The following is a 72,089-nucleotide window of genomic DNA, read 5'->3' as shown; positions in this document are numbered from 1 at the left end:
CTGATGGATTCGTGGTTGTTTACTATAGTTTGATAACATATATTTGATAAATATTATAAGAAAGCATAAAAAAAAAAAATCACAACAATGCTTGGAATAGGAGTACCAAGAGAGGAGGTAAGAGGAAGTTTACACATATGGTAATAACATTCTAAGAACTAAACCTAAGTTTTCTAGAAATACAAATACCCCTAACCTCTTTCAACACTATGAAACTATCGCATACCGCCACGCATGCATCCTTAACCTTGCAATACAGAACATGACACAACTTGAGCAATCGTGGCGCCTTTAATGTGAAAAACCAGAACACTCGAAATCCTTTAAAATTACTAAACGATAAAGGACACAACCATAACACCGCGGAAGCAAACACAACTTACACTTTTATTAACTTAAACTTATAAGTTTTACAATCACAAAACAAACTTCCTTAATACAAGAGCTTAACAAATAAATCTTAAACACCTTCATAGCCTTCAACCTTCAAACGCCTGGTCTGCTAGCTTATCTTCTTAACCGGCCTTAATGCCTTACAACCTGAGGAAGGAGAAAACTTAAAACATAAGTCGATGACTTAGTCAGTGATACTTTGAAAACCTTTTTGGGAATAAAATTTAATCAACAAGTACATTTTCCTTTCCATATACAGACTCTCAATGCCTCATTTCACTAAAACATAAAACACATATTAGTCTTCCACTATTCCTTTTGCCAAAAACATGAATCATTCCCATGTATAGATTACTATGATGACTGCATCATCATTAACATCTCTACTACAAGAAATTGCGTTTTTAGTGGTGTACCAAAAAGGTCACTAAAACGCAAAAACACATCGCTAAAAGTATTAACGATGCAGAGCCATTCGTCGCTAGGATTGTCGCTAAATCCACATAGCTAAAAGTTTTAACGACGTAAGAATTATGCGCTGCAAAAGATATACTTTTAGTGACATTTTCGCGTTACTAAAAGCTTAGTTTTAGTAACATATGTTATTCACTATTTATTTTTATAGTGACGTATTGCACTCGCCACTAAAGGTGATGTTTTAGTGACAAATAATGTTGTTGCTTAAAAAGATTAGTTTTGGATTGTTACAAATATCTTTTGCAACGTATTGAAGTGTGCCACTAAAAATTCCTACAGTTTTTTTAGAAAACCAATTCTTTTGTGACGTTATTGAAACTGCCATTAAAAGTATTTTACTATATAAAAAAATAATGGCCAATTTATTATATAATCCTATTATAAATTGTCAAATATAATAATTTTAAGAACTATCACTAGGCAACATGCAATAACACCAACTTTATCACAAGAAATATATGTTAAGAAACTTCAATAATTTCATAAATAGTTCAAGCAATGTCAACCTAAGTTATAAATATGAAGTTACATCAAATAAATGGATGTCCAAAGTTAGTTCTAAAGTTTTAGCCATGAAGTTACTTCAAGTTACATTTGTGCAAAAGTAATGTGCATAACAAAAAATTCCTACAAGTCTTGAAATCATATGAAAATGATCTTTCCTAACAAAATTATAAGATACAAACAAAAAACTCTTCATATTCATCCGAAGTCAACATCAAAATCTTGTATAGAAGAACATTCATGCGTCAAATTTGAAATGCGTGACATAACAGAATAAATAAGTAAAACATGTAAACAAAAATGAAACTTAGGCACTTTAAATATGACACTACTCAAATGGATAAAACTTCAACATTCTAAAAGGGGGGAAGGGGGGAGGACATGTCTAAAGCAAAAGCAACAAACCATAATGAGGAAATGAGGCATGTCTACATCAAAAGCAACAAATTCAATATGATTGAACTCAATAAACGAAACTTAGCACTTCAAACCATAATGTCACTACTCAAATGGATGAAGCTTAAACATTCTAAAACTATGAGTAGGGGGAAAGGGGCATGAGTAAGTTGAAAACTCAACCATTCTAAAACAATGAGAAGGAGGGAGGGCATGTCTTCATTAAGTACCAAAATCATAATGACACTCCATAACGTTTTAATCATAAGTACCAAAATCATCACAAGAACTAATTTAGACTATCATAACTGCAGAATAGTCATATCAATTCACAATATACCATGTTTGTGCATATTATTCTAATATGACACTTTATATCAAACTAATTAAATTGAAAAAATGAGGGGGAAAAGGGTCTATCAAAATTGAAAACTCATGAAAAGATAACTGGGTGTAGAATAAAGAACTCAAGTCATACAAATATTATAGCACATAAGGCCTTCAAACCTAAAAACTAGAAGTAAGGCTCAAGAACTAATAGAATCGTCCATTGGAAGTAATCTCTTATTAAACAAATAAACAAGAAGTACTCTCTTAGGAAAAGAATCGTTAGTATCATAGAACCATTTTTCCGTGAGAAAAATCTCATAAACATACTTTGCAAGGACTTCAAATAAAAATTTGTCCCTCAATACATAATTCTATCACATAATCACTTCCTACCCTTCCTTTGTTGGAACTAGTTCAAAATAACTTGAGAATACCATACAAGAGCTGTGACAATATATTTATGCCAATTGAGTGACCAAGATGAGCTATACTCTGTAATTTCAATTACAAAATGAAAGAAATTAGGGAAGAACTTTGCTATTACAACATGTAAAAGAATTGTGTAGTTCATATATTCTTTTAAACATAAGTGTGCACGTGTGTTGAGAACCTAGCTTTCTACAATTCCTTAATTTTTTTAAAAAAAAGAGTAAAAAATGAAACATAAAAAAGAAAGAAACATGTGACTTCATTATCATAAGGTACATGTTGCCCTCTAGAATCCTTTTTGTAGGGGAGAATGTTGTCAAACCTATGGCTTAAATCATTTCCTCTATATTTTGTTCTACCTGCAAAGATGGGGAATTTCATTTTAACAAGTTTAGTTGCTGCAACATATTCTTTCTAAAAAGCAATTAATGAATCAATGAAGTTCTTACAAGGCTTATCTTACCATTACATGGAAAAGATAAGAAACAAAATAAGGAACAGTAAGAGTGCCGCCATGTCAGTTCTAAAAGATCCACATAAATAATGAAAAGATATAGAAAAATCCATGTCCAATGATATAGATTCAAATTTGATTCTTCATGCAATACTCCCATAAAAATTGCATTACTCCAAGAGGAAGTCCTTTAGCATACTCAGGAGGCATAAAGCAATGAATAACCTCTCCTAAGAAAAAGAAAGCCTACGAACAACGATAACGTAACCCAGAAGATCGTAGTAGGATAATTAAACAAAAATTGGGGGAGATGTATAAATTTTGGAAAATAATTATAATCTTCAACAAGTACTTTCTATATTAGTTGATGTAGTACAAGAGCCATAAGCATCTCCAGAAATATACCACAGGTAGCTCAAAAGAGAAAAAAATCTATCATATCCATTGTCAGTCCAATGGAAATCCGCTGATCGGGACTTTTATTTTTTACTAGCTACTTTAGTAACCATGCAAGTTTGAAGAAATTTTTTGAATCACACCAACACCAAGAAAAAAAATTAAACGTAGAAATATAGGTGGAACTAAAGCATAGGAAACACAGACATCAAATAAATTGGAACAAAAGCATAGGTGATTGTTTGGTATACGTAGATATCTAAAGTTGATACCCTTAAAATGAGTGTGGGTCACCATCAATGAGAAAACGAGTGTGGATCACTGTCTTCTAAACGTTTAGCTTCGACATCGCCATGGGTCTCCGTCGTTAAGAAGAAAAGATGTAAAGATGGAGAAAATTGGGTTAGGTTTGGAGTGCTTTTGGGGTTCTTTCGTGGAGAAGTTAATGAAGAAAGGGAAAATAAAAATAAAATTATATTTTAATAATTTCTAATGAAAATTTGGAGGAAAATTGAGGAAGGAAAATTTGTTAAGTTTTAGCAACATTTAAGTTTGTTGCTAAAACTATTTAATTAGTGAGATGTTACTAATTCTTTTAGTGGCGCGGATTAAAAACGTGTTGCTAATAATAATCTTTTGTGATGTTTTTTTTGCTTCGCTAAAAACCAACCTTTACTGACAAAAATTACTTGTGTCACTAACTTTGTTACTGAATAATGAATTTCTTGTAGTGCTCCTAAGATTTCACTGATTCATTTCTCGTTGCTCTGGCCACTAACACAATCGCATTGGTTAGTCTATCACCATCATGTGGTCCGCTCACTCTATGGTTGCCTTGACTCATTATGTGCATGTAATATTTAACTCATTGATAGGAATAAGACTAATGGTTTACTCTCAAACAAAGCAAACAATACAATCGCATAAAACATACTCTGGATCACATAACTTTACCTTCATAAAACATGCTTTACAGAAATTACTGCTCATCGTAAATATGCATAATTGTAACAATTGTTTTCTATTATGCATACATAACATGATTCAATTGAAGAAAGAGCTTTAGAAAACTTTTCTTTTTCTTTGAAAATCATTCATATTACTAGGTTTCCCTTTAGCTCAGAATGCTTTGCCCAAACCCTCTTCTCGTTGGAAACCTCCATAACAGCATAACACGCCTTTACTTTTAACCTCTTCTCTTACTTATATTAATCGTAAATTGGATTAGTCATCTCTTAAATTTTTAAATCTCGTCAGCTCCTACTTAGCCATAAAATGCATGAAATCTGCTTAAAACACTTGGATTCCAGCTCCACTAAACAATTAAATTATAATGTTCTTGATCGAAATAGGTTTGAGATCATCCTAAATTTACCAATTAAACCTTTTCCAGTCTTCAGTCTCGGCTGACACATCCCTAAGATAGTCTCAAGATCCTTCAAATTTTCTCTTTGACCTTCAATCTCAGCCAGACTCATGCTCGAGATTTCTCTAATTTTCTTTCTCTTCTACTAATCTCAATCGAACCAGCATCGAGATTACCCAAAGATTACACTTCTTAAGCATTTTGTCCTTCATCTCGGTTTCTTTCATAAAGAACTTTGCCACTTAAGAAAACGTTTGTGGCCAACCTTATTATTATGCGTTTGTCATTCTCTGAAGCTCCATACGGATATTCTCTACACTTTATGTACTACTTTATGTCAAAATATCCATGGCTTGTTATCATTTTTAATATTCATGCAATATGCTGGTGCATCTCACTTAGTAATTTAGATTGGATAAATTTCACATTCAAGATTAAGATTAAACATCACTGACAAGGTGGCTAATGCATTTGTCATTCAATTGTCGTCCCTATGAACATGGTCAAATGAAATTTTCTCAAAATTTTGAGATATTGGCTGTAAGGCACTAATTTAGCATCTCTTGTTCCCATTCTTTGACTTGATATATTACTAACAATGAGTTACCTAAAACTTTCAATTTTTTAATACTCATGTCGCAAGTTACTTGAAGTTCCATAACATAGGCTTTATACTCAGTGATACTGTGAGTGCACTCAAAATATAATTTTGGCTATTTGGGGGAAGATTTTTTCTTTGGGAGAAAGTAGTACAACTCCAACCCCATGTTCCAACTAATTTGAGGCACCATCGAAAAGCACAATCCATGTCTCATGATCTGTAGCATCCTTTTCATCCATAATCAACATTTATAGACTCATAATATGCTACTGGTCGGACAGTGAAATGATCGACAAGTGCTCTTTCGTTTATTGTTTTTTTAGTATGGTAAACAATATCATACTCGGACAACAAAATTTACCATTTTGCAATCTTCTCAGATAATGACGGTTTCTCAATAATGTATTTTATTGGATCCATTTTTGAATTTTTTTTAGTATCAAAATTTTAAAAACTAAGTAAAAAATAGGGTAGGAGGGAAAATATTGACAAAAATGGGCTAGTAAAGTCGTGGACAAAAATGGGTAGCTAAAGTCAAACAATAAAGTGGATGGCTAGGGAAATAGGGTGCAAGACGAAATTCACTCCTACTCACTTTAGGGTTAGTAGAAAGGTTTTTCCCTTAAGGACTGAATCCAAGTCTTGAACAAGAGGCCCCACCCTCTCATTGGCCTAAGAGAGATTCGGTTTATTGGTTGGACCTTAAATCTATTGTTCAATAGTGAATCAATGGGACTTAAGGAATAAGATGTAGTTTCGAGGAAAAAAGGTATTTTGACGAGGTTACAAACAACCTGTGAAGGATTAACTTACTAATCATGGTTATATCAGATGGACAAAAATATATCTATACTGAGGGGGCAACTATGGGACTTTAGTTGAATGACCCGTTATAGTTAATGAATGTTGATTAACTTGGTGTAAAAGGGTTTAGACATTTAATCACGGATCATTGAGTCCATGATCTATAGGTCCATTAGGTTGCCCTGCTAGCTCATACAAAATTAACTTAGAATGATATGTTGGAATAATTCAAATTGTTCGAATTAGGTCAAGAGAGAAAAACTGACAAGTATATGTGATATGGTCATCGGTTATTGTTTTTAGTTAGAGCTTTATGTTAGATGCGATTTAAGTATTAAAAACATGAATACATATTCATATTCAGAAGCTCAAAATTAATGGAAATGATCAAAGTTGTAAAAAGTCAAAATGTTGACTTTTGACTTTGAAAAGTCAAACTTTGACCAGCTTTATATTCAAATGTGATTTGAATTTTGAAAAAATAAATGCGGAATTCATGCTTAGGAGGTCAGAATTAGTCAAGATAGACAAAATGGTACAAAGTCAAAATGTTGACTTTTGACTTTAACTAGAATAGTCAAATGACCATTTTGCCCCTCAACTAAAGTTAAAGGAAAAATCCAACATTTTGTTGGATAATCCTATTAAATCTTAGTGGGATAAGTGGAACCTCATGGTGATGATACCAAGCCCACTAAGAGAAATTGGAATGGGGCTTAATTCCGCTAATTGTAAGTGGAAAGTGAAGTATTGAATTTGGGTGAACTAATTACATGCAATAATTGCATGTAATTAAGTTATTTAAAGATCATTTGTCAAATATTTGAGAATTTTTTGAAAAAAAAAAGTTTGTTATTTAAAAAATTCAAAATTCTTCCAAATCAAATTTATCTCCCAAAGTTCAAACCTAAATTCACACTTCTAAATACCATCTCTCACTAAATTTTCTTCACATACCGGGTCCTACCATCCGATTCTAAGTCTGGAGAATAGCATATCAAATCTAGTAGAGGTCCTAGTTCGAGTTCGTGAGGAGACTATCGAGGAATCGGGAAACTACAAAGGTATGACCTCTTCTAACCTTAATTCATTTAATTATGGTAGTTTATATTGCATGTTAATCACTAATAAGTTTGATGCAATTAAAGTAAAGTTTTGATTCTTTCTTCCGCTGTGCATGTCTCAGTTTCCATCAATCCACACATTCACTTTTGAATTTTCATGATTGTTGCTGACATTCGGCTTCTTACTAGCTTGAGCTTAATCATCCAACATTAATTAAAGATTGCACCTTCCTTTTCAAAGTCAAACAATTTTCAGTTGAGTGTCCTGCTCCTCCAGCATGATAATCACATCGAGCATTTAAATTGTACCATTTTGGATAAGGAGGTTGTATATAGATCATTGAAATAGGAACTACCGATCGATTTTGAATTAGCTGGGGTAAAAGCTCTGTGTAAGTCATAGGAATTAGATCACCATGTATCTGGCCTTGCTATCTTGATCCTGTACAAATGGTCGAAGAGAATTTAAGTTAATAGGTTTTGGAGTTTCAGAGAAGGTGTGAGCTGGTACATAGCTGTTATGAGAAACATTGTGATATATGATGAAAAATTTTGCTCATGTTTTCTCTGCCAAAAATCGATTTGTGCTTCCTAAATTAGTAAAAACAATTGCATGAACCTTTCCTTCTTTCTTCTTAGATGTTGTTTCTTTCTTAATTTTATCATATTCAGTTGTAGCCTCTACTAACCTCTCATGCTTTATCCCATATTCAATTCTTTCACCAATAATAATAATGTTAGAAAAATTGGTTGTTGCATTACCAATCATTCGATCATAGAATGGAGCCACAAAGTATTCATAAACTTAGATGTCATTTCTTTGTCCGTTAATGGTGCTTGAACATCGGTGACCTTGTCTTTCCATCATTATGCATATTCTTTGAAGTTTTCTAAACTTTTCTTCTCATTTTTTGCAAGTCTAACCGATTTAGAGTTATATCAATATTATGTTTGTATTGCTTTAGAAATGCATCAGCTAAGTCCTTCAAAACATGAATGTATGTATTATCTAATTGAATATACCACCGAGTAGTTGGACTAATGAAGCTATCATGAAAGAAATGGATTAACAATTTATCATTACCAATATACGCTGCCATCTTTCTACAGTATATTATAAGATGACTCCGTGGACACAATGGTCCATCATATTTATCAAATTTGGGAACTTTAAACTTTGTTGGAATTATCAAGCCTGACACCAAACAAAATTGTGTTGCATCTATATTTCCATAAGTGCCAGTCCCTTCAATTGCTTGGAACCTTTCTTCCAAAACATCTAGTTTTTACTTAGTTGGAGTGTTCTCATTTTGTCCCATGTCTTAAATTTTAGCCTAAGCTTCCAATTATTCTATATCTAGGATAGGAGGTGTAACAACAAAGAGTAGGTTCATAGCAACATAGTGTTGAGTAGTTTGAGACTACGAATCATTCATGTGGCATGGCATAAATCCTGAAGGATAAATGAGATCATCGGTGTCTTGAACTAAATTGCTTGATTGTGTTGTATCTACAACAACTTTTCCTTTTCTCGTTGAAAACAATTATAGTATTTTTCAAACTTGTTCCCCAAGATTATTAATCTCTTGTCTCATTTTATCCACGTTTTTATCTTGTTCTTCCATGATTCAAATTTTAATTTATACATTGTAATGTAAGGATGGCAAAATGGAGTAGGATGAGTTATGTTTTCCTTTGACAATTTTGAAGACTTTAAAGTAAAAGAGAAAAAGAGAGATAGATAGAGAAAAAAACAAATCTTAGTATACGAAGTTTAAATACAATAAGAAAAGAAAAAAAAACTTGACAAAATAAAAGAAAAAACTAGAAACTAGTAAAATGCAATGAAAAACACTCTTTTTGTCGTTTAATAGTAAAACCAAAACAAACAATTAATAAAAATGACTAAAATGTTCGAGTTCTCTGCATATCATCTTCAAGAATTTATTCAAATCATCTGCATGAGGTTGCATTGAGAAAAAATTAACTCTTAAATTAGTTGTCCATTCTGAAAAACATTTGCTCTTCTAGACACCATTCTGAGAAATTCAATCGTCTGATCTACACGTTCCACTAGCACCTAGAAATCTCTCATTTGCAAATCATAATCGACCTTCATTTACATGTAATTTGTCTTCAAGAACTCATATTCCTACACTATCTTCTTACTAAAATTTTGAAAATGCAATAAGTTGATAGTGTAAGGAATCAGCATAATTTTTCAATATCTCATATTCTTCAGAGTGGTCGGCCATCTTCACATGTAGCCTATCAACAGTTTGACGTAGAGAATGATTGTGTGCTTCCAATTATATTATCTGTGTTTTCCGTTTTCTAATTGATGTATTCAAATCATTGACAAGCTCGAGAAAATATTCATTTCCACTTTCTAAACCTTTAATGTATTCATCTTGCAACTCTACCGTTGCCTATAATGTTGCCTTTTCATTTTTTAAATTTCTATTTTCTTTATTTATTAGTCTCATCTCTTTATCTAACACCACAAAACTCTTTCCTAACTTATCTTCATTTCTTAAAAAATCCTTATCTTTTGAGTTCTTTCTACAAATAAGTTGCATGGTCCATCCATTGAATTTTCTCCTTATGAAGTCTCTTGCTCTCTTGCTTTAACAGTCAATTTTTCTCTTCTAATTTTATGCTCTTCTCGACCAATTGATTTGGTTCTTTAAAGTTTGTCTCCTCTACCCTTTCAACTACCACCCTTTTTTTAAAAGTTTGTCTCCTCTACCCTTTCAACTACCACCCTAAGGTAAAATCTATTATATTCTTCCTTCTGATTGCCTTTCATGCCTCATATCCACTGGTAACTCCTTCACAATATCCTTTGTCTTTTGTCTTCCTCACAAATTTCCATGCACATACTGCTCGACGTTTTCTTATGACAATCTTCAAGATCGTTTGAAGTCAAACTCTTGTAAATTGTGAAAGGCATCCATCGAGCCTTCCATATGATATTTCCAGAATTCATTGTTGCAAAGAAAGACACTCAAATCTTCTTCCTTGGATATGTTGGATCTCAAATTACTATACCAAACTCACTAACTGTATTTCACATTAAATTCCATGGACTACTGAAATCTACCCTTACACACTTAAACTCTGTCGAAAATTTGACATGGCTGTGTATCCAAATATATAATAACGGAACATAACAATTCAATTTTGCTTCACCTTTATTTCTACAATAGTTAAGGGATGGAAAAGTTTCTACCAATAAAGGTATAATAGGATTGGCTCCTCGTTCTATGTCAAAAAAATAACATGATCACTTTTCCATCAACATAACCCTCTGCCTTAGGAAAAATCACTACTCTATAGATACATAATCCCAAGAGAGTGAGACCTTTGTCTTCATCAATGTAAGTTTATGTCATCGTTATTAGATAATCAAATCACACATTCTCCTCCACACCCTTAACTTTTATATGCTTTTATATATCTGTGGTATAGACAATTTCTAAAAACTTTGACAAAATTATTTGTTGTTTGCTTAGGGTTGAAGAAATAAACAATTTCTCTTTCTTTTTAAGGCATGATAACCATAACTTGATATTATTTTATGGTTAGCAATAAATCACACGAACCAAACATGAAACAACTATATGTTGGATCCCCAAAATTAATTATGGTTGTTAAGGCAAAATAATTCCATGGTATTTACTTCAACTCTACTAAATGTTCATACTTCTTTGAGAATATGAACCTTCGTTAAGGTGCCAATATTTCCCAAATCTTTAGTTCCACTAAATCGTTTTGAGTAAAAGAGAGTTAGCACCTAAATAGTACTAATACTTGAGAAGAACTATTTATGCTATCCCCAAATTTTTGTTGCATCTCTTCAGCTCATTTTATAACATCACTTGGCTCATCAAACTTAGATTCAAAAGATGAAAGCATTGACATTTTGGACAGCTTAGTGTTTCACAACTCTTCGTTCTTTTTGCAACAAAAAAATGGCATGGTGTTGGTATCTCTAAACTCCTAGGAGGAAAATGCCCTCAAACTTATTATAATGCTATTTTAAGAAATAATAAAAGAACTCATCTAAGCGAGGATTTTTCATGTGCCTACAGGAGTTGGAACCCCTCGAAGGTCAACTCTAGTTCATCCTCAATTCTATTCTTATAAGGTTGTAGCCTAGGTAGAGAGCTTATGAGTGTGTGTAAAATGCATGATGACATATTTAAAAAAATGTACCAATAACATAGTACAAATATTTCATATAAATCAAGTAAAATAAATAAATTATTAAGTGAACCAACAAATTAAAATATAATAAGAATAAAAAATGAAAAAATGTAACGCCTCGAGTCTCTTACACATTTTTCATGTAAGGCCCTGATCGCGTACCACGAACACATGGAAGGCCCTGCAGTAAGGATGTTGTGCGAAAAGACTTCTAATAGTAAATCGTGTTGCGCGAAAGGATCATGCAATGGAAAATCCCCACACGAAGAAGGTTATGCGGAAACAGCTAGGCAATTTTGACCTTCCTTATCAAGAAATAATGATGTGAACCTGATGTCAGTAGGCCATTGATTGATTCGACCCACTACCCAATCTAAGTTCAAGATAAGGGTTGGACAAAGATGTGTGACATTTCTAGATTGGGCTACTCCTCACCTCCAAAAAAAGTATAATCATTCTGACAGGGGAAAATTCACTAGATAGACATATAAATAGAGGATTTGAGATCGAATTGAAGACGCTCTTACCCTAAGCTTGTTAAGAAAGAACTGGGAGGATATCTAATATTCAAAGTCTCATGATGCAGGACAAACTCATTCCGTCAAGGAATCCAAAAAGAACAAAGGAACTATTGGCCGAGTAAGCTAGGTAAAAGAACTAGCTGACGATGATTGTGAGTGGTTTTTTCCCTTACAAATGTTTCCAAATAAATGGATTTTTAAAATATGTTTGAATCCTTAAAACTATCGGTGCTACGAACTTGTTTACATGGATTTCCCTATACTTTTTCAACTCCCAAAACGCATGTGACTTATGAATGAATTGGGTTTATTGTGAAACTAATAGGAAGTGATAAAGTATATAATAAAGTTTCTTACGGAAGAAAATCTTCGAATGCAAAGAAATGTTTTGAAAACAATCCTTTTAAGCCCATTTGAGGCAGTTATGTTAAAATATGTGGCATACTATTGATGACTCTAGTATTATGTGGAAAATAAAAAATCAATGTTTCATAGAAAAATATCATATTTGTACCCTATGTGATAGAATGTCTTGTCTTTGTTGTGTGATCTGGGATAAGATGCTTTATTCCTACTGTGTGATTTGAAATAGAATGCCCTATTCATGTTGTGTGATCTTGAATAGTAAAAAAGTGAAATAATTTTCTTGTAGCTGTTACTTTAGTTAACAACTAGAGGACGAAAGGAGCAAAAAGATAAATAACGTAAGAGAACATATAGAGAGCTTTGGTAACCAGTTTGGTGAATCCACTTACGTCTAAAGAGATTTTCTAGCTCAAATAAGCAGATTTTATTAAGATTCAAATGAGTATAACACTTTAATAATCTAAAAGACACTCCCCTAGATCTAGTACTCTTTTTAGTTATAAACAGAAACTTAAAAAAATCAGGCTCCCCCTGAATTGTATTTGAATCTAATGAAGATGATCAGGCTCCTCCTATAGAAAAGTCTTCTTCCATATACAATAAAGAAGGTAACCAATTTACCTTCGTACAGATTCTTCGCCAACAAAAATATGAACTTTTGAACAGCAGCTACGAAGAATACAAAGAATGGCAAATACCTTCTCCTTTTATAATGAAGAGAAAGATAATCGGTAGATTTGAAACTTTCATCTTGAAGATGCGCAGAACAAATCTTTTTAAAAGATAAAAGATATTTAAAAAGATCCTAAAGACAAGGAAGATTTTTATCTTTCTTTTAAATAAAAAGAAACTAATTCCATATTTGTCAAAAAAATCTAACAAATAGGATGACTCATACTTACTATATGATCTGGTACGGGATGCCTCATACTTGCTGACTGATCTAGTATGGGATGCTCCATACCTGCTGTGTGATCTGGTATGAGATGCCTTTTGCTTGCTATGTGATCTGGCATTGGAAGACACATTATGCATAGCGAAATTTATGGTAATTGCTAAGTGCGTTGAGATTTCTCTGCACAGCTATATCTTAGCAAAAAAAAAGTATGGTAAATGCTTGAGCCGAGGAAAAGGTACAAAGATGTAATTGAATAAACATAAAGACTCTGCAAGATAGATATATGGTATGCGAAAGGCATATATTGATAAGAATTACGATGAATAATAAACGAGGTGGTCTTGGGAAATTCTAAATGTTGACAAATCGTGACATTAAAGACGTTAACGTTCTAAATGGATGTCTAAATCGAAAATGTAATAATTGTCTTACCTATTCACTATCACCTGACTTGAGTAATGACTTGTGTGATAAGACCACTCGATTTATTTAAGTAGATTAAGAAAAGACACCACTCACTAAACGTTTTCGTCTAACCTTTCAAATGTTTTGTTTTGTCCCCCCTCCTCCCAAGCAGCGAAGGATATCCTGCATTAAACTTGCAACCTTGATCGCCTAGCATGCCTTCTTGATTGTATTATATTGGTAATGGCCACGTCTACTCACACGGCATATAGTAGCTAGGCGAGGAAAGTCCTAACAAGGTCCAAGGTTATGTGCAATGGTTTTGTATTGAACGATTGTATTTGAAACATCAATGAAGTTCTTGCGATCTATCTAAGTCCAAAATTTTGTTTCAAATTTTCCTCCCAATTACATTGAAATTCCGCTTACTAGGCAATCGGCGTTTTACTTCACAAAAAATATCGCGTAGACTGTCTAGGCGATCACCTATCCATTCCATCGTATACAATGACTTGGGACGGGACATGACATTTCAAGTTCCTAGTGGAGCGCCAAGTTGTCGCAATGTATCGCGACACAGAGGGGTCAACTTTCTCGTTATTTAATCTTAAAATAAAGGGGTTTGGAGTAATCACCAACCATATTAAGGTGTGATTGGCCACAAAAAAAAAACAATAGTCTACATAAATTTAAATTTAGGTTCGGGACTTAGTTGTGTGTAGAGATGCCCACAGTGCAAGGCGCGACGGGGACACCATGCATGTCCCCGCCCCCTTATCCCATTCCTCATCCCCACAAATTTTCCCAAGGAAATGGGATGGGGATTCCGTGAGGATCAAGTGGCGGGGACACCACTGCCCGTCCCCGCCCCTTATCTCATTCCTCATCCTTACGAATTTTTCAAAGGGGAATGGGTAGGGATTCCATAGGGATCAAGTTCTCACAGGGAAATATTCCCCACTTTTTTTTTTACAAATAAGTATGTATATATATATATATATATATATATATATATATATATATATATTTGTACGTGCATATATATACATGTATATGTATATGTATATGTATTAAATACATATATGTATGTACATATACATACACATATACATATATATATGCACATATGCACCTTTTTTTCTTACGAGGCGGAACGGAGCGAGGTCGGGGCCAAGGTCGGGAATGTATTCCCCGTCCTCAACCTCAAAATGTCAATAGGAAAAAATAATCCCCACTCCCTTCCTCAATCCTTGTGTATTCAGGAATTCTCCGTCTCGTTCAAGGTGGGTCCCCGTGGCGTCCCAACCCCGCAAGGTAAATGGACATCTCTAGTTGTGTGTAGAGAAGATGTTAGCACCCTACAATACCCACAAAAATGGTTATCAAATTTTATCTTTTAAACTAAATTACAAAGGTTCATAAAACAATGTTTTAATTTGATTTTTTTAATTTCTCATGGTTCTCAATTCACATCTAAGAAGAAATGAATTGATAACTATGGGTGGCATAAGAGGCATTAAAAAATTGGAGTTTATTTGGTTTCAAATGATGATTTCATTCACCTCAAGAATATTAAAATATAAAACTTTGATATATTAATCTCCATTATAGGTGTTGAATGGGAAAATTTCTTGCATCTAAAGAGTTTATAAATTCCAAAAAAAAACACTACTCATTCTCATTTTAAAATATAGAATTGTTAATATTTTTTTTAAAGACAGTTTATTAATTAATTTTCAAATGAAGAAATTTTATGTATTTATGAAATTTAAGTCATAAAACCCATGAAGAACCCCTACTTCTTCCTTGACTTAAATTTTTACATTCATATAAAATTAGCAAAAGAAAAACAAATGAATTTTTGGTTATGCATTTTGTCCTTATGGAAATTTGGAAATAAATATTTAATAATAATAACAAAAAATTAACATCATCCTAAACCAAATATTTATTTTTATAGATATATGTGGAAATCAAAATTCAAGTTATATGAAAGGTAGGTAAATATAAATTAACTTGAAATTTGAAATATTAATTCATTGTGTTTAATAAAATTGAACTCTACGAAGAAAAAGAAAAATTAGCAAAACAATGTGTTTGGTGAAACCCGTAGTGATAAAAGAATGACTAATTAAGTCCAATTTAACAAAATCAATTAATTAACATCACAAAAGACGTAACTAATTAATATCAAATCCAACAAACTCAATTAGTATGTCATTCATAATAACACACAACAAATTTAATAAAGCAAAATTGTCAAAAATAGAGCATATGACAAAATATTTACCCTTCATAGAAAAATTAAGTGTAATAAATTTTGTCTTTTAGTTGTTTTGTTGGAGTGTAAATAGTTTGTCAATTGTTTTTATTTTTGAAAAACCCCTTTAACCAACATGCTAAACAACAAATTTAATAAAAGCCTAATTAAACTAAAGGGAAATTTTCATAAATATAACCGGTCAGTGTAACAAAGTCCATAAAGTTTGTCATTTTTTAAATATTCGAGGTTTGTCGTTCCATCTTTCTTCTCCTCTCTGCGATTTTTTTATCATCTTTCTTCCTTTACTCTTCTTTTTTTCGTTGCGATTTCTTTCAATTTTTCTTCTTTTCCTCTTCTTTTTTCTTACGTCGTTTAGATTTGGTTAGATTTGGGTAACCAAATCTAATTTCTTTCTATCGTCTTTCTTCTTTTTCTCTTTTTCTTTCACTGCGTGCATCGTCTTTCTTCTTTTCCTCTCTTTTTTTACATCGTTTATATTTGGGTAACCAAATCTAATTTCTTTTTATCATTTTTCTTCTTTTTCTCTTTTTTTTTTTCATTCGATGCATGCATCGTCTTTCTTCTCTTCCTGCTCTTTTTTTTACGTTGTTTAGATTAGGGTAACCAAATATAAAAGATCATGTATAAAGAATCTTGAAAAAAAATCATTTAGCCAAATCTAAACGATCGTGTACCAAATTTTGACAAAAAAATCATTTAAATTTGGGGTAGCCAAATCTAAATGATCGTGTAGCCAAATCTAAACGATTGTGTAACCAAATCAAATGATTGTGTAAATTAATTAAACGATCATGTAACCAAATTAAATGATCGTGTACCAAATAATAGTCAAATCTACATGATCGTGTACCAAATATATTATGCATCTTATCAAATATATTACGCGCGTTGTTGATGGGACATTTTTAGTATTTTCCATAGTGGGCTTGTGGGTTATTTCCCTTTTTAGAATTGTTCTACATAGTATAAATATTTTACCGCTTTGTTATATTTTTTAAAATACCTTTAAACTAAAATGAACCAAAATTTCAACTAAAATAAATACACATACCTACACGTTAAACCATAAATTTAATAAATTTAAAGTCAAATTAAACTCAACTCAATGAAATTCAACCAAACCAAATTTAACAAACACACAGTAACCATCAAATTTAATGAAATTAATCAAAATCACATTAAATTTAGAAAAGAAAATAAAGACAATTTATAAGAAGGAAAAAGAAATACCTTTGAAGACCTTAATTTTGGGGAAAATTTTCTCACTTCTTTTTCCAACCCTCCCAATTGAAAGCAATTTGAGCAAATGAGGAAAAATAAATTACAATGAAAAAGCAAATCTCCATCTACGTCCCCCCGGTTTATCTTCTATTGGGATCCTTATTTATAGGACAATGAGTTAATTATTTTAGAGTGGGGAGAAACCTGAGGGATCATTTTCAGTGTGGAGAAAGTGGAAGAAGGATGAAAAGGGGAGAAAAAAATGGTGGGAGAGAAGTGGAGAGAGATATAGAGGAAGTAGTTGAGAAAAGCCAGAGGAGGGGGAATAGTGGGATTAGGATAAGTTGGGTGTTTTTCCTATTCTTTTTTCTTTTCTTCTTATTATTTTTTTAAACAAGGTTAAATTCAAATGCAACTTTCTTTTTTTTTTTTTATAAAAAAGGTAAATAAATAAATAAAATAAAATTAGAAAAAAAGACCAAATATGGTAGTTACAGACATTATTCAACCGATTTTGGTTTGTGATTCTCATTTTCAAATATAATATCAAAAGCATCATTATATGTAAAGATGTTATCAACAACTACACTAATTCAGTTCCATGTTTTTTATATCCTAACATTCTACCTTTTAAAATCTTTGGACCTGTCTATGCAGTAGAAGATTCAATGAGGTAAGCATTAACGCACTTTAGATTTTCAAAAGTGAGCTTGTCTTTCGATCTATTGGCTTCTTATGTGCACATATGGCTAATAAACTTATGAAGTTCCAAGTCCTTCTTTTTGTGTTTCAGGTGATTTCGGTAGTCATTCCATGACGAAGGAATTTTCTTGAGCAATACATTCACTTAGAGTGTTTCACACATCTTCATTTCTTCAAACAGAACATTTCCCACCAAATTTTCATACTCGTGAATTTGTTCCACAAGAGGTTTATCGTTCGTCGTTTGAAATTGCAGCCACTTTCCAACAACATACTTTTTTTGGCCTACATCATCTCCACCATACTGCAATTCCAATGTACTCTAGGTTGTCTTGGCAAATTTTTGGGCCACGAAAAGATCAAACATTGGATATGTCATATGGTTCAATGGATGCCCACAAACTGTCTTGTTATCCTTTGTGTATTTCTTAGGATCGACAGTAGACGCTTCAATTGGTCAACGGCAGAAGGACCCATGGATGATTCTAGATCAGAAGTAGGTCTTAGAATGGTTACTGCTGGATCAGATGGTGAATCAGTGGTAAGAACATAGTCAACTTCCAGCTGCTCAAAGACGATCAGTAATTTCTAGGATCATGACGGTAATTCGTTCCATGAAGCAGTTCACGTTTGGACAGATCAAGAACCTTGTTGGAACTTTTTTATCGACATTATTTTCTAATTACTTTTAGATGAAAAATAAGATAAGAATGTCGAACAAAAGATTGTTGTGTCGTGACGAACCATTGCCCTGAAAGCAATTACGATCGACTGAGGTGTTAATCGTGTTGCCTGTTGATCCCTAAGGTTAACACAACTCCCCTACTCACATGTGCGCTCGTCGGAATAAGGAATAGAAACAAAACAAAAAATGCTCAGAACACTACCAAGAGATTATAGAAAACATAGAAGGATGAAAATGGATTTCGAAGGAAGGAAAGTTTGAGGTAGTGAAGATGAAGAGGTGGATTTCATTCGTTTTGTGAAAAATTGTCACACCCCGCTCCTTTGCCGCTTCATGCGACTAGAAGGAGGCGTTCAACCTAGACAATTCCCTTGAGATTCTCTGTGAACAATGCATCGAAGCGCCTAGTAATCGCAAAACTTCTCAATCAATCCACATCGCAGAGTCTCAACTTAAACTCAGAGGACCCTTTTTCAACTCATAGCAATGAAACATGAAAATAATCAATCTTAACTTAATCGCCTAGCTTTCAACCCTTAAACCAAAACTACTAAGCGATAATCATTAAAGAGATGCAAAAGTAACATAACTTAGTTCTGTCTATGTGCTTAGCTCTACCACGCATCCGCTCGACCCGTTCCGACCAACTTCTCTGACTCGCACATGCCTACTAGTTCCATGTTGATTTTGGGCTAGTTAAAGCCCAAAGGTTGGGTCTTGGGTCGGTCCAAAAGGTTAATTGGGTCATTTTAGTGCAATTTTAGTGTTTTTTTAGCTGGTTCAAGTGGTTCAGGAGCTTTTATGTACTACAAATTATTATTATAATAATTTAGTATTTAGCTTAATTTAGGAGCTAAACCCAGTTTATTTTAAGGTGTTTAATTAATTATGCGTGTGATGTATGTTTTAATTAAATTTAAATTGTATGTGCATAAAGAATGCTACATAGATTTAAAATCCCACCATAGGTTAACATGTTCATACATTGAAAGTATGTTATAATGGTTATAATTAATTAATATGATTAATTAATCATTTAATTAATTAAATTAATTTTGATTAAATATGATTTAGTAAAATTAATTAATTGATTGATTATTAATTTATATAATTTAATTAAATTTGATTTAATTTAGGGAAACTTACATAAATGTAACAAAACTGTAAACTATTTACGGCCCTTATAACAAAGCCAAAAAAGTTAGTCATTTTTTAAATATTCCAGGGTTTGCCCTTCCATCTTTCTTTTCTTCCTCCCGATTCATCTTCCCCGTGTTCCCCTGCGATTTCGCCTTTGTTCTTTTCTCTTTTTCTTTTCTGTGATTTCCTTCCATCATCTTTCTTATTTTTCAATTCTTTATTTATGTCGTTTAATCTTTCCATCGTTTTTCTTCTTTTCCTCTTCGTCTTTTTTCGCTTTGATATCTTTCCATTGTCTTTCTATTTTTCTCTTCTTTTTTTTGTTGTGATTTCTTTCCATCGTCTTTCTTCTTTTCTTTTTATTTATACGTTTATATTTGGGTAACAAAATCTAAACGACTGTATATAAGACTGTGAACAACAAAATAGCAAAATCTAAAAGATCGTGTATAAAGAATCTTGAAAAAGAATCATTTAGATTGAAGTAGCCAAATGTAAACGATCATGTAAAAAAATAAAAGATTGTAAGAATCTTAAAAAAAATCATTTAAATTGGAGTAGCCAAATGTAAACGATCGTTTAAAAAAAGTAAACGATCATGTAAAAAAAATAAAAGATTGTGTATAAAAAATCTTTAAAAAAAATCATTTGGATTAGAGTAGCCAAATGTAAACGATCGTGTAAAAAAGGTAAATGATCGTGTAAATAAATCTAAACGATTTTGTAAAGAAATCTAAACGATCGTGTACCAAAAAAAATTAAAAAATCGTGTACCAAATTTTAAAAAAAATCATTTAGATTTGGGTCTCCAGATCTAAACGATCATGTAACAAAATTAAACGATGAAATTGAAAAGATAAATTATAGTCATATCTAAACGATCGCATATAAATTGTAGCAATATTTAAACGATCGTGTATAAATTATAGCCATATCTAAACGATCGCATTGTAGCCATATCTAAACGATCACGTATAAATTATAGTCATACCTAAACGATCACATTGTAGCCATACCTAAACGATCGTGTATATATTGAACCATATCTAAACGATCGCGTATAAATGGTAGTCATATCTAAAGGATCGCGTATCAAACAATAACCAAATCTAAACGATCGCAAATATATTATGCGCGCGTTATTGATGGCATGGTTGACAGAGCATTTTTGGTATTTTACACGGTGGGCCTCTCAGCTTTTGCCGTTTTTGGAATTGTTTTATAGAGTGTAAATATTTCGCCACTTTTTTATATTTTTTAAAAGGCCCCTTTAATTTAGTTAAATTTGACTTAATTTTATTGAATTTGATTCAATTTTATTTTATTTTATTACATTTGATTTAATTGAAAGTTAAATAAATTAAAATCCATATTAATTAATTTCTTTATATAATGCTTGAATGTTATAGTATAGCCTAGTTCTTTTAGAAGTGTTATAAAATGAATTAGACTCTTAAAATCTATAACAAAGATAAGTTGCATGCTCACCTAGATTAAAATCATATCAACCAAATTTTTTATAGAATTAGGTCAATATCCTGTAAAATTAGTTACAAGAGGCTCACTTGATTTGATCTTATCAACAAGTTAGATAAGATGACTAAGGTTGGAGGTTCTTAAGTTAAGAGTTTATAGAACACCTGCTATCTAGAGATCGTAATTAGTCATTGAGTCTAGTTAACCTAATTTTATAAGAATGTCTAAGAGATGTGAGGTAATAAAACTGATTTATAACTTAGACATCGTAGCTTAAAATCTGGTGTAATAGTTATGCTCGAATGTTTCACTTAGACTTAAGATTTGTTTAAATTAGTCTAAATATGATCTTAATTTTATGAGTACCCATTAAAACCATCTTAGAAGACTTCAACTAGAGAAAAGTAGCGTACTTTGAGCTCTAGGTCCTTAAGAATTCACATCGTGAGTGCCATTCAGGACTTTGGGCCATGCGTAGAAGCGGACTCCAATCAGAGAGTATTTATATGGAGCTTTGACAAGGTGAATATGGAAAGTAGTTCATAGTAAGTGAGTGAGGGATATGTGACAACACATCCCACAGTCTCTTCCATTAGGTCGCACCGTGAGATTCCTATAATACGCCAGCATGTCTACCTTAGAGCAACCTTACCAATCGAAGGGTTGTGCTATAGGATTCGAAACACCATGAACTTCATATACCTTGTATATCAATTTTCTTATTGTCTTTCCATTTTCGAAAACATAATGATTTTTTATTTTTGAGATCTGAAAATGGCAGGTTACACTTTTAAGAATTACTAAGGAGTTAGCATATTCTCGACCAAAAAAGTGATAACTAAGTGCTATAGGAGTACAAGATCTGAAAATGGTTTAAAGGAGGAGTAATCGACTATCCATCGGTAGAGGTTATTGTAAATCCTTGAAATATCGTTGCAAAACATAATAATGATGGGTACATAATTAATATTTGCTATATTAATTGGTTCTTAAAGGATTATAGTTTTTCACTAAATAGAATATGTTTTATTTTTTAGTATGAATAACTCAATAGTATAACTTTTAGCTTCTGAGAAACTTAACGGCCACAATTGTGTAACTTGGAAATCAAACTTAAATACAATACTAGTAGTAGAGGATTTAAGGTTTGTCTTAACTAAGAAACATCCTCAAGCCCCAGCCTTGAATGCTAATCAAAATGTTTCATAAGCATATGATCCATGAGTTAAGGCCAATGAAAAAGCCCGTGTCTATATTCTTGCTAGCATTTCTGATGTTTTGGCAAAGAAACATGAATCCTTAGCCACGACTAAAGAGAATATGGATTCATTGAGGGAGATGCTTGGTCAACCTTCATGGTCCCTAAGACATGAAACAATTAAGCACATTTACACCAAGTGAATGAAGGGACCTTTGTTAAAGAACATGTCCTGGACGTGATGATGCACTTCAATATCGCTGAAGTAAATGGTGGTCTCATCGATAAAGCAAATCAGGTGAGCTTTATTTTACAATCTTTTCTAAAGAGTCTTGTACCGTTCCAGACAAACACGTTTCTAAATAAAATAAAGTTCACTCTGACTACCCTTCTAAATGAGCTCCAATGATTCCAAAACCTTACTATGAGAAAGGAAGTGGAAGCAAATATTGCTACCACAAAGAAAGAGTTTATGAGAGGATCGTTCTTTAAAACTAAAGTTGGGCTTTCATAAATAAAGAAGAAGAGAAAGGGGAAGACTCCCAAGAATAGTAAAGGAAAGAAAGTTGCGAAAGCTAAAAGTTACCACTGCAACCAGGATGCGCATTTGGTTAAGGAATTGCCTAAAGTACCTTGTTGAGAAGAAAGCTGAGAAGGAAGCACAAGGTAAATATGATTTACTAGTTGTTGAAACGTGCTTAGTAGAATATAATACTTCAACCTGAATACTAGATTCAGGGTCCTCTAATCATATTTACTTTTCATTTGAAGAAACTTGTTCTTGAAAAGCTTGTAGAAGGCGAAAACATCCTCAAGGTTTGAAACAAGAGAGGTTGTCTTGTTTGAAGCAGTGAGAGTTCCGAAGTTGTTTTGATAGATATATCAAACTTAAAATTTTTTTGTATGCTTCTCAAAAGTTAAGGAATTTAATATCTTGTATTTTGGAACAAATGTACATAATATATTTTGAAATCAAAGAAGTGTCATTTTTCTAGAAAATGTATTTAGTTTTATTCTATTATACTTATTAACAACTTATATAAGTTAAGATCAATTGGAGCAATAGTTGTCTTTAATACTGAAATGTTTAGCATAAAAGACAAAAGGTTTCTTCTAATACCTATATATGGTACTTAAGACACATAAATCTCAATGCGATTGAGAGATTGATTAAGAGTAGACTTCTAAATTAGTTAGAAGATAATTTTTTACCTTTATGTGAGTCTTATTTTAAAAGGAATAATGACCAAAAGACCTTTTACCGAAAAAGGTCTCAGAGCTAAAATACCTTTAGAGCTTGTACATTTGGACCTTTGTGGACCAATGAATGTCAAAGTTCAAGGAGGGTATAAATATTTCATCAATTTTGTTGATGATTATTCAAGATTAGGTCCTGTTTACCTATTGCAGCACAAGTCTGATTCTCTTGAAAAGTTCAAAGAATATAAGATTAAAGTTGAGAATTAATTAGGTAGAAATATAAAGACACTTCGATCAGATCAAGATGGAGAGTATGTGGACTTAAGATTCAAAGACAATTTGATAGAGCACGAAATCCAATCACAACTCTTTGCATCTAGTATGCTTAAGCAGAACGGTATATCAAAAAGAAGAAATTAAGCCTTGTTTGACATGGTTCTCTTTATGATGAGCTTTATTGTTTGATCCTCAAAGAATAAGGAATTTGTTTTGACAAATGCCACATTCCTAGAGAAAAACCTTATCAAGAATCATCAAACCATGTAGTAAATTAGTATTGAATAGGTTTTTCAAAGACATTATAGATAAACCTAGTTTATCCATTAAAGTAGTTGATAAAACTAGAGACTGGTTAGTCACATCCTTCTCAGGAGTTGATAGTGCCTCAAAGTAGTGGAAGGGTTGTTCATCAGCCTGACAGTTACCTAGTTTTATTGAAAACTAAATTTTCATACTTGATGATGGTTTATAAGGATCCATTAACTTATAAACAGGCAATGAATAATGTAGTTTGTCTAACTAACGTCCAAAAATGGCTAACTATGCAATTTCAAATAAAAGATTTGGAAATGCAAAAGGTGTCCTCAGGGACCAAATTGTTCGAGACCACAAAAACAGAATACTAGCCATGTCTCAAACATCTTATATAGACAAAATTTTGTCTAGATATAAAATGTAGAATTCCAAAAGGGCTTGTTTTCTTATAGATGTGAAATTCAAAAGTCTAAGGAACAATGTCCAAAGACATCTCAAAAGTTATGGATAAGAGACATTTTCCCTTTGCTTCCATTGTTGGGAGTTTGTTGTATGCAATGTTACATACTAGACCTAACATTAGCTACTTAAAAGGAATGGATTGTCGTTAAGAATATCCTAGAACAATTAAGAAAAATCAAAAGACTACGTGCTTGTGTATAGTGCTAAGGATCTCATCTTTATAGGATACACTAAATATGATTTTTAAAAATGTTAGAAAGTCTACATCGAAATCAGTATTAACTTTAAATAGAAGAGCAGTAGTAAGAAGAAGTGTAAAATCAAATTGTACTACCTCATCTGGGTAATTATGCATTGTAGTGATGTTGTAGTAAGTTCGATACTAATTGAGCAAATCATGGCTGGTTTACAAAGTCCTTCATAGCTAAAGTATTTGAAGGTCACCTAAATAGTTTAGGTCTATGAAGTTTATGCACTAGGACAAGTGGGAGAGTATTTTCATGTATGCCCTAGTTTATTGTATCCATATGTTTATTGTACTTATATGAGTAATTCTCTCACGATTAAATTCAATGTTGTTTTCTCACACTATGAGTTTTAGTCCAAGTGGGAGTTTGTTGGAATTTATGTCTTAGAACTCGTAGTTTGTAGTTAAAATTATATTCTATTCAATAAAGTGGTTATTGAGAACTTATTAGTGAAAATAGAATACTATAATTTTGAATCCAATAAACTAACGTCTCAAGGCTATTTAATGTAGACTTAAACTTTATGTAGAGATATAAAAGTGGATCAAGTTCAAGTATATAGCCCAAATGGTCTATAGTGAATGAATAAGGTTAGGCACCTTTTTTAACACTATAGATGCGACCCGCTTTGTAGTTAGTACAAATGATGTGATCTTGAATCATTCATGTAGAGACATGGAAGTGTGAACATCCTATATAAAGAGTTTAGATAAAATTGGAACCTTAAAATAATCACTTTTATGTTACAACACGTTGATTGTTTAAAACTGACTATTTGAATTATTGATGTCCTAAGTAATTAATCTTAATTCTGAGATAAGTATGAACTTCTATTCAAACGGAATTATCCTTAGATTTGCATAAGTGAGGACATGTAACGCCCCAAAAATTTAGGAATTTAATATTATTATCTTAAGTACGATTTTCAGATATTGGGTGTTTTGAATTAAATGATTTATGAACATTTGATTTTTAGACATTAAGAAAATATCTAAGGGTGATATTTTATTTGGGAAAAGATTAAGGTGATTGGGTGATTTTGATATTTTTTAATGGAGATTGTTGGGCTTAAATAAGAAAAAGATTAAGTGTTTTAATTGATTAAATTAGGGAAAGAGAAAAGAAGGACAATATTAAGCTTATTATTATTATTATTATTTTCTCTTTAAAAAGGACCATTGGGACCCGTGCAAGCCATCATCACTTTTTGAGAAAGGAAAGAAAGAAAAAAAAGAGAGAAAGCAAAGAAACAAAACCCTAGCCGCCGCCGCCTCCAGCCGATCTGCATGCCCGCTTCGCCTACCCAGTCGCCGCGACCGCCGCCGAAAGTGGACCGCGATCATCCGTCGAAACCGAGAGCCCGACCCGCACGCCCGCGTTACCTACCCAGCCACCACGATTCGTCGCTCTCTGCCGCTTCCGTCAGCTGTCGTTACGAGTCCACCGCGTTGCCCAGCCGCGACCGTCCGTCGAAACCGAGCACCATCCGTCGAAGTTTGTGAAGCCGAGTCGCGCCCGTACCTCCGCAACCCGAGTCGCGTCGCCATTCGACCCGCAAGCTTTGCCTACTCCACGCTGCAAGCCGCGCCCACGCCTGTGCCCTTCTCCGTGAGCCAAATTCCAGTCGAGCCAGCTGAGCCGCCAAGCTCCCTTTTTGCTTTAGTTTGACCCACATTTTTGGTAAGCCTCAGTAGGTTTGGTTTTGGCTTTAATCTATCCAGCTAAGGTTATTTTGACCCTAACTAAGTTGGTTGTTGGATTAAATTGACTTAGTTAATTGGAAGCCGAGCTGGAGATTTGTCCTACTTAGTCCAAACCAAGTCCGGCCTTGACCTTGGGTAAGTCACTCCAAGTGGGTTTTTGGACCAAAATTCTTTGAGGGTTAAATTATTAAATTGTGGTTTCTTGATCATTTAGGACCTTTGCCGCTTGGGGAGCGTGTTATTTTTACTGCTAGCACTTGTTGAGTAACCTTCAGGTAAGAGATTCTCCTACTAGACCTTCGATTTACATTAAAAAGACCGCATGTTTGAATTTATGGTTACGTATGAACGGTAGCTAAGTACTTAACTCAAGGTTGTTGAGAGAGAGAGACAGATATTGACATTGTGCCTGCTAATTGACTTTATGGTTAGCATGAATAGTATGTCGATGCTACCGTCTTCGTTCTTGCGACATAGTGGTAGTTGAGGATGACTGATATGATATGTTAGGGTTGGTACGTTATGGTTTGATGTGTTATAGCATGAATTGACGTAATTATGACATGTATGATAAGTTATGATGTGATTGATGAGATGTTGTGTACATGATATGTGTAGGGTGTATGTTAGCTTCTTATTAGAGTCGTACCCACATGGGTGTCCTTCAGGATCACCACTATTATGACACAGACATGATGGAGAGACCCGACGGGGTCGCTCACACTTATGACTGCGTAGTCTGACGAGATTACCAGTCTGACATTGACATTGCCATAAACATGACGTGAGTGATCCGACGGGACTGCTCACAGCCCGAGCGTCTTAAGTATTCCCTTGGGAATTACCAAAGACTAGCTTGTTCCTATGGGGGCACAGATTGCACGTGTTTGGGGACGTGCCAGTTTAGGGGTACCACTTATCAGGACTCTAATAGGAAGTTAACAGACATCTAGTGGGACTAATAGTGGGTCCCTTACTAAGTATTTTTATGCTCATTCTTTCCTTTTCCATTTTTTTCAGGCAGAGACAGAGGTAAGAACAAGGGAAAGCTAGCGAGTGACCAGAAGTGATCGTGGTAGGCCATAGGGATAGGCTTGCTTCCGCTTATGTCAAAATCTGGATTTTAGTATTGCATTTTCAGTTCATTCTCTATTGGTTAATTTATTTCTTTAAAACTAGATAGGGCCCGAGTTAGGACTTTATTTTATACTTATTTCACATTTTCCTTGTTTATTTCTTTTATTATTTGAAAATTTGAGGTTTTTGTCTTATTCTATTTTAAAAACTTTACAAACTTATTTACCCTTTTTAATTAGCAATAGCTTCGACTTAGTATGAGGAGTTGGGTCGTTACAGGACAACTAAATAACGTTGGCCCAATAAGCCTCCCATTTCAAGGGTAAGACTGGGTGGATGGCTAGGGACATAAGGTACAAGACGGAATTCACTCATACCTACTTTAGGGTTAGTAGATAGGTTGTTCCCTTAAGAACTGAATCCAAGTCTTGAACAAGGGGCCCCACCCTCTCATTGGCCAAAGTGAGATTCAATTTATAGGTTGGACTTTAAACCAATTGTTAAATAGTGGATTAGTGGGACTTAAGGAATAAGATGTAAACTCGGGGGTAAAACAGTATTTTAATCCATTCGAGATTACGAACAATCTGTGAAGAATTAACTTACTGATAATGGTTATATCAAATGAACAAAAATATATCTATAGTAGGGGAGTGCAATGACGAGGCTTTAGTGGAATGACCTGTTAGTTAACAAATGTTGATTAGCTCGATCTAAAAGAGTTTAGCCAGTTAATCTCGGATCGTTGAAGCATATGATTTATAGGTTCATTAGGTTCTCCTGCTAGCTCATATGGAATTAACTTAGAATAATATGTTGTAATAATTCAAATTCTTCGAATTAGGTAAAGAGAGAGAAACCGATAATTATATGTGATATAATTGTCAGTTATAAGTTTAAGATAGAGCTTTATGTTTAAATAAAATTTAAATATTAAAAATATGAATACATATTCATATTCAGAAGCTCGTAATTGTTGAAAATGGTCAAAGTTGTGAAAAGTAAAAAAGTTGACTTTTTTACTTTGAAAAGTCAAACTTTGACCAACTTTATATTCAAATGTAATTTAAATTTCAAAAAAATGAATGCGGATTTATGCTCAGGAGGTTGAAATTAGTCAAGACAGACAAAATGTTAAAAAGTCAAAGTTTGACTTTGACTTGAATGACTAAATGACCACATTTCCATTGAACTAAAATTAGAAAAATCCAACATTTTTTTAAAAATCCCACTAACACTTTGTGGGACAAGTGGTTACATAAGATGTAAACACATAGGCCATTAAGATTAAGTGGAGGATGAGGTGTTGATCAAAGGTGAAACATTTTCATGCATTTTGCATGTAAATTTTTTTATAAAATTGGTTTTGAAAATTCATTTGAAAAACTTTTGATAATTTTGGAAATTATTCACTTTTCAAACTTTTATCCCATCTGCCTTCGTAATCAAAAGTTGGTTCCCTCCTCCAATTTCCATCTATCTCTTTTTTCCATTACATATCGGGTCCTACCACCCAATTCTAAGTCCAGAGAATAACGGGTCAACACTAGTGGGGATCTCCGATTCGAGTTCATGAGGAGATATCGAGGAACGGGAAGCTACAAATGTATGAAGCTTCTTTCAAACCTAATCTTGTTTTATTAGAGTAGTATTGCATGTCAGCATCTAAATAGTTTAGATGATTTAGAGTAAAATTGTTCATGTTTTTCCGCTGCATGTGTCTCGTATTCCTTCACTATATTTAATGACATATCAACTTTCTCTCATACACTAATAGAAGAAAAAGGCATTCCCAAAGAATTAATACTTATATGAGCAATTAATGGATTTCTACTAGTTGCATCTTTAGCAAAAGCTAAATACTAAGTAACCTCATTGTCTTTCTTTATAGGCATCATTGTTTGTATGTTGCATTTACCAAAATCAAGTAAAATAGGTAATTCTTCTGATCTATCCAATTGAATTTGTTCACATATTAAACCAACCAAAGAATTAAAACTGACTCGGACATCTACCAAAATTTCAGCAATTGAGTAATTATCATAAAGATTGCATCTATTCTATTGACCTCCATGAAAAATAACAATAAGAATAGGCACTATAATTTGTAAAACAAATAAAATTGAGTATTTAATGGGGATAAAAAGATATAGATAGACATAGATATACATCTATCACTGAATAAAAAAAATATGTATAAAACAATAATAATAAACATAATGCAAGAATAAATAGACGATCGTGCAATGGAATAATATACATTAAACGATCTTGTTAACCATGTGATAAACGATCATTTGACAACGGTAAACAATCGTATTGAATGAAGTAAATGTTGTATTGAATAAAGTAAACAGTCATGTTGACTTAGGTGCACGATCGTTTGACCATGGTGATCGTATTGAAATTGTAAACGATCGTGTTGATATGGGTAAATGTTCGTGTTGATAGTGGTAAACAATTGTGTAATTCAATGTAAATGATTGTGAAAAACTCCAAACTATCGATCTTCATAATGCAATACAAAATTCTTACATTAATACTTAAATCTTCTAAACATTTGAAACGAAAAAAAAACTTTACAATTCTTACCACAAACAAAAAAGAACGATCTTCATAATGAATTATAAAATTTTTAGTTCGATGTAAACGATCGTGAAAAATTTCAAACTAACAATCTTCATAATAAAATACAAAATGTCTTACAGTAATACTTAAATCTTCTAAACATTTGAAATGAAAATAAAATTTACAATTCTTGCCATAAATAAAAACAAAAACGATCTTCATATGGAAAGATAGAATTCTTAACAAAATTTTATAATCTTCTAAACAGTTCGGACAAAAACGATATTTAGAATTCTTACTAAAAACAAGCTCATTGCAACAATATTGACAAAGTAATATAAACAATCTTGATTATCGAAGATCAGAAAATGACGAAGAAGAGAAACAATATTCAAGAGGAAGAATATTGTTGAAGATGATGAATAAGAGAAAGAATGATGAAGATGAAAAATATCCAAAAGAGAACATGAATAACTCGTAAAGAAAGTGAAGAAATCGAAGAGAAAAAGAAGAATCAGAATTGAAAGATCATTATAAACCAGTAAGGACAAATATAAAATTCTGGAAAAATAATCATCATTGACGAGCTTTTCTTAAATTGTTATATGGACAATAAATATTTTTCAATTTTGTTATATCTTTGAAAATGCTCCTTTATAATATTTTATTATACTAATTTGGTTTTTTGTTTATAGATATATTTTTATTGAAAGTGTATTTTTCTTTTATTTCAAATACTAAAAACACCAATTTTATTTTATGAATTTGTTGATTTATTATTTAGTTTATGTCACTGCCTTAAAAAATATAACACTAAAAAAAATTGAAGTACTTCTTCAACCTAAATTGTCTTATTTTATTAAGTTTCTAAAATTTTAAATGTTAATTTACTGGATCTCGCGTGGAAGAGTAAAATCAATTTTATAGAAAATAAAAAGAAAACGAAAAGGAAATAAGAAAAGGAAGATAATAATAGTTATAATAATATAATAAAGTTTAGGGAAACTTTTGTAAACGTAACAAAATACCAAACTATTTACGGCCCGTATAACAAAGCCTGTAAAGTTAGTCATTTTTTAAATATTTCAGGTTTGTCCGTCCATCTTTCTTTTCTTCCTCGCGATTGGTCTTCCTCCTACTATTTCTTTCATCATCTTACACCTGTGATTTCTTCTTTCCTTTTTTTTTTTTTTGCAATTTCTTTCCATCATCTTTCTTATTTTTCAATTTTTTATTTAAGTCGTTTAATCTTTCTACCGTTTTTCTTCTTTTCCTTTTTTTTTGCTTTTCCATCATTTTTTTTACTTTTTCTCTTTTTTTTTGCTACGATTTCTTTCCATTGTCTTTCTTCTTTTCTTTTTTTTTACGTCGTGTAGAAAAAAGTAGCAAAATCTAAAAGATCGTGTATAAAGAATCTTGAAAAAAAATCATTTAGATTGGAGTAGTCAAATGTAAACTATAGTATAAAAAAGTAAACAATCGTGTAAAAAAAAATCGTGTATAAAGAATCTTGAAAAAAATCATTTAGATTGGAGTAGCCAAATGTAAAAGATCGTGTAGAAAAAATAAAAGATTATGTATAAATAATCTTGCAAAAAAATCATTTTGATTGAAGTAGCAAAAAGTTAACGATCGTTTAAAAAAAGTAAACTATCATGTAAAAAAAATAAAAGATTGTGTATAAAGAATCTTGAAAGAAAATCATTTGGATTGGAGTAGCTAAACTTAAACGATTGTGTAAAAAAAGTAAATGATTGTGTATCAAAAGAATTAAAAAAACCGTGTACCAAATTTTGAAAAAAAAATCATAATGATCAAATATAAACGATGGTATATCCAAATTTAAAGGTAACCAAATTAAACGATCGTGTAACAAAATTAAGCGATGAAATTGAAAAGATAAATTGTAGCCATATCTAAACGATCGCGTATAAATTGTAGCCATATCTAAACGATCGCGTATAAATTGTAGCCATATCTAAACGATCACGTATCAAACAATAACCAAATCTAAAGGATCGCAAATATATTACGCGCGCGTGGTTGACGGGACATTTTTGGTATTTTACACGGTAGGCCTCTAGGCTTTTTTCATTTTTGAAATTGTTCTGTAGTGTGTAAATATGTTATCGTTTTTTTATATCTTTGAAAAGACCCCTAAAGTTTATTATTATTATTAAATTATTAAAGTTTATTATTAGAGGTTTTTTCAAAAATATAACAAATGGACAAAATAATTATAGAACAATTTTGAATACAGAAAAAGCTCACAGACCCACAATGAAAAATACAAAAAATGTCTCATAAACTATGATCATTTAGATTTGGAAACGATTTATTTTTTTAATTCAATGGTTTTATTTGGTTACATGATCGTTTAGATTTGGTAACAGAATCGTTTAGATTTAGGTAGCCAAATCTAAACGATTTTTTTTTCTAAATTTGGTACACAATCGTTTACATTTGAATAAACGAAAATTTTCAAGATTCTTTTGTTATACGATCGTTTATTTTTGTAGGATTCTTTGTACACGATCGTTTAGATTTGATTAAACAATTTTTTTAATTCTTTTGTTACACGATCGTTTATTTTAAAAAAAGGAAAAAGACAATAAAAAAATCATAAAAAAGGACAAATTGAAAATATTTAAAAAAATAGTTATATGTTCTCCATGGTAAATATTTGATTGGTTTGTTACCTTTATTAAAATTTTCTTCTTATTATTATTAAAAAATTAAAAGTAAATGAAACGCGGGGCGTCTCTTTCCTCATTCTTCTTCTTCGTTTTCACCGGCGTCCGCTGCCCTTGCTTCCCGATCGTCTCTCCATAGTTCTCCGTCCGGCGTCTTATTTTTCCTTCAGCCGAGCAGCCGAATGAACCTCTGTCTATTGAAGCCAAACGTCCAGTCGAAGAGTTTCGGTTTCGTCCGCCGTCCGCGAAGCTACGCTCGCCGCCGCGTTTCGTTGCGATCGCTCCATCTCCATCCGCCGTCCGCGAACCTCCGCCCCTCGCATCCGAAGCCGAAATTTCTTCATTGTCCCAGCCGAAAAGTTTCGACCGTTGGCTTCTCCGTCACCTCCGAAGCCGTGCTTCAAGCTCCGTCCACGAACGATCCCGACCACGCACGGCTCAGATCACTGTTTTCGGCAGCAATCGAGCGAGACGCGCCCAATCTGAGCCGCTGACTCTGCCTTGCTGTGAATCGCTGTGGATTTTGTGTGGTAAGGGTGAAATTGCGGGTTTTTTGTTTGTTTTCATAGCTATAAGTGTTAGTGTTGGATTAATTGTTGGGTTGTTATTTGATCCTTGAAGTTGCCATTGGGGAAATAGAGTTCAATTCTCCATTACTTGAGTAAGTTTGTGAAATTTATCTTTGGGTGAATTGAATGGATGAATTTATTTGCGTAAGTGTTTGATTGTTCTGTGTATGTTTAGGTTGGTTCTTTTGGACTTTAGTTCAATCAAGAAAATCAAGGAACGCAGAGAAACTTAAGGTAAGAGATTTCTACTACCGGACCCAAGTTAAATTGAAAGTTAAATTGAGATGCAATGTATGAGACGATTTGACTAATCATGTGTAGTATGAACTTTCATATCTTGACTGGTTATGTTGGATGTATTGACGACTCACTACATCGATGATTAAATTCGCACTTGTATGATTAATTTGACTGCTTATGTATTGAATTGAAATATTTGTCTTTGGGTTAAATTAATGATCTCAACTTAGTTTAAAAAGTTGGTTGTTACACTTGGCATCGGAGCCTAGGTTTTAGGTTTTGTACACTGACTTACGACATGAGTCTTTGATTTTTGTCCCTATGCCTATTACGATCCATCATCACTCGCCATTTACATTTTATGATACAAGTTTATGAATATGCATATGACCCTGCCTCTATTAAACTAGAATTACATGGATGTTGTGATTTAATGGTGAAGGATTTGGTGGTGGAATTTAGGAAAAATGTCGCCACGGAGAGGAGCTTGAAGGGGTAGTCGGGGAGGCAGAGGAGTAGGACGTATTCAGGATGATGGACTGTTTTGTGACTAAAAACCTAAGGAATAAGTTTTGTTGGTGGTTTTATAGAGAACTAAATATATGGTAAGTTCAAGTATATACCATGCACATTGAATTATGTTTAGAATTGAGATATTGGGAAGGAACAAAGAAAACTGTAGTGCATAGTTGTCTTGATGGGACTTTAAGAAATTGTTTTGAGTTTACCATGAAGGAAAAGTTACTAGTTTGAAGTTTGAAAAATGAAATGTCATAGACTGTTCCACAAGGAAGTAGTTTTTAATCATCTTGCAAAAACTAGTTTCAAGTACAAGAGGTTGGACCTATGGTCCTACTAAAAGTTATCTCACTTATGAAGGCTAGTAAGTTACTTGACCAGGGTACCTGGAGTATCTTGGCTAGTGTGCTAGACACTAGGGAGATCGAGGTTTATTTGTTATCTGAATCGGTGGTGAGCTTATTCTAATGTTTTTCCAAAAGAGCTTCCAGGATTACGGCCTCACAGAGAAAATTGACTATGCCATTGAGTTAGAACCAAACATTTTTCCTATATCTAAAGCTCCATACATAATGGCCTCGACAGAGTTGATAGAGTTGAAAGTGTAGTTGCAAGAATTGTTTGACAAAGGCTTCATTCGACCAAGTGTGTTACTTTGGGATGCACCGGTTTTGTTTGTTAAGAAGAAAGACGGGTTAGGTCAGAATGTGTTGAGTTTCCTCAATATGAGAACTTGTGTAGGGAACTCTTCACTTTTGGCCTAAGCAAAACCAGACTTGCGACTTGCCTAGTTCTTAGAGTTCTTAACCTAGCATCGAGTTGATCGAGGGCTTAAAAAAGAGGAGGGATCCTTCCCGATCCACAGTAGGGGAAAACAAGTCTAAGGCATTTTTAACTCTTTCTGAGCATGTCTAGAGTCGGAGTAGCAAAACTTGAGTGCGTACTAAACATGTTTCAGTTGGGCACTTATAGTTAAAACTTGTATCCAACCGATAGCTAGCTTTCTTTGAATGACCAAATGAAACTTAAAATAGCTTTAGATCGATTGTTGAGGCATAGAGTTAAAGCTTACTTAGTTGACTTGTTAAGAAGGCATCAAAGTTATACTTGCTTGATTGTTTGAGATTTTACTCTTAAGTTTGACGTGTGCTTCCCATGCATGTTGCATGATTGACCGATTCTTATTAGAATTACTTTTACCGGGACGACAAAAGCTTAAGTGGGGGGCGTTTGATGGGGCAATATTTGATCCATAGTTATTTGTTTATTTTGTGTTCTAAAGCATGCTTATACTCGTTGTTTTGGTATTTTTATGCATCATTATTTTTTTAGTCCCAACAACAGTTATCTTCACTATTTTTCTATAAATACCTAATCTTTCCCCAATTCTTCCATTATATTCATTCACCATTCATCACTTCGTTACTGGGAAGAAAGTGCTAGCACCAAATTTTCTCTCAATAAATTCCTCTCCATTTTTTCCTTTCAATTTGATTATGCGATTCTTCAACTTCCTATTAATTTTTAGTATGCAAGGTGCTAATCTCTAGATGGAAACAAAAGTTCATTTCTAGCATATAATTCCTTTGGTTCAATTGTGTATGTTGCCATTGTGAAATTCTTTACAAATTGCTTTGCATCTTTCTTGTTAGAATGATTTAGGGTTCAATTAGAGAGTAAGTCTTGATTGATTTTCTTGATTCTTCTTTCAGTTTAGATTGTGTTGCAAACTCACGTTCTTGCATCTTGGTTAAACCACCCCAAGCGAATCGAGCAAGTTGATTTTCCCAAGGAGTTTGATTAAGAACAAAAAATGGGTAACATTCTTGTTTTCTCTTCTTTCAATGATAAAAGATGCAAATAAATCCCTTATGTCCTTAGCCTCTCTTCTAATCTTGAGAGTTAATTCTTCCTTCCTCACTTAACTTCAAAATACCGAAACAACGAAAGACCCTCATATTCTCGGTTGGGCTTCAACTTATGCAGCTTATTTATTTCCCCTTTATGACTCAACCAAGACAAATCCATCAGAGTTAGTCTTGTTCTTACCTCCAACCAAGATGAGTGACTGATCGCTTCCTAAACTGATCATCCTACTTCCGATTCAGACGAAGGCTTATTATTGTAGACGAAAGATAGGCTTTTGGAGGCTAGGCTTTCCTCTAAATAGTAGGCATAGAAGGAGTTCTTACCTCTTTTGTCTGGAGGTTGATTATTGAAGAGGAAGGCGCGAAGCTAGTAGAAAGCCCACAGAGCATAAGGAAAGCCTATCAAAAGGAGTGAATAATCATGCAAAAGATGAAATTGAGTTGATTCATCGAACAAATACCAGAATAATGAGATATGATAATGATCATACCATTCACTCGCGTTACAAAACTAGAAAGCCTATCTTTCTTTTGACTGATTTTTCTGAGAGTGGAAGTGGTCGATTCCCTGGGGCATATCTTGGAAAGGAAGCAACCCTCTTTTTCTCTCATTCGTTCACTCTCACTTCATGGATCAATAAATTCAGTCACCAGTTCCGACCTTTCTTGCTTAGTAGAGCGGTTTCCCCCTCTAGCAATTAGTGCAACACCAATATTTCTAGAGTTCCATTCTTCAATCTCATTTCACTAACACGCCCACTGGAAAGAACTTCAAGCTTTCACTTGCCACGATAATTAACTTTCTTCAGATGAATCCTCTGTACTATTTGAAGCTCAGAAGGAAGGATCATTACTAGTTGACCCTTAACCTCTTAGTAAGTTACCATTAGCTGTTGAATGATAAAGTTCAATCAAATTACCCTTCCTAGTGAAAAGATGTACCATCTGAAAAAGCAACACAACACTATCAACAAACTCACACTTGCGCGATAGCGTCCCACCCTTGAAATTTGTTAACATGCCATGCAAAATTACTGCAATTCAGTACATGCCTTCATTGTCAATGTACTACTGGTGTAAATCTTATCTGTATGGATCATTTGACTTAACTTTTTCGGCACCAAACCATATTAAAGAGGAAAACTAAAATCAAAGGAATAGGGCATTTTTCGTGACTTAGTTCATTTTACGACCTCAAGTTGGAGGACCTTTCACTAGTTGATGTTAATAGATTAAATAACTTTATTCATAGGAAAGTTATTTTTTTTGTAACATGTTTCTATGGGGAGGAAACATAATAATCCGACACCTTATGCCATATTTGATCCCTCTATTTGCAATAGGACATTTTTAAAATCAAACATCCATTAACAAACAATTAACTCAGTATCTCACGACCCTTCATATATTTTCATGCACGAGTAATTTAAGAAAACAAAAAGTTACCTAGAAAAGTTGTTGGAAAATAAGTTGTTGAAGAAGTGTTGGTGATAAGGAACGAAATTATCATACACATGTTGATTCTCAATCTTCCCTTTCTAAGAGCTAGTAGAAAATGCAGCCGTAGGATTTGTGTAATAGTTAAATCTTGGGGCTGTACATGATGCTATTTGCCCTACCATGGTAGTTGAGACAACCAATGGATTAGCCAAATGATTAGGTAGAGAAGTTTCGACATAATTAGCTAACATCGGCCTGAGCAGCTTCCATTCGCATTGCTCTCAGCCTCTTCCTTTGTTTTTATGATTCTTCCATTCAACCTAACAATATCATTTCTCAATCATTATCAATTGTCATAATTGAAAACACCTGACAAATTTAACAATCACAATGAAACACAAAGACTCTGTTAGGCACCTAAGTTCCTACAAATACAAAACACACCACAATTCGAGAACAAGGGATTAGCTTCCTCCCTATGTATTAGTATTATAATTACTATCAAACATCAAATAACCATGGCCCAATGATTACGAGGGAAATAGCAAGAATAACAAATAAAAGCAAGAAAGTCAAGAAACACAAGAATACCTACCTGTTTTAAAAGGCGCAGTTAGGAGTGCACCTAGGCTCAAGTCGCGCGGTTGGGGCTTATTGTTGAAGAGGCAAGGCATTTTCAATAAGGCCCGGCTTAGGCGAGCACTTCCTTGAGGCGCAATAGGCGTAGGCTTTTCTACAAGATGTGGGCTGTGCTTTAATAAAGAAATAAATTATTATATATGTTTTTTAAACCTATTACTTGAAAGTTAAGAAATGATACGACTCTTCTCCCATTTAAACCGAGCGGATTCTCTTCTTCAACGAACATCTTCCTCTGTCTTTTTCGTTCTTAAGGAGAAAGCTAACCTGCTCAAACACACTCCAATTACGTTCGCATCTAGAAGCACTACAAGTAAGATCTATAATTTTCACTGCAAAGTTTTGCAAGTTTGGAGTTGATTGTCCAAAATTAACTCACCATTCCACTATAGGCATAAAGAAAAAAAAATATTAATAAAGTAACTTATTGTTAGAGTGTTGTTGAGTAATCGTCTAATTGAAATTTACCTACAGATATTTTGTCCCTTTGTCTGATTGCTAAAGGTTGTCCGAACAATGCTTCAACTCTCTTATACTTGCTTAGTTCTACAAGTATTTTGTCTTGTACGTCCAATGAAGCAACCATTTTCATTATGCATGAGTAGAGCCCATTAGCTATTTCATCATCCTCTTGGATGTTGGATTCGAATAATAGAATGACGAGTTTAAATAATACCCCACTGCAACTGAAGCTCCCATCTTCTATCACTTATCGTAAAAATGTCCTTGTATTTTTCTTCATCATTATTGAAGGATTTAGCAATAGCTTTCTTAGCTTTATCCATGGCCTCATAAATATATCCCATAGGTGGCTTCTTCTCGCCATCGACCAATCTAAGAACTCGGGCTAGTGGGTCAGATACTTTAAGAGGTTAAACGGGAGAAGAGTCATATCGTTTCTTAACTTTCAAGTAATAGATTTAAAAAACATATATAATAATTTATTTTTTTATTAAAGCCCAGCCCACATCTTGTAAAAAAAGCCCACGCCTATTGTGCCTATTGCGCCTCAAGGAAGCTCATGCCTAAGTTGGGCCTTATTAAAAACGCCTCACCTCTTCAAGAATAATCCCCAACCGCACGATTTTAGCCTAGGCGTGCACCTAGCTGCGCCTTTTAAAACAAGTAGGTATTCTTGTGTTTCTTTATTTTCTTGCTTGTATTTGTTATTCTTGCTATTTCCCTCCTAATCATTGGAACCCATGGTTCTTTGATGTTTGACGGTAATTGTACTACTAATACATAGGAAGGAAGCTAGTCCCCTATTCTTGGACTGTGGTGTGTTTTCTATTTGTAGGTACCTAACAAAGTTTTTGTGTTTCATTGTGATTGTCAAATTTGTTGGGTATTTTCAATTATGACGATTGATAATGATTGAGAAATGATATTGTTAGGTTGAATGGAAGAATCAGAAAAACGAAGGGAGAGGCTGAGAGCAATGCGAATGGAAGCTGCTCAGGCTGATGTTGCTAATTATGTCGAAACCTCTCTGCCTAATCATCTGTCTAATCCATTGGTTGAGTCCTCAGCTACCATGATGGGGCAATTAGCACCATGTACAACCCCAAGATTTGACTATTACACAAATCCTATGGCCGCATTTTCTACTAGCAAGAAGAAAGGGAAGATTGAGAATCAACTTGTGTCCGATAATTTCGTCCCTTATCACCACAACACTTCGTCACCAACTTTTCCAGGTAACCTTTTGTTTTCTAAAATTACTCGTGCATGAAAATATATGAAGGGTCGTACAATGGGAATGAGATACTGAGTTACTTGTTTATTAATGGATGTTTGATTTTAAAAATGTCCAATTGCAAATAGAGGGATCAAGTATGGCATAATGTGTCAGATATCCTCCCCATAGAAACATGTTACAAGAAAAATAACTTTCCTATGAATAAAGTTACGTAATCTATTAACAAAAACTAGTGAAAGGTCCTCGAACTTGTGGATGTAAAATGAACTAAGTTACGAAAACTGTCTGAGGCCCTGTTCCTTTGATTTTAGCTTTCCTCGTTAATATGGTTTGGTGCCAAAAAAGGTAAGTCAAATGATCTATACTGATAAGATTAACATTGGTAGTATCCTGCATGTATTGAATTGCAGCAATTTTGCATGGCATGTTGACAAAAATCAAGGGTGGGACACTAGCGCGAGTGTGAGTTTATTGATAGTGTTGTGTTGCTTTTACATATGGTACATCTTTTCACTAGGAAGGGTTATTTGATTGAACTTTATCGTTCAACAACTAACTTTAACTTACTAGGAGCTGGTCAACTTTTTGAGCTCTTAGGTTTTAGAAATGGTTATCGAGAGATACCATTAGGAATTGGAAGTTCTTTTGGTTTAGAGCAATGAACAAAGAGCCTGCGTCATGGAGCCAAGCCATTAAGCTTTTGGTGTGCCACTATTACTATTTACTGCAGTGAAGACTGGCTATTCTTTCAAAACCCGAGAAACGAACAGGACATTTGTAATTTTACTTGCATGTTTCAATTAAATAAAGTAGAAAGAAAAGAATCTACGGGCTATTTGTTCCAATGGGGACAACCTGTAACCATATGTCGATGAAAGTAGAGATTTATTTCCTGTCATATCCCATAACTGTACTCCCTACATGAAGTGTTGAAGCAAATTCCAACAAATAAGGTGGCTTGGCTGCACTCTTGTTGGACATCCCCGTAGAGAATTGTGCATTGCTTTCTCAATCAAAGCTGTTGGATTGGAAAGTATTCTAAGAGATACATCATACTTCAAGGGGATTTGCAGTTCTTAGAGATACATTACTTGCAAGAAATTTAATGATAAAAGTTCTCTCTCTCCTTTACGGCTCTTATTTGTTTGATGAGCTAATTTAAATGTCTAGAACGTCTATTATCAGATATGTTTCAATTAGTGTCTCGGAATAAATGTTTTTTGTGTATAATAGAAATGCACATCACTCTCTCTATGCTCGTGTAGTTGATTCTAGTTCCTAATTCCTCCCTATGGTTTATGTCATACCATCGTGAAGCTGTATGTTTTAGACAATGATGACGGGGTATTACAATCTTGTTTAATGTAGGAGGGGGTAATATTTCCTTCTTATCGAGTTTATGTGGGATGTGATTGGTGGAATGAAGGAGAATCCCTTCTTAATGTTTCGGTTATCATTTTTGTTAATGCTTGTTAATTGTATTTGGCTCCACATCCCCGGTGTGGTCTTTCATCCAACATATGGTAGTTTGGGAATCACTTTTCTCCTTCAAATCTAAATATACTATTGTGTTGTAGGACTGAGAAACCCTGAAATGTCTTCTGCTTCTACTCATCAATTCCATCAATGTTCACCTGACCGGAGAATGTTCTATGCACGAGGTGATAGTGAAGCTGGTGGCCATGGTAGCCCAGGAATGCCTAGACCTTATGCTGTGGATCAAGGAGATCCACATATGTGGCGTGGATCGAAAAGGCCATTTGTCAACCAGTACCCTACCCATCCACCGAGGGAGATGAACTCCCCCAGCCATGTATCTAGACCAAGAGGTAACTCTTACACCAATCCTACTCAAGACAGGGCTAATTACCGTAGTTCAAGCCCTAACCCAGGGTTCCTAGGCAGTTTTAGTCCAGGTAGAGGCAGCCATGGACATCATGGCAATATGACCCCTAGTCCAAGATTTGGCTATGGACGAGGTACTGGTTCTCATGGTCGTCATTCTTCATTGGACAAATCACCTGGACCAGAACAATTTTACAATGTCTCCATGCTTGAAGATCCCTGGAAGGTTCTGCAACCTTGTATTTGGACGACAATTGCTCCATCGAGTAATTCTACCGAGCCATCGGAATCTTGGATTTCCACAAAGTTTGGTACAAAGAAAGCAAGAGTTTCAGATTCTTCTTCTGGCAGATCAAACTCTCAACCTAGCCTCGCCGAGTACCTGGCTGCCTCCTTCAAGGAAGCAATCGAGGATGTGCCAAATGCGTGAAACATTTTATCCAGGCATTTCATCCTTACTGTAGTACTCAAATTCAGCATTGTCGAAATCCCAGCCTAATTTTCCTCTAAAACTGGTTTCATGTAGTAAATCTAGTGATTATTATGACATTTCTGTCTCTATGTTATGTTTAGTTAGTGATGTTTTTTTATCAATCTTGTTTAGATTATGTACATGATTCAGCTTCTTTTTATTTTATTTTATTTTTTATTTTTTGTCAAATGCTCTTCTTTGTTAGGAATTTAATAGAATTTATTTCTCAATTCTCTTATTCGAATAGATTGCCTTCTTCTATCTTTCCGTAATGTTTTTTTTTTCACCTACAACTACAGTCAGTAGTTATTTAATTATAATTTGTTTTTCAAATTATGTTAAATGAAGGGAAATTGTTTGATTTTGGTGCATTCTTTGTGTTGAATGAAATTTTTTTTACGCAATAACACTACGATATGCAATGATATGCAATAAGGATCAAGCTATGCGATTGATAGTTTTGAGAGTCTTACACGATAGTTATCAAATTTTATGAATTATGTTATATTGATCATGACTACGTGGTAATGCTAGCTATGCGAGATGTTAGAATATCTCATCACATACGTTGACATCTTAGGCGAGATGGTCAAACAAGATGAGATATAATAAATGATATGATATTTATCGCGTAATTAAGAATAAAATGTTTTATTATTGTTTTACATTTAATTTCCAACGTAACCTTCTCTTTAATTACAAATGTTTTAAAAATTAATTTCCCAAATTAATTTTCAACGTCTCTCTTTGTCTCCTCACTTTATATAAACTCCTTTCATTTCTTCATTTTGATATAAGAGAAAAAAAGAAACAAGAAAAACTCTATCAAACTTTCTTTTTGTGAAAATAGAGTATTTATTTGAGTGTTGTGAATTTCGATTAATTTCAATGCAAAACTAATTGAAGAATGATGTTGTTTTGACGGAGCGATCAAAACTGTTTGCACAAAGGAGTAGAGTTGCGAAACGTCTTAAAGAGGACGAGATTCGCAATTGAATCACTTTCTAATTTGTTTTTGTTTTGCAATGCACATCTTTTGATTAGGCGATTTGTTTAGACGCTTTACCATTAGCCATATTGACCAAACAACAGGTGAGTTGGCGAGGTGTTTACTTGGCGATTTAAACATTACACGAGCTAGCCAAATAAGGCATTTTAACTAGGCGAGATACCAACACAGTACGCGAGAATACAAGGTGTTAAGACTACTCATCACTCCTTTTAGGCGAATTGCAACAACAATTTTAAGACGTATCATTTTGCTGCGATGGTTGGACAATTCCAAGGCGATTTGACGTCCTTTGAACTCAATCGACCTTTTCATTTTTAAATAGCACACTTCAAAAGATGAAAGCAAAAGATGTTGTTCTTCCTCACTTTGAAGAAAGTTGTCATTGCATGTGCCAGAGGTTCCAGAAACCAACCCAATGGAAGAGAAATCAACAATCTTACCGACATAGACAAACTTCATCTGTAAGAATTTAATTCTTAATGGTCTTATTGATGAGTTGTATGATTATCACAATATCATGTCTACTGCAAAACAAGTATGGGACGCGTTACAGAAAAAATATGACACTGAGGAAGCGAGATCGAAGAAGTATGCGGTAAGCCGATATCAAATGACTGATGATAGATTAGTGGAGGCTCAATCGCATGAAATTCAGAAGATAGCACAAGAAATTATTAGCGAAGGTATGCCACTTGACAATCAATTTCAAGTTGCGGTTATTATTGACAAACTGTCTTCTCTGTGGAAAGAATTCAAGAACATTCTGAGGGACAAAACCAAGGAGTTCTTGTTGGAAAGTCTGTTACGCGTTTAAGGATAGAGAAGGAGGCAAGAAGACATGATCAAAAAGAGGAAGTGAACGCGATTCCCAGAAAACAGTCTACTGCAGTTCTAAAACTGGATCTGAAGCCGAAAGGGAACAAAATGAAACGCAAATCCAATAAATAGAACTCGCAGAAACCCCAATCCAAAAGTACCTTACAAGTAGTTTGTTATAACTTTAATAAAACTGGGCATATAACTAGAACTGTAGAAATGAGAATTGTTCTACTGCAGAGGTGAACCTAGTATAAGAAGATTTAGTAACCCTTATCACATAAGTAAATGTGATCTGGAGGGTCTGAAGGTTGGTGGCAAGACACTGGTGCATCTCGCTATGTTTGTCACAAGCTTAGTTTATTTAAAAAATATAATAAGACTAAGGATAAGAATATCCTTCTAGGAGATCATCACATAACTAAGGTGGCCGAACTTGGAGAAGTAGAATTGAAATTCACATCTAGCAAGATGCTTGTGCTGAAGGAAGTTCTGCATACTCCTGAAATTTTGAAGAATTTGATCTCGAATATCTCCTCAACAAGCTGCCTTCACACAAACTATAGGATTAGATTTATTTACCTAAGTAAAAAACAATGTATTTGTGGGAAAGTGTTATGCTACTGTTGGCATGTTTAAATTGAATTTGATGGCACGTTAACTAGAACAATAAAATGTATGTAACCTTTATAAATGACTATTCCGACTACACTTTTATTTACTTGCTTAAGAATAAAAGTAATGCCTTTGAGATGTTTAATGTGTTCGTAACTGAAATAAAGAATCAATTTAATAAAAGAATTAAGAGGCTTCGTAGTGATAGAGGAATTGACTATGATTCAGTTGCTTTCAATGAGTTTTATAACTCAAAAGGAATAATACACGAAACAACTTTACCCTATTCTTCTGAAATGAATGAAAAAACTGAAATGAAGAATAGAACTCTAACTGAGTTGGTAGTTACTATTTTACTTGAGAAGCAGCACCATTTTGGTGGGGTGAAATAATTAAAATAGTTAACTATGTCCTTAATAGGATTTCCAAATCAAACAACAAAACTTCACCATACGAAATTCTTAAGAATAAAACACCAAACCTGTCTTATCTTATAACATGGGGATGTCTATAGCCTATGTTAGAATACCTGGTCCAAAAAGAAGAAAACTAACCAGCATAGCCTATGGATGTGTTTTCGTAAGATACGCTAAAAACAGTAAGGTCTATAGGTTATATGACTTAGAGAATAAGGTAATTATAGAATCAAATGACGTAGATTATTTTAGGATAAATTTCCTTTTAAATCTAGAAATAGTGGGGGCCTAAATAGTCAAACTGGTTGGGGCTTAAGTTCAAGTAGTCTACCTTTAGTTAGGATCCAAGCTCAAGATAAGGAAGTAGATCTTGAACCCAGAAGAAGCAAAAGAACTAGAAACATAAAAGACTTTGGAAAAAACTTTGAAATGTATACCGTAGAAGATTCGAAAGACCTAACAGAAGTCTTATCCTCAGTAGATGCCAATTATGGTAAAAAGCTATCAGTGATAAAATGGACTCTCTTGAATCTAATAGAACTTGGCACCTAGTTGATCTACCCTTGGCTGCAAAGCTATAAGTTATAAATGGGTTTTGAGGAAGAAACTCAAACCGGATGGATCAGTAGATAAGTATAAAGCTAGACTAGTTAGTAGCAAAAAGTTTTAGGTAGAGGGAAAACATAGATTTCTTTGACACCTTCTCCCTAGTCACTAGAATCACCTCGATTAGAGTGTTGATTTCTATATATAGCTGTCCTAAACAATCTCTTAATACATCATATGAATGTTAAAACTACTTTCCTAAACGATGATTTTGAAAAATAAATTTATATGGAACAACCTGAATGTTTCATAGTTCAAGGTCAAGAATCTAAAGTTTGTAAACTAGATAAATCCCTCTATGACCTAAAAAAATCTCCTAAGCAATGGCTTGAAGAGTTTGACGATCTAATCATGTCTAAAGGGTTCAAAGTAAATGAGAGTGACAAATGTATCTACTATAAGATTGAAGATAGGTTGTGTACTATCATATGCTTATATGTAGATGAAATGCTTTTTTCTTTTATCAAACTTGCACGTTATAAACGATGTAAAATCAATGATGAGTGCAAATTTTGACATAAAAGACTTAGGTGAAGCTAATGTAATCCTTGACATTGAAATTACTAGAACTGAAAAAGGCATTTTCTTAAATCAATCTCATTACATAGAAAAGATCCTAAAGAAGTACAACTTCTTTGACAGCAAACCAGCTTGTACACCCCATGACTCAAGTGTTAAATTGTTCAAAACACTAGTGACAGTGTTAACTAATTCGAGTACACTAGCATCATAGGAAGTCTAAGATATGTTGTTGACTGTACTAGACCAGATATAGCATATGTTGTAGGTTTACTAGCAGACCTAGTTTAGTACACTGGAATGCTGTAGAAAGAGTAATGAGGTATCTTAAGAAAACCCAAAATCTAGGATTACATTATCAAAAGTTTCCCGTTGTACTTGAAGGTTACAACGATGCTTATTGGAACTCCCTCTTAGATGACTCAAAAGCTAAAAATGACTATATTTTTAATATAGCAGAAGGAGCTGTTGCTTGGAAATTCAAGAAACATACCATCTTAGCCCAGTCAACGATGGAATAAAAAATGATTGCATTAGCTACTGCTCGTGAAGAAGCAAGCTGGCTTCGAAGTTTACTATTAGAGATTCCCACATGGGAAAGGCTAGTACCATCCATACTAATTTATTGTGATAAAACTCCGGCTATGCAAAAGTTCAGAACCGTTATTATAATGGTAAGAGACGATAAATACGTTGTAAACACAGTACCATTAGAGAATTTCTCACTACTGATGCAGTGATAATGGATTTTGTACGGTCTGATGACAACTTGGCTCATCCTTTGACAAAAGGACTAGCAAGAGAGAAGATTTTTAAAACCTCAAAAAGAATGGGACTCAAACCTATAGAAAACTGAATTACCTGTGAGGTAAACCCAACTTGAAAGATTGGAGATCCCAAGAAACAAGTTCAATGACTAATAACTAATCACAAGTAATATGACGAGAATCATGTTAAAATAACTAGGAGTTTCATTCTTATGATTGAGTGATTAGCATGTGTTCACACGAGATTTCCAAAGAAATTTGGTTCGTGGAGTTGAACTTGTGTTGATGTTATATTTATGTTGATTTGATGCAATGTGGTTCAATTTCTAGAATTTGATCCTCTGATTCTCTCTCGGCTAGATGCTTACGCTTGATTTGAGGAAGATTCTCTCTCGGCTAGATGCTTACGCTTGATTTGAGGAAGCGGAGCACGTGATGTTCTTGAAGTTGGAGTCTTTGGAAGAAAACTTGTATCTTCAAATGAGCTTCAATCTTTTGGGAGAATTTTCTTTAGACCTTCTAGACTAAAAAATTTCCTACCTCACAAATGAAGAAAACTCATCTATTTATAGAGTTCCCTAGTAGGTTTTTATGGATTTGGGTCTGGTCTGGTCCATGGACCATACCCATGGGCTCAATCACATGGACTTGAGTTATATTTAATTTTGGGCTAAATTAAGTTCATTTTTGGGTTCAATTGAATTTTAGCCCAAGTAAATAATATTTAATTGAACCCAATTAATTAATTTGATCCAATTGTCTTGATAAAGACATATGACATCATTAGAATTGTCCAATTTGTGTGACACATACCAATTTTTAGTTAATCCCAAATACAATTATTTTAGTAAATGACGTGACAATTTGTAATTGGTTCCAAAATTTTTTATTCAACAAATGTCCCATTTCAAGATTTATGCACGTGTATGGGTGGGTGAATCTCGAAAAGGTAAATTTAAAGTCCAAATACGAGTTTTTTTTTTTTTTTTGTGCTCAATTTGACATATCAAATTAATCAAACTATGAATCTAGTACATGAGTTTGATTTAAATTTGAAATAAAGGTTGAAATATGGTCAATCCTTAATTTGAGAAAAGTTTAAGGTTTTATCCTCAACTTACTTTGATTTGAGGATAAAAATTTGATAAAAAATTTTTTTGATAAAATTTGAAACCATATTTTAATTTGAGACAAAGATAAGGTTTCCAACATACCCTAATTTGTTCTTAGATGCACAAGAATTTGGAATGACCAATTTTAAATTTGAGATAAAAATGGGGGTAAAATCTGAATTTTAATTTTAATTTGGAGGTAAAATCTAAGTTTTGAAATATTTAAATATGCTTAATTATCACAAAGTGGAATTCGAGATTTTATTCCAAAATATAATTGAATTTTAATTTTATTTAAAAATTAAAAAATTAAAATATATTTAAATATCTCAAAAGTGAAATCCAATATTTTATTCCAAGATAAAATAACATAAGATAATTCAATTTTTATTTTATTTTATTATTTAATCATTTCAAATCCTCGTAGGAATTGAACTTGTTAGCCTTATAAATAGACTCATACCTTGATCATTCTTTCCTCATCAAGCAGAACAAAGGTACGAGAGAAAAAACTTCTCTTCTCCCTCTCTTTTCTTTTTTCCTTTTTCTTCTTTTCTCTTTTTTTTTAATTTTTAATTTTTAACTAAATTCTTTTTTTTTTAATCTTCAGGTTTAGTAGTTGTTAATTTGAAGTTCTATCAAAGGTGTAGGCCTTTTCTTTTGCAAGCCTTTGAAGGTCTCATGCAAGTATATATGAGGTTACAGTCTCCTCGACATCCTGCTTTTTTTACTGTCAGCTTCTGGTGTTTGTTCATGATAGACGATGCAACTCTATCATGACGTCCTCCTGTTTCTTAGGGTTTGTTCATGATAGACGATGCAACTCTACCATGACGCCATCTTGTTTCTTAGGGTTTGTTCATGATAGACGATACAACTCTATCATGACACCCTTCTCCATCACTTTGCTTTCATATATTCTTTGTTCCAAGACCATGTCATCAGCACTAACTTGCTTTTGTGATTTTATTTTGCAGAACGATGATTTACTTCACAGAACGATTCTTGTTTGGAGTCCGACACCTTGTAGTATTTTATGATAGAAATCAACTAAGAGAAGATGGACTTAGTCTCCTTGTGGAGAAGCCATGGACTGGCTCTTTTGCAGATCATTGGCCACGCTTAGACAACAGCTCAATTCTTCCCAGATTGTCTGTGGAGATACCTTTATTTGAGGGAAAAACTGCATGGGTCCTACAGTCTTCTATCCATAACGAGGATCCTAATTCTGACAGAGTTCTCACTCTCGGACAACATTTAATTGAAGGCCAAACACGTTGGGGCACTATGACCAAGGTCCCTAGAGAGTTCTGCTTTACTGATTGCTATTGGGAGTGGCTAGAGCTTGTAGTTGGTCGAAATGCGCGACTTCTTTATAGTGCTTGTTTATATGATGTCGTAACAACTTATTTCTACACTTATGATCGTAATAGTGATTAGGGGTGAGCAGCGGGCGGTCGGGGTCGATTTTTTGATCAAACCGCCCTCGAACCAACCACAAATGGGTAGATATATTGTAAAATCGACTTCAGCCGTTACTTCCAACAAAATCGGCCGATTTGACAGTCAGTCGGTCGGTCGGTCGGTTTTGGTCAGTGTTTTTTTCTTCTTCTTCTTATTTCCTCTCATCCTCCTATGTTTCTTACTTTCTTTTCTTTTCCTCCTTTTTTTCTTTTTCTTTTTCTTTTTTTCCTTTGTTAATTTTTGAAATGTGAAATACATAGATTCAATTTCTTTTTTTCTTTGCCCTTTGAATTTCCTTTTACAAATATTATGTGGTTTATGGTTGGAGCAAAATTTTCTTTCTAAACGATTTTAAAAATTAAGAATTGCATTATTTTATTTTATTTCTCTTTTAAGCAAACCTAAACTTATAATGATATAATATAGTATATATATATATATTATTTAAAAAAACAAAATACATGGATCGGTTCAAACCGATCGACCGACCAACCTATCGATTTTTTAGTTTCTAGAACCAAAACCCGACCGCCAATTGTTCGGTTTTGATCGTTTGTTTCAGTTTTTCGGCCCACCATGCTCACCCTTAATAGTGATGTTGTTGAAGCATTTTGTGAAGCATAGTGTCCTTCAACTAATACTCTTCATACTATGGCGGGCGAGTTATCCATTTCTTTGTGGGACCTATGGTCCTTTGGGGATCTTTCCATTAAGGAAGATTCCTACGTGAAAATGATCCCTTCTTTTAAGGAATTAACCTCCTCGCGAGATCTTTCGACAACCTGTCAATATCTTTTCCAGACATATTATTCAATAGTTTGTACGCAGAGGAAGGATCGCGCGACATTCTCTAAGAATGACTCCCAAGTGACTATTAGCTCCTGGATTTCGTTTTAGTACCTTCGATCTAGAAGCTATGATAAGCCAACCACACGAAAACAAAAGAAGGCGTCACACTCCAAATCTACTCAGAACCTTGATGGTTCAAAGATCCAGGCTCGTGAGTGGTCCTCTAGAGAGAATATGTTATTTGCAGAACTTGAAATTAGGAACGATATAAAGGATGAAATGTATTTAGCTGCCTTCTTATCTTTTTGGTTATGCCTTTTCGTATTTCCACAGAAAGGATCATTTTTTCGCCTCGAAGTATTTATGGCTGCAAGCTTAATGGTCGTTGGCACTATTTATAGTCTTACAGTTTCAGTTTTGGCGAACATATATCATGGGCTAGGTTTGATAACCAAAACCTCGAATCCGATAGGACGCATGAACTTTCACTGTCCTATGCATTACATCCATGGCTGGTTAGCTCATTATTTTAGCACGCATTATCCACTTCCCACAGAAGTTCGAGGTCCCAAGATGACTAACTTTTTCAACGAAGGCAAGTCTATTTATTTTGGTGAATATGAGGCGCAAGAATTGATCCATAATGGTGCAAGAATTCAATGGCACGCTAACCTCCAGAACAGGAATAAACATGAATGCATGGTTGATACCCATGCTTTATCGTTTTTGCAGACTTCTTATTTCGTGAGCATGCGTTCCTGCTACTTGTCCTCTCGCTGTGGAAATACCTGGATCATAACATCATATAGTCTGTATCGATTTGGACGACAATTTGACTTTTACCATGATATCCCTAATGATATAAGAGGCATGTCACCTGTAATCACACTGAATAATATATTATATCATTGGAGAATATGTACGAGGCATAACACTTTATCTGAGTTATACTTGTCCGTCCGTTCGTTAGAGCCTTGCAAGCATGTGACGCAGCGATTTACAGACTGGTGGGCCACAAAGCACGAGGCCTATTTTGAGGATAACAGGCACCATTTGGTGAGGAGTGTCATTCTTCCCCTTCACAGCCCAAACTTCCCAAGAATCGAGGGAACAACCTGGGTGGTAAAGAAAATCGTTTGGTTGAGGCAATGACTGCTACTCTCGAGGAGGAGATAAATGAGCATAAAGATAAGAGCGATAGCGACAAAAGTGATCGTCATTGAAAAAGAACTTTGAAGAAAGAAAAGGTATCAAGTAATGATCCCGACGGAAGAGGTTTAAGTACTTTAGGAGTCCCTGATGTTCCACCACTGGTTTGCACATTTTCCTTTCTTTAATTTTTTTGTTCATCTTCTTCATAAATGACTTATTAATTGTTTACTTCTGTAGTCACCTTTGAACGATCATCTTGAAGGCCTTATAAAACTATGCAGCGATGAATCTTTGACGGGACCTCATGCAGTTGATTAGGCCATTGAGGAAGTTGGTGCCTCGAAGACTCTCGTCTCTAAACCAGCCGAACAATCCTTATGTCCATTTGCTTTTCTCGAGGAGATTCGTCGAAGCAAGATGACAGTGGGAGCAAAAGACATTGGGAGTCCTCCATCCAAAAGAGATGCTTGCCCTAAAGCACTCTTATAGTGGTCAGCTTGACACATGCTCCCCTTAAGTTTTCTGAATCGCCTTTAAACACTTTTAGTAGACAGGCTACGAGAAACTTTGAGCCTTCTCAATGGGTTGATGAAAAGAAGCTTTCAAACTTCTTCAAGAAAACAACCTTATGTATGTGGGAGGATATTCAAGATAAGATCATGCGAACTCCTTTTGAATATGTCCCAAGACTTAGGCTAGAAATAGCAACGGTTCTCTCAAGGATTGAGAAGATCCATGAAGAGTGATTGACTCCTATTGAAGAGTATCTAAATAGTTATCTTAAGAGGGTAGACAATTTCAACGATATGCAATCTTCGTATTATGCACAGTTGTTGTCAACAGATAAAGCTCGTCAATTAGATGAGAAGACATCTGCCATCAAGGAAGCTTTAACTTTGATGGAACAACTACGAGGGGATGCCAAAGTTATTCAGGAAAGAGCCACACAATTATCTTTAGAAAATAAGGAACTGGAGAGGAGACTTCAGAGCATAAATGCTGAGTGTGAACAATTGTCGATCTTATCTTGTGAGAAAGCAGAGGCCATAGACCAGCAAGAACTAGGAGTTGCCAAGCTTCAGGATGAAGTTAACACCCTTGAAAGCACCCCTGCTATTACTGAAGAAGCGGTTGAGGCCCTGGCTACGGTTTGCGGGAGCATGGAAGCTACACGAGAAGAATTTAAGAACTTTAAGTGGAAGCTTTGATTTATGCTCCCTTTGCCCCCTTTTTTTGTTACAAATCCTTGTAAATGTTTTTAAAAAAAAATTTGTTGAATGATAATGCAAAAGAGAAATTTATTTTTTTATTCTAGTGTGGCTACATTTATATTTATTTTACAATTCTTACATATGAGATAAGAATGAAACATGATTTTTTTTACGTGTGACTGAACTTAAAGTTTCCCTTAAGCTGCCTATATACCCTTTATAATATAGGGATCAAGTCATAACGTAGTTCAATTGATTTTTTTTTACTGAACAATGACGTTAAGCATAAAATTTCTTGAGAAACTTGTTGTTGATTGGTCCAATTTTTAATCAACCTCGATTAACAATCTTGTATGTGCCATTTATGTAATCTTCTTTGACAATGTAAGGTCCATCCCATTTAGGTGTGAACTTATTTCCTGTATGCCTCATTGTGATGATCGATCTTCTTACAACGAGTACTAGATCACCAATCTGAAAGGAGTGAGGTTTAACGTGCTTATCAAAAGCTTTAGACATTCTCTCTTGTTAACATTCCAATGCTTGTTGAGCTTCTAATCACTTTTCATCAAGTGCTTCTAACTCTTGAAGACGTAACTTGACATTATCTTTGCTAGTCAACCCCTTTTGCACTATCATTCTTAACGATGAGATTTCTCTTTCGAGGGGAAGTACAATCTCTACACCGTAAACAAGCGAACCCCTGTAGAAGTGCGATGAGTGGTTCGATAAGCCCACAATGCTTCACCGATTCTTTCTTGCCAATCCCTCTTTGACTTGGAGGTAATTTTCTTCAGAAGACGCATAATTGTTGTCAACTTTTGCTATGCTGACAGCATGACATGTAGTAACTTCTAATACTTCCTCTGGATGATCATCAAGGAAGCTTCTTGGGAGAAATTCTGGGAAATTTATCGTTCGTCAGGGTCGGAGAGAGTCCTTGTCTTTTCTTTTGATAGGTTTAGGCTTCCACATCTTATTTCTTTTCGTCTTCTTTTTATGGGAGATGCTTCCTTTTGCATGCTTTTGATGAGAGTGTGACTTCGTTTGAATGAAATTTGTTTGTCTCCCTTTTCGACGAGCCACGACTATCCTTCCTTCGCATCATCTTTAATAGGTTCTTCTTTGTTTTGAGAGTTCATCGTCGTGATCTTTTGTTGGAATCAAGCAAGTATAGGTTCGAAAGTCTCAAATTGAATCAAACTTTTCCTTTGATCATAAAGCAGCATTGATGGCAGAACACTTGAAGTCATCTTGACTACAACATGATTCGTTTGAGCTACTTCATCAATATCCAGTTCAATCTTATTTTCACGAGTCATCTTTAGAATTAGCTCATTTAGCACAATATCCAATTCAATCTTGTTTCTTTTCTTTTAGAGAAAGATTTGAATGGAGTCTCTTGAACAACCATAGACTCGTTCAAGACACTATTTGCAATCTTTTTAGTGTCATTGATTTCATTCTTGTCACTCCTCATTCTTTGAATTAAGAAATCTTTTGCTCCTCTGTTGGTGATACTCAACTCCATACCATGGACACGAGTTGCCAATTCTTCAAATGTGCGAGGTTTTATTCCCTGTAAAATATAGAGAAGTTCTTAATGCATACATTGGGTGCACATCTCCACTGCAGACAGTTCAATGATCCAGGCTTAGAGCTCTCCATCGGTTTATGTAGTTGATGACTGGTTCTCCCTTTCGCTGTTTGGTGTTCATCAACTCCATCATGCTGACGACACGTCTAGTGCTATAAAAGAAGTCGAGAAACTCTGTTTCTAGCTATTCCCAGTTGTCAACTACTTCTGACTCTAGATCAGTATACCACTCGAAAGCATTTTCTTTTAAGCTTCGAATGAACTGCCTGACTAGTTGGTCTCCTCTTGATCCTGCATTTTCGCATGTTTCAACAAAGTGAGCAATGTGTTGCTTTGGATTGCCCTTTCCGTAGAATTGTTGAAACTTTAGAGGTTGGTACCCAACAGACATTCTTAAGTCATTAATTCTTTTGGTGTATGGCTTTGAGTACATGAAAGAAGTTTGTTGTGGTCCTCCATACTGAGCTCTTATGGAACTTGTGATCATATCTTGCAGCTGTTAGATTGACAGAGAGGCGACAGAGATGGACTGTTGCATCTGATTTTTCTACAACATAGCTTTTCCTTTATCGTCAGCTTTGACAAAAGGAGTTTTGCTTGACTAAAGAGTTTCACAAGTTCGCATCTGGTCTCTCAAACCTGTGATTTCTTGGTTTCGTTCCTCCACAACCTTCATCAAGAGGCTAATTTTTCTCTCCATCTCCGTCATGGTAGCCTCAACTGTTATATTAGCCATTATGACAGACATTACATCAGGGTGTGCTTCCTTCTTTGACTTGCTAGAGGCAGAATCAGAATTTTCATACAAATGATTTTTCTTGATGACAATCCCAGCTTTAGAAGACCTCATCAATTGCTTAAGAATGCTCTGCGCGATGTCAGAACCTTAATCCTGCTCTTGAGTGATTCCCTTAGAACGACTTCGGGTGATGGGTTATGTGTAAACGTCACTTGCAGCAAAAGATTTGGATGCAACCTTCTTTAATGCCATTGATTTTCTTGTAAATTTGGATGATGAGAGGTAGAGATGTCCCACTGGACATGCCAATTTGTTCACATAAGATTTTCGAAGAAATGTTATTCGTAGAGTTAAACTTGTGTTGATGTTGTATTTATGTTGATTTGATGTGATGTGGTTCGATCTCTAGAATTTGATACTCTGATTCTCTCTCGGTTGGATGCTTATGCTTGATTTGAGAAAGCAGAGCATGTGATGTTCTTGAAGTTGGAGTCTTAGAGGAAAGCTTATATCTTCAAAGGAGCTTTAATCTTCAAGGGTGGTCGACTTCAGGAATTTGAAGCCTTCTAGCTTTTGAGAGAATTCTCTCTAGACCTTCTAGAGTAAAAAATTTCTCACCTCACAAATGAAGAGAACTTTGGGCTAAATTAAGCTCATTTTTTCGCTCAATTGAATTTTAGTCCAAGTAAATAATATTTAATTGAACCAAAATAATTAATTTGATCCGATTGTCATGATAAAAACATGTGACATCATTAAAATTGTCCAATTTGTCTCTAAATTTAATTTGGAACACATGCCAATTTTTAGTTAATCCTAAATACAATTATTTTAGTAAACGACGTGACAATTTGTAATTGGTTCCAAAATTTCTTATTCAACAGCATGACATCCTAAAGCGTATGAGAAGGCTGAATTTTTGTTCTTAATGAATTTTATACTTGATTTCAAGTAAGGTACATAGCTACAGGAGTACTCTTGATAGATTCACCTTTGTGAATGTGAATATAAAGGCCGCTTCATATGGAATTCTGGGCAAATTCCTAAAGCGTTCACTAAACTGTATACGTGTAAGGCCTTCTCTTGTGTGTTTTTCTCCTTATCGTCATCATTCGTGGTTGTCCTTCCACCGTTCTCGTCGTTCACCTCTCGTCGGTTTATAAGTTTTGTTTTTTTTTTTTTATTTTGGTTTGAGGTTGACAAAAAAATGTTAAGTGTGAGTTAGCCTTTGTTATTATTGTTGATTTTGTTGTTATTGTTCCTGAAGGTATTTCTTTATTGCTCATTTCTTATGCTAAGATCCGATTAGATGTCTTCTGGGTTTTTTCTAATTTTTCTATTTTTCCATTCGCTATCTTCTAATTTTTCATTAGTTTTCCATTCTGGGTTTCTTTTTAGTTGCAGTATTTTTTAAAAAATATAAAGAATCTCCCAATGCACAAAATGTAGCATCTGGAGATCCTTGACATCTCTCGTTGCCAGAGATGTCAAGGATCTCCAGACGCTAGATTTTGTGCGTCAAAAGATCCTCTCTCGACTTATTTTTTTCCGATTTCAATCTCAACGCGAATTTATGCATCGAGAAATGCTTTTTCATATATCACCTGAAGCTTATGTGCGTCAGGAGATCCTCATTTTCTTGTAGAATTTGATTTCAAATTATCTATGTAACTTTGTAAGGAGAATAAATCAAGAAGATGTTGACATATAACAATAACATCATAACTTAAACAACACAACACGTTTACTTAAGATTCATAAATTATTTCAAGAATTAATAAAATAGGTATAAAACAAATGAACTAATAAAAAAAATAAGAATGATTTGAAATATAAAAACCTTGCATAAAAATTAGCATCAAGCATTCATAATAAATAATTATTACTATTAGTATCAAATATACATCAAACATGCAAAATAATATTTATTTTATTAATTATAATAAAGTGGGAGAAAACTGACTTATCTTTAGGATGTTTGGTGGAGGAGATGGTTGGAGCTCATGATGATAATTGTTGTAAAAATGAGGCACAACCAAAACACAAAAATTCAGAAAAATATAATATTTAAATTAATATAATATAATATAGAAATAAAATTAAATTAAGAAATTAGAAAATCTCAAAATCTCTACAAATTCCAATTTCTTCCATTTATTTGGAAATTTCACTAATGTGTATATGTTCTCCAAAACCCACAAAATGTCACTATTTATAAGAAATTTGGCGAGCTTCAGGTGAAATACATGGCCACTAAAAGTTGACATGTTCAAGACACACGACATAGGAGTTGGATGAGAGGGAGACTGACACATGGCTATATGGACACTAAGCATAATGAATAACAGACTTTTAGTTTAGGACTGACAAGAAGAATAGCAAAATAGAATATTTATTTTTGATAAATGAAAATTTTTTATTTAAATCGAAAAATAACAAAACTAAAAAATATGAAAAAGAATTACTGGAACAATGTCTTAAATGCCCCTACCTAAGTGAAAAACTTGAATCCTAAATACAATTTTTCAAGAAATCACAAATACCCTATAATTAAATCTAACTCCCATCACATAATTAACACCTATCAAAATCCTAATTTTCCCCCAAAACCCAAAAATTAATACCTATCACCATCAAAGCTCCACAAAATTTCTACAGTTGTTTCATATATTCTTCACATCGTGCATGTTCAGGCATTCAAATGCTATCAATCTCTTCACATCTTTCAAACCTTTCAAACACTTAAGGCATTCAAACATTGAGAGAAAGAGGGTCACCGAACAATATTCTTGAAACCCTTGAAACTCTTCAAAATCAAAAAGATTTCAGCTTTCCTATTTTCTGCTTTCGTATATTTTCCATCGAAGAATATTCTTGAAACCTTTCGTCCCCTTTAAACCTTCAAAGTCTTCCATTAGTTGCAGAAATGATTGGAGCTTCTAGCTTCGTCATTGTAACGACCCAACTTTTCAGACTAAGTTGAGATCATTACTTTACTACTAAGGCACCTCATCAAAATATAAAAATTTCATAAATCTTGTTTAAATTCAGTAAACATCCAAAAATAAAGAAAACTGTCTTCAGGCCCTATTTAAAACAATTTTAAACATTCACAACATCGTCTAGAAAATCATCAAAAAAAACAAAACAAAACAATTAAATATCCTAGATCCAAATCATTTTCAATCCTCAAAATAAATTAAGAAAAATAAAACATTTAGCAAAAGCAATTAAAAGAAGACATCCCCTAATGGCCTTCATGAATCCTTCTTGCCCCTCGCCGATCTACCCCTCACGTTACCCTTACCTGAAAAAGTTAAACATAAAGGGTGAGTATAAGATATGCCCAATAAGAGTCCCATTACTGGTCTCGTTAGGGGTAATAATGGTTAGCTTCCTATTAAGGGGTACCTTGCAACATAACAGTCTAGTGATTCCATACGATACACACATCAATCAGTCTAGTGATCCCAAAGGATACATAACATGCGGTGATCCCGTAGAATATCGTGCCTACAAGGTACACTACCCCATAAATAAAGCTAACAGTTACCCCTCAGTCCATTCTAAACAGTCCATGATAGTCACATCTAGAAGATACATTTCAAACTAATAGTTCAATTTCTACGCATAACCAGTCAACAGTCTAAGTGCAGTCAACAATCTAAGTTGAGACAACAATATCGTTCCACAGTATATATATCTAAACTATACATCACAGTTACATCATATAACTTCAATCTATAGTACAAACCATAAATATGTAACTACCCCTGACAGTCAAAGTATCTACATTCAGTCAACAACATAACCCATCAATATGTATAAACTACATATAACAGTCAAGTCGTCTAGACTCTATCAATAGCATAACCCACCAAATATCCAAGCTACACATGACAGTCAAATCATCATCCTCTATATTCAGTCAACAGTACAGTCCATCAACATCCAACTACACATAACAGTCAACTCACCTAAACTTAGTCAACAACACAACCCAACAATATATATATATATATATATATATATATATATATATATATATATATATATATAAACTACACATAACAGTCCAGGAATCTAAACTCAACTAACGGTACAACCCATCAATATAACTAAACTACATATAACAGTCGTGATGTCTATACTCAGTCGAAAGCATAACTTAGCAATACTCTTTATCTATACAAACAGTCGAGCAGTGCAATCATTATATTAACTATCATATCAGTCACTGTGTGCCAATCTAAAATTGAGTCTAGTAGTAGAAGTCTCTTACCTTACACTTAGCTAAGATCCTTGTTTAAAAGAAGTCTAATGAACCAACCTAACATAACATTAAGGATTCAAGCAAAATATCAAATATTTTTCTAAACCAATCCTTTCATCTATAACGCTTCAAAGCAACGTTCACACACTTACCTAAATAAATGGAGAATCGAACTCCAACCAAACCTGCGGTATATACTAAGAACTCAACTTCAACACCTTTGAGAATCTAGTGATAAATCAACCAATTAATTCGACAATTACTCTTAAAACGACTATGGAAACAACTACAAAACTCACAATTTCGTTCTTATCATAAACTGGTTCAAGTGGCTGCAAAAAAAGGAAAGACAGCTCGACGCGCGTGGCTAAGGAAGACAAATGGTCGACTTGAACGAATAAAGGTCTCGGCTTGGGTGGAAGACGAAACTACGGGTCCCTATCTTGACGCCTTCGACGGATGGAGTATGGGTCACGACAGCAAGCAGGCGGGCCTGGAGTTCGAGGAATGAAGGATAGACACGGTGGGGATGAAGACGGAGCTACGGCGAGCAATACTAACTGAAACTCAATGGCGGACGAAGGTGGAGGAGCTAGCGGCGTGTTCAATGAAGAGAAAGCGATGAGTGATGGACGATTGAAACGAAGAAGAAAAAGGTAGGGCGCGACTGTTGATCGATGAAGGAGAAGAAGAAGATTGAGAATGGGAAAAGGGGCACACAAAAGTTTTCTAAAAGAAGAAGAAAAAAATTTAATAATAATAATAATAATAATAATAATAATATATAATAAAATATAATTATATTATATTATATTATTATTATCTTCTCTTTTTCTTTTCTCTTTCTCACAAAAAAACAAATAACATAACACCCAACCAATGAAATCTCAATAACTTAGGATAAAAATGTTAAGAAATTACCTCGAAGTCCTGGGTCGTTACAGTCACCTTCAAATAACTCTTCAACGTCTTCATACATTTGGCGCAAATCAAGGGATTTTTTTTCTTGCAAGCTATCTTGTCCATCAAAACAATTCCAGATTCAGGTGAGCTTCTTCATCGGGGCAAAGGTTTGTTTTTGCAGTTCTTCTTTCGTTCATTTGAGCTCTGATTCTTAGAAAATTTTCTTCTCAACATCATGATACTTCTCAATTGTGGCATGCACAACAATATAAATTGGAAACTTTTCACTGTTATCAAAAGCACATTCAGGTCATCTCTGAAATTTTTCCAAGGTAAAAAAGAAACATGTAAAGTGTATATTATTTTTTTTTTAATTATAGGTTATATATAGATAAATTTGTGAATATAAATTATTTATTTGTTTATTTAATTATTCTTTTAAATTACATAAACAATATATCAAAAGATATCCCCTTGATTTTAAGAAGAACGACCGAAAGGGAATACACAAATACACTGTAATTCATCACAATTAGATTCAAATATTCCAGAATACATGGGGTCATAGACATTAGATATTCATAAATACTTTGAAGTATAGTGAGTGAAACAAAACAATGGAACAAAATCTACAAGTTAACTACACTTTAAACTATCCCACTCGATAACGCATAACACTCCAAAGATAATACACAAACACACTGTAATTCATATCAATCAGATTCAACATATTCCAGAATGGATGGAATCATAGATAACATATTGACAAATACAGTGTAATTACCCCCAAATACAATGTATTCGATATCAAACAACAACCACATACCTTGTATTCTATGTATATAGAATTCATACATACTAAGTACTATATCACACATACCTCAACTTTTTCTTGTGTCATTGGTGCTTTTCCTTTCCATCGTTTATCTTCATTGGCCTTTTCTTCCTTGTTAGCACTCTTGACCTATGTTATAAAAAGGAAATTGATAGCAAAATTCGATATAACTTTTATATTTATTAGAGATGTTATAGACTGTTACCTTTTTTCCCTTTCCATATCCTTTTTTCTCTCTCTATTCTCTATTGATTATTCATTTGTTTCGATATAACTTTTACATGTACTAGATGTTATAGATTGTTACATTTTTTTCCCTGTGTCGTATCCTTTTTTCTCTTTTTTTTCTCTATTGATTTTTCATTTTTTTCAGTTGTTTCTTTCATCCATGAACTACATTCTACATTCTTCATTCACGTCTTGTTCTTCATCTTCATCTTGTTCTTCTTACTTATCTTGTTCACATTTAGTATTATTCTATTCAGTAAGATTTGTTGGGTGAAGGTTATATTATGAATCTACTAAATATAGTATACTTTATGAATTGAACTGCAACGACGTAGACAACATACCTTCTCTTTATTCTCTGCTTCTTTCTCTTCTACTTCACATTTCATTCTCATAAGTTGTCTTTTTGAAACCTACAAAGACCTCAACATCAAAAAACAAAATGTTTAATGTAAGAAAAAATAAAAATAATGTGAATATTAACGTTAACAAAAAAAAACACACTACAAGAATTGGGGGACTCCCGACGCACAAAAATATCAACAAAAGTGGTAAAAACTTCGGAAAATGATTTCTCGATGCAAAAGGCTATGTTGGAAGGTCGTAAAAAATAACCTTCTCTTGACGTATCTTTTACCGATGCCACCGATGCGTTGGGAATACCTACTTCTGATTTCATGATATCCAACGTCACTAGTGCGTCAAAAAAACACTATCCCTAACGTGTTGTGTGCAACGTATTCCTGACGTTTGTTGCGTCGAAAATTCCTTTTATGTGTATTTTTTAAAATATGTAACTTTTATTTTTTTTCCTTAAAATAAACTATAATGAATCAAGTCTCTATTTTGTGAAATATTCACATTCGTTTTGGATTAAATTAAAGGAAATTCAAAATAAATTAGTAAATTATGAAATATTGATAATACAAAGAAGTTTTAAAAATATAATAGCGTTCATAATACAAAAAATATAATGTTCATAATACAAAAAAGTGTAAAGAAAGCCGTACGTCTCCTAAGGAGCCTCGTACACCATTCTACACCGCAGGTCCTACAATGATACAAAGTGGCTAAATTTAGTACATATATATCCATATCATCACTGTATACTATCATTGCAAAAACTTAAGAATAATGGAAACATATATACGTACCGTAAAGCTACGAATCATGTGGTGGTCCTTGTTGTACCCAAGTCATGTCTTGTATCAGCTTCTGCATTTGTTCCACTTCTAAAACTAACGCTTGGCGATTTCTATCTTGCTCTTCAATCCGTTCCAAAGCTTTATGAAGCTTAGCTTGTAATTGAATCTCTCTTTATGTGGACTGTGTACATGACGTCGAGGAACTGCTCGCACTCGTCGTCTTGCGGGCCTTCGGCTTGGATCCCCAACTAAGGCCTTTTGAGTAGCCATATCGTCTATCTAACACATGATCGCATATCTTATCTCTAGAGAGTGGTTGACTACCCTCTGGGGTAGGCTGAGACTGGAGTTTTAGCATTTGATTCTACAACAAATTTTAAAACAAAGTTAGTAATTCAAAAAATATTATCAAAGAGGACAATTAATAAGGGTATAAGTGTTGCTTTGATAACTTACATATGCATCCTCTACGCCCTGTGACACGAACGTCTCGACTCGAACGTGTATTTCCTGGAACAACTCCACACAATCGACTGACTCTCCTCTTTGCTCAACGAGCTCGTGCTGTCATTGTAGAAACGACTTTGTCCACTGCTATGATTGTAAGGCTGCTTCTGTCTAGCAGCCTTATTCATCCGTGATTGCTTCTGCATGGAAATACAATTATATTGTTTATTTCTTATACATATTAAAAGTTGAAATCATAATTAACCATGACAAATGGTTCAATTGTTCACTTGGAATCACGGCTCATGTAGTGGTCACAGAGAAAGTGTCAATCCCCGTCACGTCCTACCAATAGGTTTGGTGGGTTGGCACGAGCCTCCTCGGGGTTGTTGTACTTTTTGAAGTGCTTGTGACAGTTGTCTTGAAACTCTTTAAAGGTGTTGATCATCTAATGCTCATCGAACCTATTTATTGCTTGATCATTGAAATCAAGCATAAAAAATCGCTACACATCACAAAAATAACACATTTGGTTGGTTAACTTAAATATATTTCAAATGAAATCATAAATGTGTATTGGACTTAATTACGTCGAGGTCAGCCTTGACGACCTCAATGTATTCTTTGCTAACGTCTGCCCACTTAAAACAGCGAACGAGAAATGTCTTTCACGCACACACGCCTATCTCCTGGCTGAAGCGAACAACATGTGGGAAAATAGGCTTCTCCGCCCCAGGGACGATTGTCATCGAAATGTGTCCATTGGCTGCAATGTCGTGCTCAAACTCTAAGAGTTGAGAATGCGCACGTCTCTTAGGAGTCGGAGTCGCAGGTGGTTGAGAAGATGACCTTACTCAATAAATTATAAGAACATATAATGTTAGAGAAAAAAGTATGAAATAATCCTAAGTTAAAATGTATACCATTATTAAACTCATTTGAGTTGTCGCCCACCGACGATAACCCTCCCGTAAGGTTATCTAAATCGTCTGCAAATTCGAGAAACATAACGTCTGTCTTGAGGATATTATTGCGTGGGTATGACAACGACATAATGTTTGTGGACATAGAAAACAAACATTTAACAAGCAAATACGAATATATAGTTAGAATCAAAATATATAAACTACATAAATATGTGGGTACGTGATTCATCACTATAATTCATCGTTGTCCCTTGCATGTGACAAGTGTTCATCCAATCGTCGATGAAGTCGTTAGTGACATGACGCATAATCGATCTTTCAATGATTGTGGGATCAACGTCAGTCTTGTACAGAGTGTCATCCTCGATGCGGTCATCCACTCGATGGCTCACAACGATTTCTAGTACATTAAGGTGCTCATTCTCAACATCGTCCACTTTTGGCACATCTCATATACGCTTATTCTGGACGAGTTGCACAATTTACACTTGCATCGCTTTCACTAATGACCATCAGTCTACTATTTTGTGTAGTGTGCCGGGAATCAAGTTCAGACGTGTGAAATCTTAGCCCACCCACAATGCACATCCATTGTAACAATGAACATCAAATGATGGTCTCATCGCAAGTGAGAAGAAATCGTGAAAAATATTTTCAGACTCACGCAGTTCTAACACTTAAAATCAATGTGACAACGATTACAGACATTTCACATGCTTAAATACGTTAGTGCATACATGTCACACTAAAATTTTCTATATACCTATGCTCAAAACCCTTCAGGGAATGCTCGTTCATGCCTTTTATACAAATTCATAGCATTTTGAGCATGTCGACGTATTAGCCTCAAATGTTTCCTGACGGGGATGAGGATGAGTTTAATTTCTATAAAGAACAATGTATAACAAATATTGATCAACAACTATACCTAAGAATTACAAAGATGAGGAATGCTTACTTGCGATACTCCAATATTTCATCTACATTGTTCAGTATGTACTAATGGAAGAGGCGTTTCTTTTCCTGTGATATAGTACGAACACTTGACACACTTAAGGGTCGTACTTTCTGCTTCAAAATTTTTAAGTCACTAATTACCTTGTCCTCTACAATGATATCATCATTTCGCTCATCTTTTGTGAATTGAGTCTCTATACCGCTTAGATAACGCAAACAAAATGTGCTCGATGCATTCATTACATACGCTTCTACAATTGGCCCCTTAGGATGTGCTTTGTTTCTAATATACTGTTTCAAAGTGCGTAGACTTCTTTCAATGGGATTCATCCAACTGTAAGAAACCGAACCAGTAACCTCCATTTCATATGGTAAGTGAATGGCTTCGTTTTAATGACTACTACACATTTGAAACGCTTCTCTTAAGAGTTCTAACAACATGTCGAACAACTTATTACTCCAACCATTTAAAACCTTCACATGTATCAACTTAACCAAAAAATTCAACGACGAAAATTCAGAACAATCGGAGTACAATTCATTACGTGCTTCATTCAATAAGTCCTAAAATATGTTTGTTTTATCTTAATATATATCTACCTCAATATTCCTCAACATTTCATCTTTCAAACGACATTCCTCTGTTTTCTCTTCCTATTCAATTGAGGCTTGTAAATCATTCAGCATATCGAACATATCATCTCTTCATTAAATTGCCTATTACTAGTTCCTTCATCGAAAGGGTTACTACTAGTTACTTCTTCAAAGTTTTCTGTACCTCTAAAGCTTAATGACTCTCCATGATACACCCATTCTATGTAGTAGGGGATATTCCAATAGTCAGTAGATGTTGTTCCATACCCTTTAGTGAGTTCTAATTTAAATTCATACATCTCTTGCATCGACATCTTAATTGTCCGTAGGCATCAACGTGAAACTTGGTAAATTCTAAAAATTGGGTAACTTCCTTTCTACACTCAAGGAAAAACTTAGTCCTAAGTGTCATCCAACCCTTGTCCATTGTTTAAATCCCTAAAACATAAATAGGTTTGATTAGAAGTATATCACTCTCCTCTCACATTCTAAACTTACTCCCTTGAATGTACAATCTCTCAAAATTTTCACTAATTCTAACTTCAAACTACAAAGGCTACCATAACTACAGAATAGCCAACACAACCTAATTATTAATAACAAAATACTTCAATCTTCGCATCCTACCCACCCCTTTCAGCAATGCTACCTTACAAGCTATCCTACTAGCACCCCTTCAAATCCTCACAAATACAAACAAATTTAAAATAAAAAAGGCTACTATAACTGCAGGATAACCATCCCAAATCAACAATGCAAAGTTATCAACATAAATAGGCTACATAACTGCAGGATAGCTATCCCAAATCAACAACAAAGTTATTCAACACAAACATAATTGCAGAATAACCAAAACAAATCTTAACACGTATTCCAGAATTTTTAACACAAACAAATTCCATTGCCCCCCCTAAATTTTCAATTCAAACCCCACACCCTCTCCAAAATTTCTATTCAACCTCTAATTCAAAATTTCAATTCAACCCTCCCCCATTTCAATTCCCCCTCCCCCCACTTCAAAATTTAAATTCCTCCCCCCATACTTCAAAATTTAAATTCAACCCCTCCCTCTACTTCAAATTTTCAATTCATCCTCCACCCACTTCAAATTTTAAATTCAACCCTAAACCCCCCTTCAAAATAAATTCAACCTCCCCCACTTGAAATTTTCAATTCATCCTCTGGCCACTTCAAAATTTAAATTCAACCAACCCCCCACTTCAAATTTTCCAATCCCCCATTCAAAATTTCAATTCAACTACCCACTTCAAATTTCAATTCAACACACTTTCAAAATTGCCATTTCACAAACAAAAATCTATTCCTAAACAAAAATCCTAAAATAACTTTATTTAAAAAAATTCCTAAACTATCTAAATAAACCTAAAAAATTAAGGATTTTAAACTTACCTCAATGTGCAGCAGCAGACGGGAGAGAGACGACGACGACTAACGGCAGCGAGGGAACGTGAGGTGCTCTCTTCTTCTTCGATCGTCGACAGCTACTTCTCTCTATTTTTTTTCCTTCGTTTTGATTCTGTGTGTTCACAAAATTGAAACATCAAATATAATATGAATTATCCAAATAAATTGTTTGAATTATAAAGAATTCGAAAATCTAATAGGAAATATTGACATTATTTTAGGGGATGTTGATGCGATATTCTTGAGCAACAAAATAGTCGATTTAGTTAAGATTTACTAAATTTAAATGTTGTTTACAAAATATACTGTCTTCGTAAATCCTAGATATTCTGCTTCATTTTTTTAGCTATTCAAATACATTATATCTGAAATAATGGATTATCCTATAGTATAAATGGTTTAAAAATAATTAATAAAAAGAGGCAAGTGGCAAGTGGCAGTTTTGCTATAATTTTTATTATTTTCATTTTTTTTTTTTTGTCATTTTTCAATTTTCTTTTTAAGAATTTACTATTTTCACGGTTACCTCTGTATGAAACGAGCTGTGAGCTTAAGGCCCAGTCTGATGGCAACAATGGCCATGGATTTGAAGGGGCATGCCAAGGCCCAAAAAAGATTTCCGTCGAAAAGGCGGGAACTTTGGCGTTCTACTATCGAACAATAGAATCATCATTATTAAGTATTTTCTTATTTTTGTAAAAACTTCTGAATCATTTCTGTTATCTGTGTGGCACGCCCTTGAACGCAAAAGAATCCAGTCGTCTTCTTTAACTCTCGCTTTTGCCTAAGACCGCCGGAAAAGACAGCAGCATAGTCAAACAATGGAGGCCATTCTAAAGGTGAAAGCGTTCTGCTTCCTTCATTTTCCTTTGTTTCTTAATATGGGGTTATGTTTGTTTTAGTACTGTGGCTGTTTTTGGACTTGCATTTCTTTGTAGTTGAGTTAATAGTGAAGAATAAGGACAGCATTTTTGAAATAAATTTGTGGGTATTGAACTTTGTTATGGTTTGGTTGCTGTTGCAGAGTTGCTTTGGATTCTCGGCGTTTAGGCCGTATCAGAAAGAAATTGTTCAGGACATTCTTCTTGGGAAGGATTGCTTGGTGGTTATGTCCACTGGAAGTGGGAAATCCTTATGGTAGCTTGTTCTTAATCATTTTGGTTTTTTATTTATAGCATTTTATTGACGGGGTTTGGATGTTCTTGTTTGTTTTAATTAGTGATTGATTTTATCTTTACTTGTTGAAGTTATCAGGTACCGCCTTTGGTTGTTGGAAAGACTGGCATAGTTGTTAGCCCCCTTCTATCATTAATGCAGGATCAGGTAATGGATTATTGCCATTATCATTTGTTTTGCTTTTCGTGAGAATAGTCCAATTGCACGCAAGCTGACTCAGACTCTCACAAATGTGGAGAAAAGAAGAAAGCCATTGTTCTGTTGCTCTCTTTTGCCATTGGATTTTCAACCCCACGTTCTTTTTTCCTAAGCCATTTTTGGATTATGGATTTCGTAGGTAATGGCTTTAAAACAAAAAGGGATCAAGTCTGAGTACCTTGGAAGTACTCAAACTGATTCGACAGTTCAAGCCAAGGCAGAGAGTGGTCAATATAATATATTGTTCATGACACCAGAAAAGGCATGCTCTGTACCCATGAGGTACAAATTCGTGGAGCCATCTAAAGTTGCCCATTGCATCTCACGTCCATTTTATTCCCGCTTCCAGTTTCCATCTGCTGTCTTGTTTGATTATGAGTTTTATTTGTTCCGACAGTTCTGCACATGCAATCTTAAATACTAGTGGTATTTTAAATGTAGACATAAATTATGGTCCTTGAATTCTTGCAAGGATGGCTTGGTTGTACTAGCTGTACATCATACTAGGACAAATTTTAGTACTTCTTTCGTATCTAGGAATTGAAAGTGTGGGAGTGGGATAGATTGTTAATAGAACACTAGTTTTGTGTCTATTATATTGATATGTATTGAAAATTTACAGAACTTTAACAACAAGGTTCCAAAAGAAACTGAAACCAGAAAACACAAGCACACAACTACTACAAGATTTACAGCCTATCCAATAAAACACCAAACTACTATATCAAACTTCAACAACAAGAACAGAAACACAGAACCGGTAACCTCTGCCCTCCACCCTCGGATTTGGCAGCCCACTCCTCACTAACATTCTCCCCCTCCTCCTTCTAGCTTCCTCCCTTTTATATCATGTTTTTCTGTAACTTCTCTTTCTAAATCCTTGTAACATCTCCTTCTAACTCCCTGTAACTAACCCTGGGTCCCACTAGAATAATTACCCCTTTCTTCCTCAATTTCATTACTTTCCTCACGTATATTTTTACCCTTATTTCTCCTACTTTCCTCGCATATATTTTTACCCTTATTTCTCCGGTTATAAACAGATCTAATAGGGGGTCTAAAATTACTCTCCTCCTCCAAATTCACCTTGTCCTCAAGGTGGAAGTCTGGAATTTGCTGCTGGAAATCACTGCAAGTTTCCCACGTGGCTTCATATGGAGGTAATCCCTTCCAACTAATTAACACCTCCCACTCCTTAGTAGCTGGATTCTTTCGGTAGCCATAGACTTCTTTAGGTTGAGTCAGGTTGAGTCAACCATTCATGATTCTCATTAACAGTAGATTCACCTTGGTTTGATCCCCCAACGCCTTCTTCAACTGAGAGACATGAAAGATAGGATGGACAGAAGCTGTAGCTGGAAGTTCTAATTTGTACGCCACCTTCCCAATCCTTTTTATGATTTTGAGTGGCCCGAAATATTTAGGAGATAACTTTTCTCTCCTTTTCTTCCTCAAGGAAGTTTGTCTATATGATCTAATCTTCAAGAAAATCATATCATCAATCTCAAATTCCACATCTCGTCTTCTCATATCAACAAACTTTTTCATCTTCTCTTGAGCTACCCATAGATGCTCTTTTAAGGCCCCTAGGGCAATGTCTCTTTCTTTCAATTGCTGATCTAAAGTGGAGTTAGGAGTCTCCATATCACCATAACATATCAACGGTGGAGGCAATCTTCCATACACTGCTTGGAATGGAGTAATTCCAATAGAACTATGATAAGTTGTGTTATACCAATACTCAGCCCAATGCAACCATTTTAACCATTCCTTAGGCGTCTCTCCACAAAAACATCGAAGATATGCTTATACTCCTCAATTAACCACCTCCGTTTGTCCATCTGATTGTGGATGATAAGCTGAGCTTTTATGAAGTTTAGTTCCTGCCAATTTAAACAACTCACTCCAGAAATTGCTAGTGAAAACTCTATCACGATCAGAATCAATGGAATTAGGAAATCCATGTAGATGCACCACTTCTTTCACAAATGCTTCAGCTTCAATTTTGGTCAGGTAAGGGTGTTTTAATGCAATAAAATGAGCATATTTACTCATACGATCCACCGCTACCATAGTGATTTCCCACCCTACTGCCTTTGGAAGTCTTTCTATAAAATCCATTGAAATATCAGACTATATCTTATCTGGTATTTCAAGAGGGATCAACAATCCTGCTGGAGATAACGCTAAAGCCTTGTTTCCTTGACAAATCAAACATTCCTCACAATACTTCTTAATATCCCCTTTCATACCCTCCCAATATAGCTCTCCAGTCAATCTCTTATATGTCCTAAAAAATCTAGAATGACCCCCAAACACAGAGCCATGATAAGTATGCGACACTGTTGGTATTAAAGTAGAGGATTTAGAAAGAACTAACCTGTCCTTATACTTCAGAATCCCTTGGTGCATAGTAAAGTCTGGAATTTCTTCTTGTTGATCAAGAATTCTGGTCTTTATACTCTTCAAGTGATTGTCATTATCCACTTCTTGCTGAATGATAACCAAGTCTAGCAAAGCTGGTGCTGAAATGTGATTCAAATGAGCTGTAGGTGGTGCTCTAGATAGTGCATCTGCAGCCTTATTTTCCAACCCTGGTTTATATACCATATCAAACGAATACCCCAAAAGCTTAGCTATCCACTTTTGATGTTGAGGCTGAATCACACGTTGCTCAAACAAGAACTTCAATGACCTTTGGTCAGTTTTCACAATAAACTTCCTTCCCAAAAGATACAGCCTCCATCTTTGCACCGCAAAAACCATTGCAATCAACTCCATCTCGTACACCGACTTAGCTCTCCCTTATGGACAAGGTTCTACTGAAATAAGCTATGGGCCTCTGACATTGTTCCAACACAACCCCCACCTCATATCCAGATGTGTCGGTTTCAATTTCAAAGGGTAAACTGAAATCAGACATATGCTAGAATAGGTAAGGTCATCATGGCCATTTTAAGCTTCTCAAATGCAACTTGAGCTTCCTCTATCCACTTATAAGCCCCTGCTTTCAGTAATTGATTCAATGGACTGGCAATGCTCCCATAACTCTGAACAAACATCCTGTAATACCCTGTCAACCTCAAAAATCCCCTAACTTCCCGGACATTGGTTGGAACAGGCCACTCTTTAATAGCCCTGATCTTTTTAGGATCCACTTCCACCCCTTTGCCCAAAGTAATATGTCCCAAATAACAAACCCGAGCTGTAGCAAAACTGCACTTTCCTACATTTGCATATAGTTCATTTTCTCTCAATATATCTAGAACTGCTTCCAAGTGCTGTAAGTGCTCCTTCAAATTTCGACTATATATGAGAAAATGTCATAAAAAAAGACGAGTATAAATCATCTCATATAAGGTTTGAATATGGTATTCATCAAAGATTGAAATGTAGATGGAGCATTGGTTAGCCCAAATGACATGACCAAAAATTCATAATGACCTTCATGTGTTCTGAAAACCGTTTTCTCCACATCTTCTGTGTGCATTCGTATTTTGTGATAATCCGCCTTGAGGTCTATTTTTGGAAAACATGTTAGCACCATTCAACTCATCAAACAGTTATTTGATTACTGGAATTGGGAACTTGTTAGGTATAGTTGCATTATTTAAGGTCCTGTAATCTACAGAAAATCTCCAGCCTCCATCCCTCTTTTTCACCAACAATAATGGACTAAAATAAGGGCTATTACTGGGACGAAAAATACTTGAAGTGAGCATCTCATCTACAAGCTTTTCTATCTCCTCCTTCTGATGATGAGCATATCTGTATGGTCTCATATTGATAGGGTCAGTACCTTTCTTCAAATGAATGTGATGTTTGAGCTCCTTTTTGGTGGTAAGGTTTCTGGCCATGTAAACACATCCTCATATTTATTCAGCAGTGCTGGAATAGAATCATGAATGTTTGGTCTTGGTTCCTCATCATACATCTCTTCGATTGACAGCTCTCCATCCATTGCTCTACATTTCACCAAATACCCTTGATCACTTACCTCCCAGGACTTCATCATGTGTTTCAAGCTGACTCTTGCTTTGGTTAGACTAGGGTCTCCTCTGATTACTATCCT

The 72,089-nt window shown here is 34.4% G+C and overlaps 3 protein-coding genes and 1 long non-coding RNA gene across 13 annotated transcripts in view; 3 read left to right on the top strand and 1 right to left on the bottom strand.

The window, feature by feature from the left end:
* Window positions 1-2,531: 2,531 nt before the first annotated feature.
* LOC103486000 (uncharacterized) lies at window positions 2,532-3,841 on the bottom strand. The gene is made up of 2 exons (XR_536971.2): window positions 3,652-3,841; window positions 2,532-2,888 (listed from the first exon to the last, which is right to left on the bottom strand). It is a non-coding gene; the product is annotated as an uncharacterized LOC103486000 (long non-coding RNA).
* A 29,010-nt stretch (window positions 3,842-32,851) lies between these two features.
* LOC103486001 (protein SICKLE-like) lies at window positions 32,852-42,217 on the top strand. 7 transcript variants are annotated; one of them, XM_008443785.3, is made up of 7 exons: window positions 32,852-33,334; window positions 33,426-33,465; window positions 33,549-33,607; window positions 34,076-34,218; window positions 35,845-35,949; window positions 39,474-39,776; window positions 41,356-42,217. In XM_008443785.3, exons 6-7 carry the CDS (start codon window positions 39,479-39,481, stop codon window positions 42,051-42,053), a joined length of 996 nt encoding a protein of 331 aa, XP_008442007.1. In that variant the 5' UTR covers window positions 32,852-33,334; window positions 33,426-33,465; window positions 33,549-33,607; window positions 34,076-34,218; window positions 35,845-35,949; window positions 39,474-39,478; the 3' UTR covers window positions 42,054-42,217. The 7 variants fall into 7 exon arrangements, with proteins under 7 accessions (XP_008442007.1, XP_050945382.1, XP_008442005.1 ...); XM_051089425.1 differs by lacking the exon at window positions 33,426-33,465; XM_008443783.3 differs by lacking the exon at window positions 34,076-34,218.
* A 6,331-nt stretch (window positions 42,218-48,548) lies between these two features.
* On the top strand, window positions 48,549-49,616 carry LOC103486002 (uncharacterized). Its single transcript, XM_008443788.3, has 2 exons — window positions 48,549-48,656; window positions 48,936-49,616. Exons 1-2 carry the CDS (start codon window positions 48,640-48,642, stop codon window positions 49,396-49,398), a joined length of 480 nt encoding a protein of 159 aa, XP_008442010.1. The 5' UTR covers window positions 48,549-48,639; the 3' UTR covers window positions 49,399-49,616.
* Window positions 49,617-67,199: 17,583 nt separating this feature from the next.
* Window positions 67,200-72,089, top strand: part of LOC103486004 (uncharacterized) — a 20,421-nt gene continuing 15,531 nt past the window's right edge. The window contains exons 1-4 of one of the 4 annotated variants that reach the window (XM_051089246.1): window positions 67,200-67,482; window positions 67,668-67,780; window positions 67,898-67,966; window positions 68,157-68,299. In XM_051089246.1, the coding sequence (XP_050945203.1) occupies window positions 67,778-67,780; window positions 67,898-67,966; window positions 68,157-68,299 (215 nt within the window). In that variant the 5' untranslated portion in view covers window positions 67,200-67,482; window positions 67,668-67,777. Of the gene's footprint in view, window positions 67,483-67,667; window positions 67,781-67,890; window positions 67,967-68,156; window positions 68,300-72,089 lie in introns of those variants that run through there. The other 3 variants (XM_008443793.3, XM_051089248.1, XM_051089247.1) reach the window with 3 other exon arrangements.

This window comes from Cucumis melo, chromosome 8 (assembly GCF_025177605.1).
Source record: "Cucumis melo cultivar AY chromosome 8, USDA_Cmelo_AY_1.0, whole genome shotgun sequence".
In the NCBI taxonomy this organism is placed as follows: domain Eukaryota; kingdom Viridiplantae; phylum Streptophyta; class Magnoliopsida; order Cucurbitales; family Cucurbitaceae; genus Cucumis; species Cucumis melo.
Note: the sequence above shows the minus strand (reverse complement) of the source record. Positions and strands in the feature narration are given on the sequence as shown.

Bases quoted from the DNA above. Each gene is read 5' to 3' on its own strand.
- LOC103486001 (XM_051089424.1), top strand. From the start codon at position 39,479: ATGGAAGAATCAGAAAAACGAAGGGAGAGGCTGAGAGCAATGCGAATG. The intron at 39,777-41,355 runs GTAACCTTTTGT...ATTGTGTTGTAG, and splicing joins TTCGTCACCAACTTTTCCAG to GACTGAGAAACCCTGAAATG.